At 40.5% G+C, this 72,089-nt stretch overlaps 2 protein-coding genes across 2 annotated transcripts; one reads left to right on the top strand and one right to left on the bottom strand.

Annotated features, from left to right (window-relative positions):
- The first annotated feature begins 14,730 nt into the window (after positions 1 to 14,730).
- On the top strand, positions 14,731 to 28,519 carry LOC108700826 (meiosis-specific coiled-coil domain-containing protein MEIOC). Its single transcript, XM_018234804.2, has 8 exons — positions 14,731 to 14,881; positions 20,574 to 20,702; positions 21,582 to 21,742; positions 21,895 to 21,999; positions 22,787 to 24,467; positions 26,024 to 26,158; positions 26,946 to 27,126; positions 27,568 to 28,519. The coding sequence occupies exons 1-8, from the start codon at positions 14,876 to 14,878 to the stop codon at positions 27,726 to 27,728; spliced, it is 2,559 nt and encodes an 852-aa protein (XP_018090293.1). The 5' UTR covers positions 14,731 to 14,875; the 3' UTR covers positions 27,729 to 28,519.
- A 2,794-nt stretch (positions 28,520 to 31,313) lies between these two features.
- itga3.L (integrin subunit alpha 3 L homeolog) lies at positions 31,314 to 62,621 on the bottom strand. The gene is made up of 26 exons (XM_018234803.2): positions 62,217 to 62,621; positions 45,931 to 46,058; positions 45,652 to 45,731; positions 45,250 to 45,499; positions 44,409 to 44,495; positions 44,049 to 44,253; positions 43,675 to 43,868; positions 42,951 to 43,039; positions 42,718 to 42,848; positions 42,556 to 42,639; positions 42,292 to 42,359; positions 40,846 to 40,982; positions 39,590 to 39,736; positions 39,288 to 39,382; positions 38,804 to 38,969; positions 38,571 to 38,639; positions 38,170 to 38,249; positions 37,675 to 37,752; positions 37,458 to 37,560; positions 37,204 to 37,380; positions 36,723 to 36,824; positions 35,934 to 36,047; positions 35,532 to 35,630; positions 34,984 to 35,109; positions 33,651 to 33,794; positions 31,314 to 33,009 (listed from the first exon to the last, which is right to left on the bottom strand). Exons 1-25 carry the CDS (start codon positions 62,378 to 62,380, stop codon positions 33,684 to 33,686), a joined length of 3,084 nt encoding a protein of 1,027 aa, XP_018090292.1. The 5' UTR covers positions 62,381 to 62,621; the 3' UTR covers positions 31,314 to 33,009; positions 33,651 to 33,683.
- Positions 62,622 to 72,089: the final 9,468 nt, after the last annotated feature.

Raw genomic sequence — 72,089 nt, 5'->3', positions numbered from 1 at the left:
CCAGAAATTCTACCCACAACCCACAGGGTACCGCAGGTTTTTGCGGGTAACCAATGGGTACCCAACCTGCTGCAGGACTCTATCCTATTTGGAGTCAATTGGTGGACTTTGAAAAATCAAAGGTTTTTTTTGAAAGTATGAATTAAATTCGGTTGAATACGATCTTACTTCGATTCGAACGATTCGAATACAGCCTATTCACCCGCAGAAAAAAAACTTTAATTTTTTAAATAAATTTCCCTTGATAAATCTGCCCCTTAATCTGGAATGTAATTGTTACTACAGGTATAGGATACGTTATCCAGAAACCCGTTATCCAGAAAGCTCTGAAATATGGAAAGGACATTGATTTGATTATAATGAAATAATTCACATTTTTAAAAATTATTTCCTTTTTCTTTGTGATAATAAAACAGTCGCTTGTACTTGATCCCAACTAAGATATAATTAATCCTTATTGGAGGCAAAACAATCCTACTGGGTTTAATGTTTATATAATTTTCTAGTAGACTTAAAATATGGAGATCCAAATTATGGAAAGGTCCCTTATCTATAAAACCCCAGGTCCCAAGGATTCTGTATAACAGGTCCCATACCTGTACAAGATATAGGATCCGTTATCCAGAAAGCTCTGAATTATGGAAAGACTGTCTCCCATAGTCTCTATTACAATCAGTGTCGGACTGGCCCACAGGGCTACCAGGAAAAGTCCCGGTGGGCCAAGGTGTCAGTGGGCCCTCATGCTGCTAGACATTTGGCCTATTTCATGGCCATTCCCTATTTTTATGAGAACAAAGTGGCTAAATAGATGGAATAATAGATTATAGTATGTAAAGAAAAGGAGAATAGATGAGTAAGGAAAGGAAAAATAATAGTACTAAAAGTGTGCCCCTTGTCTAAGATTAATTGGTGGGCCCCTAGTCAAAGGTTTTTGGGTGGGCCCCTGGTGTCCCAGTCCAACACTGATTACAATCGAATAATTCAAGTTTTCAAAACGGATTTTATTTTTTCCTTGTAGTAATGAAACAGTAGAATAAATCCTTATTGGATGTCAAACAATCTTATTGGGTTTAAATAATGTTTAAATTAGTTTTTAGGAGACTTAAAGGGGTCTTTATATTATTTGCCTTCTTCTTCTGACTCTTTGCAGCTTTCAAATGAGGGTCATTGACCCCATCTAAAAACAAATGCTCTGTAAGGCTACACATTTATTCTTTTTGCTACTTTTTATTACTCATCTTTCCATTTAGTCCGTCTCCTATCTATATTCTAGTCTTTATTCAACTATTGCATGGTTGCTAGGGAAATTTGGACCCCGACAACCAGATGGCTGAAATTGCAAACTGTAGAGTTGCTGAATAAGAAGCTAAATAACTACAAAACCACAAATAATAAAAAATTTAAATCAATTGCATTTTGAAATCATATTTATAGTTCATTTAAAGGTAAACAACCCCTTTAAGGTATTAAGATCCAAATTACGGAAAGATCTCTTATTCCAGGTGTGTGTGTGTGTGTGTGTGTGTATATATATATATATATATATATATATATATATATATATATATATATATTTATTTATACATACAGGAGTCTGTACAAGTAAAGGATTTGATATACGGCATTATAAGTCCATCTAACAGACTCCATTTTAATCAAATAAATCGAATTTTTAAAAACGATTCCCTTTTTCTTTGCAATAACAAAACAGTACCTTTACTTGATCTAGACTAAGAAAAAATGGATCATTATTTGAGGCAAAATAATCCTATTGGGTTTATTTACTGTTTAAGAGATCCTAAGTAGATTTAGCAATTCGAGTTTTTGGGTTGTTTTCCCAGATTTTCTAATTTTTTTTAAATTAGAAACCATTCAAGTTGTGAGTTTATTTAAGATATATGGAACTCTAAAATTCGACGTTTGACAAATAACCCCCTTAAGGTATAGTAATCAAAATTACAGAAAGACTCCTTATCCAGAAAGCCCCAGGCCTGGATCATTCTGGATAATAGGTCCAATACCTGTATTTAGTTTTTGATGTTATCAGTGCAAGAAAAAAGTTTACGAAGTGCAAAGCAAGGTACAAAGGGCAAAAAACCCTAAGCACAGACATTTGTGCTGAAATTGCACTTCTCCCCTTGATACAGTATTTGGCAGCACTGTATTCAAGTTAGTGCTAAGGGGGGTACTGAATGAGCTATACCCCTGCTGATTTTGTGCCTCTTTTATTCTTACTTTTGCCAAATGAAAGAAAATTCTAAGCAACTTTCCAACATACATTCATTTTGTAATGTTAATTGTCAACTGCAAGTCTGACTCATGCAGCAATGCAGCTGAAGTCATTTTTCCTTGAGGTTTAGGATGAAGGTTTCTGGGAAAGTTGCTTAAAATGACGTTTTCTCCATTGTGAATATGAAAGGTACGGCTCTCTGCTTCCCTGCTGTGGGCTTCATGGTGGTGATTCACCGAAAGACATTACTGGGTAGGGGGCTAGTGTTATGCTTTAGCCTGGAGAGGAGCAGAATCACAAACATTCTGTACATTCTTAGTCCAACCACAACCAAGAATGCCCCTTCCTTTGCTTTTAAACAGGTGGTTCACCTTTAAGTTAACTTTCAGTAGGTTACAGAATGGTCAGTTGTAAGCAACGTTTCAATTGGTCTTCATTATATATTCTTTAGTCTTTGAATCATTTGCCTACTTCTTCTGACTCTTTCCAGCTTTCAAATGGGGGTCACTGACCCAGGCCCGGATTTGTGGAGAGGCCACCAAGGCCTGGGCCTAGGGCGGCAGGATTTTAGGGGGGCGGCATGTTGTCCAACCACACCCACATTGGTTCAGAAATGGTTCAGAAATACTGGGGATGCGCAGGAGATACGATCGTTTTTTTAAAATTTCCCGTGCACCAATCTCCATTGCTCCGGTCCTGATGATGAAAATTTAAGCGAATAAAAGGGAGGGGATAAGGCGATGAATGAGAACGGGCCTAGGGGCGCCCGCTATGTAAATAGGGCCCTGCATTAACCCCATCTAAAAAAACAAATGCTCTGTAAATAGGGTTGCCAAAAAAATACTGGCCTTCCTATATATTTATCTTTATTCCCTATTAATAACATTGGGATCACTGACCTTCCTATATATTTATCTTTATTCCCTATTAATAACATTGGGATCACTGACCTTCCTATATATTTATCTTTATTCCATATTAATAACATTGGGATCACTGACCTTCCTATATATTTATCTTTATTCCCTATTAATAACATTGGGATCACTGACCATCCTATATATTTATCTTTATTCCCTATTAATAACATTGGGATCACTGACCTTCCTATATATTTATCTTTATTACCTATTAATAACATTGGGATCACTGACCTATATATTTATCTTTATTCCCTATTAATAACATTGGGATCACTGGCCTTCCTATATATTTATCTTTATTCCCTATTAATAACATTGGGATGATATCACTGACCTTCCTATATATTTATCTTTATTCCCTATTAATAACATTGGGATCACTGACCTTCCTATATATTTATCTTTATTCCCTATTAAATAACATTGGGATCACTGGCCTTCCTATATATTTATCTTTATTCCCTATTAATAACATTGGGATCACTGACCTTCCTATATATTTATCTTTATTCCCTATTAATAACATTGGGATCACTGACCTTCCTATATATTTATCTTTATTCCCTATTAATAACATTGGGATCACTGACCTTCCTATATATTTATCTTTATTCCCTATTAATAACATTGGGATCACTGACCTTCCTATATATTTATCTTTATTCCCTATTAATAACATTGGGATCACTGACCTTCCTATATATTTATCTTTATTCCCTATTAATAACATTGGGATCACTGGCCTTCCTATATATTTATCTTTATTCCCTATTAATAACATTGGGATCACTGACCTTCCTATATATTTATCTTTATTCCCTATTAATAACATTGGGATCACTGACCTTCCTATATATTTATCTTTATTCCCTATTAATAACATTGGGATCACTGACCTTCCTATATATTTATCTTTATTCCCTATTAATAACATTGGGATCACTGACCTTCCTATATATTTATCTTTATTACCTATTAATAACATTGGGATCACTGACCTATATATTTATCTTTTTTCCTTATAAATAACATTGGGGTCAGCCATCATTTTCTGTTCAGGCCTCTCCTATTCATATCCCAGTCTCTTATTCAAATCAATGCCTGGTTGCTATGGTAATTTGGACCCTAGCAACCAGATGGCTGAAATTACAAACTGGAGAGCTGCTGAATAAAAAGCTAAATGACTAAAAAACCACAAATAATAAAAGATGAAAACCAATTGCACGTCTTGGGTCAGTGTAATATTCCTAGCTGTTATGCAGAAGATAAGAACCCACCTTGACTACAGTTGGATATGTGGGTGCTGTCTGACTCTGAACCCTCACAGCATCTCTGCCCTTTGAACAGGGGCACCCCAGTCCCTCTCCAAAGCTCAATGGGTGATCTCTGATGCATTTCTGTCACATAGTCCAAGATAAACACTCAGACTAATGCCCAATCGCTTCTCAATTACCATCCGGCTGTGCTCCCAAAATAACCTGCCATGCTGCTTGCTCACTGTCACAGGCTTGTGGTCAGACACGAGGGGTGACCCTGCAGACCAACTTAAGCCCTTGATGTATTGGCCAGTTGCAAAATGAACTTGGCATGTGACCTGGACACAGATGCAGACTGGGGTTGCCCATTTGGTGCCAAAACATGCTTGTGTGCCCACGGCACTGTGCATTGAATCTTTCCAGTTGGGTAAACCCCGCAAAAACCTTGGTTTGAGGTGTGAGCCTTGTGGTCTATATAAACCTTTTAATGACTACAGCTGATCAAGGGTTCTTCTTTTTATAGCACCTTTATGTTAATATACACTAGAGTCCTGAATGGGTCCAATCAGAAGGACCCCTAACTAGTGATGAGCAACTATGTTCCGTTTCGTAAAAAAATTTGCAAACGCCGAAATTTCACGAAGCGCATTGAAGTTTTACGAGCGTGACAATTTTTCTAGCTCTAAATGCATTAAAGTCAATGGGTGTTTTTTCCTTACGGCGACTTTTTTGTCCTAATGCATTAAAGTCAGTGGACGTTTTTTTTATGGGCGTTCTTTGGCAGCAAATTTTTTCTCAGCGATATTTCGCCGGAGAAAATTCGCACATGCTGAAATTTGGTATTTCCCCACAAATCCATGGCTGGCGAATAAATCTGCTCATCGCTACTCCTAACCCAACTCACATCCGCCACCCCCCTAACCCAACCCGCATCTGCCACCACCCAACACATCCCAATATCCAGAGCCGCTACCTGACCTAGACCCTATTATATAGTTAAACTAAACTAATCGTCCGACCCAGGACAGAAAAAATGGAAGTAATGTCATTCCAGCGCTGATTCAGCAGAAAAGGGACACAAAAATTGCCTCAAAACACTATGGAGGGTGGGAGAGGCAAGTCCCAAACCTTAGCCAAGTACATAGGTGGGTTACCCACAGTCTGCCCGCATGGTCAGGGGATCAGGGAATACCTCTTTGTGGGTATTCCGTGGGTACCCGAGCCAGTGCAGGACTCGGATATACACTGCCCCCCTAGCATTGTGCTAATGATGAGAGTATGGAACTAGAGAAAATGCCAGCAGCACACTGAATAAGGTTGCAATAGTGTTCAAAAAAGAAAATTTATCAAGCCGATATGCAAAAAGGCTACCGGGCCCTTTACCTCTTCTTAGCTGGCGGGAAGGTAGGGGAAGGCAGTTCGGGGAGATTGTCCACCTGAAAAAGAGTAGATTTGTCGCCGGGGCAACTAATCTCCCGAATCTGCCGGTGTGCCCTTACCCTTACATCACAATAATCTAAAGGTGAACGACCCCTTTAATTTTAGAGTAGCTTTTTCTCTTTATATTTCAGCAGTTAGGATAAAATATATTCTGCCTTCCTCCCTTGGTTAGTGTGGAATAGCAAAGACAGCTACAGTTCCCTCAGCGCTGTTTGTTAGGTTGATATTTATTTGCTTTTTAGAGTGGTAAACATATCTGGAAACCCAGATGCAAGTGGTTGAATAAAAACGGCTTATTCACTTTCGGAGCAGCATGTTGTAAAAGCCACTGCCCGTAAAACTGTTTGTTCTGACAGTGAAGAGAAAAGAAATAAAAGCCTGAATAAACACCTTTGGTGCTCAGCAGAGCAAACAGCATGCACAATTTAATTTGTGAATATTTAAACACATTTTTTTGACAAAACCGATTCTATGAATACTCTTTTTTTTGCACGAAAGGACATTGAAGTGTGATATTTTTGCTGAATTTTGCTTAAAGACAATATTGCAACTGCATAAAGGTCAATAAAGTGCTATGTAATAAAGTACACACAGTAGGGCTCATTTCCGAACATAGGTGTTACACAGCACAAATGCAATTGACCGTAGCAACCAATCAGCAATTTAGTTTCACCAGTCTACTATTAATTTGAAAATGAAGGCAATGATCTGATTGGTTGCTATAAACAACTGCACAGGTGCAATAGAAACCTATTGTAATAAATCAGCACCAGTGATTATAAACAATAACCTTAACAAGTGACATAACTAGTCTCTACCGAACACCCCCTCCCTGCAAAAAATAATCTTCGGATTTCTTCTATAGAGGAAACAGACCCTACAATCAGCACCCTCCTGCCGCCCAAAAGGTGGGGTAATTCCTTTATAGCTATGCCCCCCAGCAATGTGATTTCTGATGCATAAACAGTCAGAATGGGATTGACTTGACAGGTACAATGTATAACTAGTAGTAGACACCTGTCTGTCCAATTTCGTATTCCTAAACCAAGGGTATTACTATGAAGTTGATTCTCCCTTTTTTGCAATAACAGCCTCTACTCTTGTGCGAAGGTTCCCATTAAATGTTAGAACTTTATTTGTTAGATTTGTTTCCATTCAGCCTAAGTGAAATTGGAAGTGGGCATCAGACCTGTGAGGGATCCTGCATAGAAGGAGACCCTCTCTGTACAAGGAGACCCTAGAAGGAGACCCTCTCTGTAGATGGAGACCCTAGAAGAAGACCCTCTCTGTACAAGGAGAACCTAGAAGGAGAACCTAGAAGGAGACCCTCTCTGTAGATGGAGACCCTAGAAGGAGACCATTTCTGTACAAGGAGACCCTAGAAGGAGACCATCTCTGTAGATGGAGACCCTAGGAGACCCTCTCTGTACAAGGAGACCCTAGAAGGAGACCCTCTCTGTAGATGGAGACCCTAGAAGGAGACCATTTCTGTACAAGGAGACCCTCTCTGTACAAGGAGACCCTAGAAGGAGACCCTCTCTGTAGATGGAGACCCTAGAAGGAGACCCTCTCGGTACAAAGAGAACCTAGAAGGAGACCATTTCTGTACAAGGAGACCCTAGAAGGAGACCCTCTCTGTAGATGGAGACCCTAGAAGGAGACCCTCTCTGTAGAAGGAGACCCACTGTGTAGAAGGAGACCAACAAGTGCATCACACATCACAGGTTCTACCAGAAGATGTAACAGGGGGCTTGTGAAGTGGGGTGAAGCAATTAGACTAGGCCAAAAGTGAGATGTCCTAGGAGGATGCAGGAATCAGTGTCGAACGGGTCTGTGTCAAACGCAAGCATAAAATTTTCAATTATCGATCTTCTGGTCGAGGTCATGGTAGGTGTAGATAAAGGTCAAAAGGCAGGATCAAAACAGAGTCATAATTGGAAAGGGTCTAGGTTTTAGTGATGAGCGGGCTGACCCAAAACCTATGGGACCACTGGGCAGGTTCAAGGCAAGAAGGTGAGCCCCAGGAGCAGGTTCTGGTGGTTCAAGCAGGAGCCCTCCCAATTGATAATGTAATAGTGCTATCCCATTCCCTATTGTGGCTGATCCTACCCATGTACGAGTCAGCTGAGGGGAGTCCGGTCAGGAACTTTGGACTGGGTTGAGGGCAGGTTGGGAAGTAGAAGATTAGGTTTGAGTTCAGGTTGAAAATATCCTAACATGACCATCACTACCAGGTTTCTAGGATACACAGAGATAACCATTTGTGAGGCTGAATTTGTACGTTGTTTTTAAATATCTACAATCGTCATTGTAGCCTTAAAGTTTGCTTTTACTGGAACCAAATCATAGAAGAAGCCCCAGACCATTATTCCTTCTCTACCAAACTTTATTGATGGCATTAGGCATTCAGTCAGGCAATGTTCTCTTGGCATCTGCCAACCCAGACTTCAGGCTATCAGATGATGAAATGCCATTTATTACTCGAAATTATGCCTTTCCATTGTGTACACCACTTCAGCCAACGCTTGGCATTGCACATGGTAATATTAGGCTTGTTGGCCTCTGATCCTGGGTTCTGTCACTGAAGATTGTGGGTCAAAATCTGTATTATAAGTGAGTTTTCAAGATTATAAATAAATAAAGTTCACTTACGTTACTCTTGGCTCATTCATACATGGGTTGGTTTTAACATCTGTGGGTCAGAAAATCAAAGTTATTGACACTGTATGTAAGATGATCAACAGTTTTACATATTTGGTGTTACTGCAGCTTTAAGAGTGCCTTGTTGCTCAGCTTGCTGCTAGTAATAAGATGCTATCTGCTTTCCCTTGCTTCCTGCTTTGGCTCAGCCCGGCCTGGTCAGACTTGCCAAGATATTCCTCTGATTTCAGTCCAAGCTGAGAGGAGTAACCAGAGCTGAGCTGGCAGAGGGAGCGAGGGGAAGAGGGAAGGCTAAGGGGGGGTGGGTTAAGGTAATAGTCAGAGGGGGTGGGGAGGCCAATGGAGAAAGAAATGGGAGAGCGAAACAGAGCGAATTAACATTTCCAACTGTTCAATGGGTAATGAACTCTGCCAGCAGATATTAAACATTATACCTTGTATATTCCTACGCCCCGACCTCACAATATGTAACGTCTTACAAGGTATCGTTATTAATAAGTATTTACAAGTGTGTACACTTCAAATATACATTTACATACAAATATTGCCCGAAACAGATCAAGAGCCGACCCTGAAACTACTTAAAGGAGAACTAAAGCCTAAAAATGAATATGGTTAAAAATGGCATATTTTATATAGTGAACTTATTGCACGAGGCTAAAGTTTGAGCTTGTCAATAGCAGCAATGATCCAGGACTTCAAACTTGTCACAGGGGGTCACCATCTTGGAAAGTGTCTGTGACACTCACATGCTCAGTGGGCTCTGATTGGCTGTTGAGAAGCTAAGCTTAGGGCTCGTCACTAATTATCCAGCAGAAAATGAGCTTCCCTGGCTGTAATATAAGCTGATGCTACAGGTTTGCTGATTATTAAATTCTGATGCTAATTGCAATGGTTTCTGTGCTGCCATGTAGTAATTATGTGTATTCATTACTAATCAGCCTTATATTGTGACATTTCTATTCTATGTGTACTGTATATTGTGAGTGGCTCCCTAAGCTCAGTAAGTGACAGCAGCACAGAGCATGTGCAGTGAATCAGCAGAAAAGAAGATGGGGAGCTACTGGGGCATCTTTGGAGACACAGATCTTTACTGCTAAAGGGCTGTGGTTGCCTTGGGCTGGTACAGAAGCACAAAACATCATGTACAACATTTCTACCTACCTCTTTAGTTTAACTTTCCTTGTCCTTTAAGGGGTGGTATAGGGGACTGAGAAGCAGTTTCAATATATATGAGTAACAAAAATGTCTTATTCCCAAAGTTTAGGGAACCTAATAGTGCCGGCCAAGCTGACCACCTTGCCCACTCCCCCAGAAGGTAAATGATATGCGGGGGGGACAAGGGCCCAGACTAGGGCTTGCATTTGCCTCTCCTGCCTACCCATGGTTCCGGACCAGGGGCCTAAAATGATTTTGCTGTTTGGAAAACATCTAGTTCTACACTGCTGGATACAGGAGGTAAAAAGGAGCCCTGTTCATAGGAGCTTACAATCTAATCCCCATATGTACTATAAGGCACAAGGTTTGCCCAGGTACAGTGGGCAATGTGTCAAGAGTGCAGGGTTTGTAGTGAAAATAAAAAGAAAGAAGAGAACAGGGAGAATGGAGATAGAAATTGAAAGCAGATTTTTTTTTTTGAAGGTTTGGGGGGTGGGCAATACAGGAAAAAAAACAGACTAAATCTCAATGAGATTATCCAGAATTCTTGTCTGGTGCTGCACAAGGGGGAGGTCTTAAACACTATCAAGCATGGTGGGGGTTGGGGAAGGTGAAGGGTTAATGAAAGACATGTGGAGAACAACACTATCCAAAATACAAGATCCTAAAGCCACTACCCATATACCGACCCTACCCCTAAATTTAATTTAACAAATCTGGAAACAGAATGCATCACTGATATTTAAAACCACGTTTACTGCATTTTCTTTGTTGTCCAGTATAGCTACTATTTACTTACATTCAGCATGAACGGGGTGGTTCCCCTTTAAGTTAACTTTTAGTATGTTATAGAGTGTCCTGTTTCTAGCTGCTTTGCCATTGGTCATCGTGATTTGGTTTTTAATTATTTGTCTTCCTCTTCTAAGTCTTTCCAGCTTTCAAATGGGGGTCACTGACCCAAGACAATTGTTTTATTGTTACTTTTCATTCCTTATCTGTCACTTCAGTCCCTATACTATTCATGTTCCAGTCTCTCGTTCAAACCACTGCCTGGTTGCTAAGGTAAACCCTAGCAACCAGATAAAAAAGGAGATGGGGAAGCTCTTCTAAAACTCCTAATCTCTTTTCTGATCAGAGCGACATCAGAACTCGTCTCCGTTTTCCTTCTGAACGTATTTCTCACTGACTGTACAGTTACAGGGACTGGCCAGAAGGTGGTGGTGTTGTTATAAAATTCATTATATTAGCAGTTAATATTTAATAGAATGTTTTTGGATATAAATCAACATTTAGAAAGAAACGTTTAAGGGTATAACACAACATACCCACCCAGCTTTCCATGTTTCAGATCACAGATATCAAGGGGAACAAGAACATTATCTTCTCCTCCAATCAATGGCTATGCAAGATCAGGGGGAGTGCCCGGCCAGAAAACATGCCACTGCTATTAGGACACACATTTCTTTCTTAGGATTCTCCATAAAGGGATTCTGTCATGATTTTTATGGTGTAGTTTTTATTTCTAAATTACACTCAATGTAACTGAATGCGTCTCAGTGGGACCTGGATTTTACTATTGAGTGTTGTTCTTAGATCTACCAGGCAGCTGTTATCTTGTGTTAGGGAGCTGCTTTCTGGTTACCTTCCCATTGTTCTGTTGTTAGGCTGCTGGGGGGGGGGGAGGGAGGGGGTGATATCACTCCAACTTGCAGTACAGCAGTAAAGAGTGATTGAAGTTTATCAGAGCACAAGTCACATGACGTGGGGCAGCTGGAAAACTGACAATATGTCTAGCCCCATGTCAGATTTCAAAATTAAATATAAAAAAATCTGTTTGCTCTTTTGAAAAATGGATTTCAGTGCAGAATTCTACTGGAGCAGCACCATCAACTGACGCCTTTTGAAAAAAACATTTTTTTTCCCATGACAGTATCCCTTCAAGAGACTAAGATTTAGGATTACACTTGTCTGAGCATGTTATTCAATAATGGCTCAGTTAGTGGATTCGTTATTTAATGAACTCTCATGGGGTGAGGCAAGGGCACCGTTACACCATGCTAAGGGATACAAAAGGAAGATTTGAGCAATATTGATTTAAACAAGCCGTCATGTCATGTGAAAGGATAATCATATGGGCTCATTATCAAAATTACTTAGTGGCCCAACATCCCCGGGGGGCCAACCGTGCACTTTGGACACCTACGGTGTTAGGGCACAAAGGCTTTTAAGGTTTAATCTGAATTCAATTGTATTTAGCCTTGACATGTTTTACATGGTATTTATACTCTATATTGTGAGTGGGGCCCTAATCTCTGGTAAGTACACTGGGAATCAGCAGAAAAAAAGATGGGGAGCTACTGAGGGCATCTTTGGAGGTGCAGATCTTTCCTGCTCACAAGGGCTGCGGCTCACTTGGTCTGGTAGAGAAGAATAAAATACAAGTTAAATAATTTCTAACTGGGGTGCTGCCAGCCCTCTAGTAAGAAGACTTTCGCTGATCTCTTGTTTTAACCCAGGAACAGAGAAGAAAGTATAGTGAGAATATATTGCAAATTGAATTATTTTGATCCTTTATATCCCTCCTCGACCTTAATGGTGCTTCAGTTTTGTCACTCATTAAAGGATAAGTAAATCTTCAAAATAAGTGAATGTAAAGTTGATGAGAGTGCTATTCTAAGCATCTAAGCAGTTTTTGTTGGTGAGCGAGAGCCATACGGTGGTGTGCCGGCTCCCTCCACAGGAGATTGGCAAGCATCACAGTTATTGAACAAAATGAAAATGCCCGGTTTAATTGAGCATATACTTTACAGGCCAGGATCTTTGTCTGTTTTGGCCACCCACATGCACGGCCAACGTGGCCTGATCTTTTCAGTAAACATTGTAGGATGGTAGTCTGGGTCTGTGGTCCCTCATAATGTAAGTGCATGTGAGAGAAGCAAAGTGCAGGACGTCATATTACGTTTGGACAAAATGTATTTACAAAAGTTATTTGTTTATTTACGGAAGTTAGTAAAGGGTGCAAAGTGAGAAGACAAGTGTAATGCTTCTGTGCTTTGCACCCTGACATGATTGTCTGTCATTTGTTTAGAGTGCTGTATTCATGAGGGCTTCGTAGAGGCACAGATGGGAGGACATGATTGTCTGTCATTTGTTTAGAGTGCTGTATTCATGAGGGCTTGGTAGAGGCACAAATGGGAGCCCCTAAACCAGCACGCAAGTCAGGGAATATTGGGGGGTACACCCTAATCTGCCCCATTGTATCATCTCCCTCCCACCCCCAGTAGTGTAACTAGATGTTACTGGGCCTCACAGCAAATTAAATTTAGACCCCCAAAACGGAGCTTCTGCTGCATCCCTGAATTATCCCCTCCCTTACCTTAAGTATTTTCTTGCCCAAATGTGCCAAGCCGGGCATCTCCCAATACATGTTGTGTAATGTCGTTTTTTAACAATTTTCCGAATGCCAAGTTTATTGTAAGACTACAATACCCAGCGTGCAATGGGACTGACTTGTGTAGATTTGAGCAGATTTTGGGCTCTGTATTCCAGTCTCCCATTCCTTTGAAGCACTCTCGTCTGTAGTTACACCCCTGGTGACGGGCGAATCTGTCTTATTTTGCTTCATGGAAAAATGTATGAAACTGTGACTTTTTTTCACTGCACATATTGTGCTATTTTTGGGCTACTTTTGAAGTGCCTCTTGGCTAGTTTTGGGCTGTTATGTAGCTGACTTTGGCTGCTTTTACAAATTAGACCTGGTTGCCACCATCAGGGGGGCATAATTGTCCCGGACCTGATGGCTTCTATATGTTAAGGGGGGTCTGGCTGTGCTGTGTTTCCTGGATTAGCCGGACTCCCCTTAAACTGCTGGAGTAGGAGCCAAGTTGTGGCGAAAGTAGGAGCAGAGCCATGCCGAACATTTATTTTTCTTTTAAAAAAAGCTTTGGGCACTGGTGATGTGCGGGTCGAGAAATTCTCGACCCGCACCCGACCCTAACCCGCCCGCTCCCTACCCGCATCCGACCCGGCCCGCTGCTCCCCTTTATTTATAGACCCGCAGTGACGTCACAAAAGGGGCGGGCGGACGTCTATAAATTCTGGTGCCGGAAGCTGTAGTACTAGGTCGCAGGCGGGGAAAGCAGGAGAAGAGCTCGACCTGCACCCGCCCGCGCATTTTGTCCAGGGGTCGGCCCGAACCCGCCCGGGTAAACCCGTGGGCCTTGGGTCGGCCCGCACATCACTATTGGGCACTCATTTTTTTTTAACTTGGGGGGGGCAATGGCTGCTGTTTTTTTTTAACTTGTAAAAAAAAAAAAAAAACGTCGGTGGCCAATGTTTTCCTTTTACTTGTAGGGTTGCCACCTTTTCACCCGGTGCAATCTGGGCACAGGGCGGGGCCATGACAGGGGCGGGAAATGACATCAGGGGTGGGGCTATGATGCAGTGATCGCTCAGTTGCCGCGTCAATCTTAGGAAATCCTGCCCGGTTTTCTTAATTTGGAAAACCAGGCAGGCAGTTTTGACCCTTCAAAAAACAGGGCCGTCCGGGTAAAAACCAGGCAGGTGGCAACAGTATTGTAAGGTGCCCGGAAAATGTTGTTGTAAAGGGCCCTGCAAATTCCGATAGAGGTTGCCATACAAATATATATGTTTGGCTACAGCAAACAGGTCTTTATTTCCCACACAGGCCTCACCTGCTGCTTTATTAATCCCAGAAGCCCAAATACTCCACATTTCACCACAGGAGACACCATGACAGCTCTGAACTCTATAACTAACTCATTGTTTACCTCAACTTTATCATCAACTCTTTCATATTTACCTCAGCGGTGCAGATAACACCCCCTACCAGAATTCCAAACGTAACCTGACATATTAAGTAGCAACTCTCGACTGCTTCGCTACTTTCATCTTAGACCTTTCTTTTTTTTTTTGGGCGGGAAAAGTATTGCCTAACAGACTCGCAGCCAATGAAAAACCCGGAAGAAGGTGATTGTCCGAGCGCCGCTTAGCGACAACAAACGCCAGCCAATCAGCGCACGCCCTGGGGGTAGAAAGGGCGTCGGCAGGCGACTATCATTCAAATTAACGGGCAGTGAGGAGGCGGGACCGATGTTGGTCCCGCCCCCGCTTGCTCTGAGGCACTTCAAGGCTGCGCGCTTCTGTCAGTTTCAGAGGCTGAGAGAACTTGCTGAGGCGCTGTCACTATGGAGGTGAGGAAACACAGAGATACTGAGCGATACCTGGCGCCCTAAAGGCTTTTATATTAATGATATTTATCTGTGTAACTGTATGAGGACAGAACCCTTCCCCCATGTCATATCAGTTGTAGTTCAGCACCTCTGAGGTGTCACTAAATAATCTCTCAACCATTAACTGTAATATTTAAGCTTATTAGTAGCCCCTTGTGTGGAATAAAGGGGGTTCCTCGCTGCCAATGACAAAATAATAATGAAAACAGTGAATTATTGTAAAATATCAGGAGGTTATAAGTCACCCGAGGCGTTTTATACAGGTTTCAGCGAGTCATGTGACAGAAATGACATCACTTGGCACCGATACTAACGGATGACATCACGAGCACCGATTATAACAGATGACATCACTGAACACCGATTATAACGGATGACATCATTGAGCACCATTTAGAGGGATATCATTTACAGACTGTATTCCTGGTAGTAGTGATGTGTGGGCCGCAGGCCCGGACTGGTAATCTGTGGGTTCTGGCAAATGCCCGAGGAGCTGCTGTAAATTGCCATAGACAGTCACTATTTATTGGGCTGGTGGAGGGCTGCTTGGGCCTCTGTGTACTTGGAATGCCGGGGCCTATTGTGAATCCCAGTCCGGACCTGGTGGGCCGGCCTGAAACCCGCGGTTCGCGCCGACTCCTGCACAAAATCTTTGGGCCTAGCACTTCTGTTGGTAAAATTTATAGACCAGCGCCACTCCCGCCCCTTTTGAAACATCACTTTGGGGTGGGTCTATAAATAGAGGGGCGGGTTAGGGTCGAGAAATCCACGACCCGCATATTACTAATTCTTGGCTTTATTATAAGAATAGTAATGTACGTTTGTAAAGAGTCGCTGTATTTGTGGGTGCGTCTGTGTAGAATACACGATTGCCGTTGGCTTCCTATCTGGAAGATGTCGCCTCTCACTTGACAGAAAAAATAATCTTATAGGGGGGTTTCACCTTTAAAGGAATTGTTCAGTGTAAAAATAAAAACTGTGTAAATAGACAGGCTGTGCAAAATAAAAAATGTATCTAATATAGTTAGTTAGCCAAAAATGTAATGAATAAAGGCTGGAGTGATTTGATGTATAACATGTCAGTCTGAACACTACTTCCTGCTTTTCAGCTCTCTTGCTTTCCACTGATTGGTTATTAGGCAGTAACCAATCAGGGACTTGAGGTGGGGTCACATGGGTCATATCTGCTGCTTTTGAATCTGAGCTGAATGCTGAGGATCAATTACAAACTCACTGAACAGTTATGTCCCATGTGGCCCCCCTTATAGTCACTGACTAACTCAGAGTTATAGAGCTGAAAAGTAGGAAGTTGGATTCTGGCTGTTTTATTAGACATCTATTCACTCCAGCCTTTATACATTACATTTTTGGCTAACTAACTATATTATAAACATTTTTTATTTTGCACAGCCTATCTATTTACCCAGTTTTTATTTTCACACTGAACTATTCCTTTAAGTAGGGATGCACCGAATCCACTATTTTGGATTCGGCCAAACCCCCGAATCCTTCACGGAAGATTCGGCAGAATCCTGAACCGAATACTAATTGCATATGCATATGCAAATTTAGGGGTGGGAAGGGGAAAACATTTTTTACTTCCTTGTTTTGTGACAAAAAAATTTCCCTCCCTGCCCCTAATTTGCATATGCAATTTAGGATTCAGATTATGTTCGGCCCCTGCTGAAAAAGGCCAAATCCCGAACCAAATCCTGGATTCAGTGCATCCCTACCTTTAAGTTAACTTTTAGTATGTCAAGGAATGGAGGGGGGGGGGCAGGAGGTATAGGGGAGGTATAAGCTGAAATTGCAAACTGGAGAGCTGCTGAATAAAAAGCTAAATAACTCAAAAAACACAATTAATAATAAATGAAAATCAATTTCAAATTGACTCAAAATACCACTCTCCACATTATACTAATTTAAACAAACCCAAAAGGAACAGTAACACCAAAAAAATTAATGTGTTTTAAAGGAATGATAATATAATGTACTGTTGCCCTGCTCTTGTATGTATGCTTTACAAGCACAACTATAGTTTATATAAACAAGCTGCTGTGTAGCCATGGGGACTGCCCCCATGGCTACACAGCAGCTTGTTTATATAAACTATAGTAGTACTTATCTGTTATCTACTGTGTATCTTGTGCTTCAATGGCTGCCCCCATGGCTACACAGCAGCTTGTTTATATAAACTATAGTAGTACTTATCTGTTATCTACTGTGTATCCTGTGCTTGAATGGCTGCCCCCATGGCTACACAACAGCTTGTTTATATAAACTATAGTAGTACTTATCTGTTATCTACTGTGTATCCTGTGCTTGAATGTCTGCCCCCATGGCTACACAGCAGCTTGTTTATATAAACTATAGTAGTACTTATCTGTTATCTACTGTGTACCCTGTGCTTGAATGGCTGCCCCCATGGCTACACAACAGCTTGTTTATATAAACTATAGTAGTACTTATCTGTTATCTACTGTGTATCCTGTGCTTGAATGTCTGCCCCCATGGCTACACAGCAGCTTGTTTATATAAACTATATTAGTACTTATCTGTTATCTACTGTGTATCCTGTGCTTGAATGGCTGCCCCCATGGCTACACAACAGCTTGTTTATATAAACTATAGTAGTACTTAGGATCTTCATACCTTAAGTCTACTAGAAAATCATATAAACATTAAATAAACCCAATATGCTGGTTTTGCTTCCAATAAGGATTAATTATATCTTAGTTGGGATCAAGTACAAGCGACTGTTTTATTATTACACAGAAAAAGGAAATAACTTTTATAAAATTTAGTCTATGGGAGACAGCCTGTCTGTAATTCTGAGCTTTCTGTATAACGGGTGTCCGGATAACGGACATACCTGTATATTGTGCATTGTGTGGGGTAACGTGCAAGTAATGTCAGGCATATGCTCTCCATTTTGGACTGAAGAGACCTGTGACAGCCAGGGAGGCACAGTGCTCTAATTAAAAACTCCTTATTTCCATATTTTTTCCAAAAAGGAGTGCCAAACTTGGGAAATAAAACAATTCACTTGAACCACTGAAGGATGTCTAACATATTAGCATCCCTAAATCTTCCCCTGAATCGTTCTTTGTCCGTGAGACACATTGCAAAAGAATTAGGGGAGCATTCTGAATGTTTAAGCTTTTAGTGCGATAGCTGTATAAAAATAGATGTATTATTGCATAATGGGTAGGTCATTGCAAGTACTGAATTCTGCACTATGTTTATTTGGAAAGACTTAATAGACATTGTATCAACTTTTACTCTAATCATGCAATGATGTGAAATGGTTTCTATTTGTGCCTACATTTTCTGTGCAAAACACAATTAAACAGGTGGTTAAAAAATACTTTTCATATTCAATGGCTAATTCTAAGCAACTTTTTAATTGGTCATTATTTTTTTTTATAGTTTTTGAATTATTTGCTTTCTTCTGACTTTTCCTGCTTTCAAATGGGGTTCACTGACCCCGTCTTAAAAAACAAATGCTCTGACAAAGCCACTTTCGTGGCGAAACAGCTGTCGAGTAGTTCGGCGCTGCTGGGCTCAAGGCGGTGTTATTCCCCTGTGGATTGGATGCATTTTTTATCCCGGGGATGATCTGACGGATATTTGTGAGCGTTCCACTCCACGGACGATATCAAACACAAGGGCAAGTATAGGAAACCTTTTGCTGGCATACTGAACTGGGGTTCTGCATATATAGCCCTTAGGCTACTACATTGGATCCAGCGTTTGCTACAGCTAACTCCTTACTTACCCTGCATTTAACCTCGGCTCAAGGGGCTTCCGCTGAGGGACTTGCAAGGGGAGCCAGCCCCTACCCTGTTTGGGATATACTTCTTATACAGAAAAGAAGGGACATTTTGGCACGTATGCCCTTAATGTGGTCTGAAACTAACTCACACTAATGCAGAAAAGTAATGCTTTATCTTTGCCGGGAGTTTACATCTAATACGTTATACTAAACCATCTATACTGCTCCAATCACATTTTTTTACCTACGCAAGGTTTTTCAACCAGCATGGAAAATAGTGATCACTAACCAACATCAGGGCATTCCCCGATTTTTGTTTCCAGCAGCGCTGTTGGTTTTTAAATATGTTTTAATTTGTTTCACTAGCATGGTTATTAATAAATATTGCTTTTTACTGTAATATATTGTGTCTAATTCTCTACAGTGCAACTGGATAGGGGGATAAGTCCTCTTTTGTATATAGGATAATTACATTTTCTGTGCAAAACACAATTAAACAGGTGGTTAAAAAATACTTTTCATATTCAATGGCTAATTCTAAGCAACTTTTTAATTGGTCATTATTTTTTTTTATAGTTTTTGAATTATTTGCTTTCTTCTGACTTTTCCTGCTTTCAAATGGGGTTCACTGACCCCGTCTTAAAAAACAAATGCTCTGTAAGGTTACAAACATTGTTATTGCCTCTGGCCTCTCCTATTCATATTCCAGTCTCTTATTCAAATTAGTGCATGGTTGCTAGGGTCATTTGGCTTTAGCTATCCATGTATTAAATAATAATACACATCCTGCACAATTACTAAAAAAGTACAAGTCAGTTGGGTTTGCACTTCAATTTGCACCCAGTAGATGGCACTAAAACCTTGATCATCCTTTCCTGGATTATAAATTTAGTATTTTTCCATGCCTTCCGACTTGTAAGCAAAAACTGCCACTTCATTCATGTCTATGGAAGTTTTTTTTAAAAAAAGCAATGTGCAACCTAAAATTTAAAACTACGCATGATAGCTTGTTGATAGCTTGTTTAAAATTTGGTTGGCTTTTACTTTAATTGAATGTGAGTTCTTAATGTGAAATCCAACATGTCCAGGCAGGTCACAGTAACAGAATTGGACCATACATGTATATACCATCGACCTGACACCAGTCAATTCAGTGGATGTAAGTGCCATTGCTATTCCTCGTCTTACAACTGTCAGCAGGGCAAAGAATCATAGGCCTTAGCATTATAGCTACAGGTGTTTGTATGCAAAACATTTCAAGCAGTAAAGTCACTGTTGTGTTTTTCAGCTGGTAAAATTCCTTAAAGGATAAGTAAACCTTAAAAATAAGCTAATATGAAATTAACGAGGGGGCTATTCTAAGCACTTTTGCAATGCACATTCATCATTTATTTTTTATAGATTCCAAGATATTAAGGGATACATGTACTGTTAATATAAATTAATTATGTTACACCAACACCTGCTGGTCATTTTCCCACCAGTCTGACCATCAAGTAGTCCTGCCCTCTTTTTATAGACCCGCGCCCGCCCCGCAGTGACGTCACAAAAGGGGTGGAGGCAGGCGGAAGTCTATAAATTCCAGCGCCGGAAGCCGACAGTACTAGGCTGTGCAGGAGTCGTCCCAAACCCGCCTGACCCGCAGCTAAACCCACAGGTTTTGGGTCGGCCCGCACATCATTACAGTACATGTATCCCTTAATATCTTGGAATCTAAAAAAAAGTGTACATTGTATAAGTGCTGAGAATAGCACCCTCGTTAATTTTATATTAGCTTATTTTTAAGGTTTACTTATCCTTTAAGGATTAATGGCTTTTACCAATCGCTGATGACCATCCACTTGCTAATCACACTTCTCTTTCTTGTTTCTTATTAAGCATAAAGACATCTTCAGGGGAAGTAGCCAGTGCTTGAGTTATTCAGGCGGAAACCAGAAACTGATGGAAGGATTTAACAGTAGCATAGTGGCAAAATCACCTGCATTATTCAATTCTTACAAATGGCAGGTAATGTATTAGCCATGTCTTGAGTAAGCCTTTGCAAGACAAACCATTTACACTTGCCCATCTCAATTTAGCAGGGCATCGCAACTTTTTCGCTTAGGTTCTGCTATTATTACAGTTCACCCTCTGGTTTGTATGGGGCAGTGTGCTAACTCACAAAACAAGGACAGGCATATATGCTAGCAGCTGATGTAGGGCTGTGAGAACACTATGGAAGAACCAAATGATAATATGTATAGTAAAGCAAAATGGTGTCATGGATGGAGTTATAACTGTGGCATAATGTGCAGAGTTAAGAGAAGACGGTATGGCAGAATGGGTGCTGTAACTGTGATGTAGTGTTTTTAGTAAGACAAATGATGTCTGGATGTCTGGAGATGGGGCTGTAACTGATAATGGGCATAGAAAGGCACTACGGTGTGTGGCAAGGTAAGGAACTGTAAGGGGGTTGTTTATTAAACTCTGAATTTATCTAATTTTATTTTAAAAAACCACGACAAACTCCCATGCCAGATATTTAGGGTTAGGGTAAAAACCTGCTAAAATCAAGCAAAAACTCGAATTGTCTGGGTTTTTTTTCTAACTTTTTTCCTGATTCGCTGGGATTTTTCTGGCTTAAATTTTCAGGCACAAACCATGATCACTTCAAATAGAGAATTGTGCCTCTCCCATTGACTTATACAGGACCTCGAAGGGTCTGAGATGGCGCATTTTCATATTCAGGCTTTTTGCAGCATCGGGGTATAATCATTTTTAAAAAATATTGAGTTTTTGCCTCAAAAAACCAGACCAGATAAATTTGAAGTTTAGTATATAACCTCCATACTGTGGAAAAGTGTTTTCCTTTCTAAACACCTTTATTTATTTAATGTTTATTTGCAGAACAACAAAGTTATAGACGTAAGTCAAAATTATGACCCTTCAGGCCTCACCGGCCCCTTGGAAAATTCCACAAACGTAGTTGATTCTTTTCTGCCTTACACACCATGGTCTACCAATGGAGAAGAAATACAAGCATCAGGCAACCCTCAGGTTATGTCTAAGTAAGTCCTTGTTTACTCTTTCATTCAGTCATCATTTTGATTTTGAATCGTTACAAAATATCATAGGAAAGTGTTTTAAGAGAGAAAAAAAACAATTGATGCATATATTTTTATTATAAGTACTTTAGATCTTTTTAAATCATTTTCTTTAGGATTCAAGCTGAAAGGCATGAGTATGGAAGCGAGTCAGATCTCTATGGATTAGTGTCTAACATTCTGGAAGAACCAGACAAATCACAGCCATATTTTGCGGAAGGGTTTGTATTTAAGAGTCTTTGATTATAAAACTATAATTTTAACATTTAGAGCAAGACAAAGGCAATATGGTTGTTGGGGTTAAGGGTAAGAAACTACAGTTCTGGTCAAGCTGTTATGCTGATTAATGGGTAGTTCGGCTTTTCATTAAATGTTGGTCTTCATTTTCTATGTTTTGAGGTTTTTTGAATTATTTAGCTTTTTTGTTCTGTAGCCCTACAGTTTGTGGTTTCTATGTTTATATTATACCATGGTATACTGGTTAAAAGATAATTAGGAGAGAAATAAAAAGTAACAATAACTATGACATTGTAGCCTTGCTGGGTTTTTTGCATTTTTTGGTGAGTGACCCCTTAACAACCAGATAGTATATTACATTGCTTGCTGAAAAGATGAAGGCAATTGAAAAGTTGCTGAGAAAAGGACACTCTAAAGCCCAGTAAGGGGCATATTTATGAAAGCTTGAGCATCAGTTTCAGCAAAACATTTGCAAGTGAATTTCTGAACTCACACAGGGTTTCTGCAAACAATTGGTTTGACTTTCTTTCCAAAAGTCGGGCTTTTTAACCATAGGATGTCCATCCTTGATTTACAGTGAACATGATTGTATTTTTAGGTCTTGTATGCTGGATTTGACTATGTGCTATAAACTAAAAGTTCATCTTAAAGAAAGGTTGACCCATAGTTTTTATTAAAAAAATTCATGAAATCAAGTTTTACACCTTGCATGGATCAGAAAGAAATAAGCTGGTATGTCCATGTCTGATATATTCTGCACATTTTTCACAGGGCATGCTCTTCCATTTTGAAATCACTATGGGCAGTAAACAGACTTCCATATCAGCAAGAGCTACTTCCAGAAACAAAAAGACAAACAGAGCCATCCTTCATATATCCAAATAGGTACACAACAGATTCCATTCCTAGTCATGGAATGCAAAAACTGGAGGATACATATCATGGTTTGCCCGGTGTGGGCCCAAATCAACATATGCTTTTTTCAAGCAGGACAGATAATGCAGCCTATAACAATGACAACTCTAATGTGGCTTTCCAGTCATACTGTCTTGAAAAAAATTGTTTCACACCATCCTATGGATCAACTGAATCTCTAAAAGACTTTCAACCGAAGAGAACAGATTTATATAATTCCCATTATAACAGACATTACGATGGTGACTTTGGTCAGTACAACATGATAAATGCTGTAGCATCCAAACAAACTGACACCTCAAGGTCTGGCATTCAAGATGGCAAAAAATCACTTAATGGATCAGAAAGTGTTTCTGTGGATAATGATATTTACTCTAGAATATTCCAAGCAAAGCAAGGCTACCAAATGAATACAGAAGATTTCTCAATTAGTCAACAGAATTATAAATGCCCAAAAGTTCCCCAAGTACACCCAGATAACCTTATTGCAAAAGATATATTTTCACCAGATTGCAGACTAGAACCAGATTATACACTTGCTCTAGAAGGAGGCAGCGATTTTGGAAATAACGTAGAGAATATGCACCCTAAGCACAATGCACATAATTTTACAAGCCTGTTATCTGCTTCCCCGGTGGATGCTAAATCAGTCAGGTCTCCATGGATGAAGCGGAACAGTGAAAGTAATAAAATGCATTGCAATCAAGGCACCATGCTGAGAATTAGCAGTCATTCAGCTGGCGTTCAGAAAAACTCTACTCAAAACACAGACTATACTGCTGTATGTTCACCCTCTTTCACTCCAAATGTCACTTCAGTGTTCCAGAAATCCTCCCAAGAGAACATGCCGACCTTTGATTACAATTGTTGTACTCCAGACAGAAACCAGGAGGACTTTGGCCAGACAGAAGAAGAAGAAGAAAGCCTGTATGGACTTGCACAAGACAATGAGCTTAAGCCTCTCAATGGATTTCATGAGAACTTCCCATACCCCTATGGTGTTTTTGACATTGGAAAGCAGGGCTTTCAAATGAAACCTCACAGTGCACAGCGTAATGAATTGGAAAAGAATTTAGAGAACATACCGCAAAACCTTCAGGATTTGCTTGATCGTTTAGGGAAGTGTAAAAGCCAAACGAAAGCAAGTGGTAATAATAAGACTGTTACCAACATCAATAAATGTAACCCTCTTCAAGCCAAATGGTTTTCTGGCCCCATTATGATGGGTGGTGACGCACAAACTAGTATCCTTCATCCAATGCCTTTCACCAATCTAAGGTCTCATTTTCCACATCCATTGAGCCATTCTGTCCTCCCCTTCCTTGATTCCTGCAAATCACATCCTTTTGAAGATATAAAGCGACTGAACCCTCACTTTAACGACTTGATATATGGGGAATCCAGTTATTCCACCTTGACACCAATGTTTGGCATCCATGGATCTCTAAGGCCCCGGAATGTGTCTGCCAACGAATTACATATTTGCCTGGATGAGTGTTATGAGCAATGGCGAGCAATGGAAAAAGAGAGGAAAAAGGTAAGTTAAGGAAAATAAAATGTAAAAGAGACATTTTATGTTCAAAACGAGAAGGTACCAGTGCGTTATAGAAGATATAGACTTATATATAGAAGAATTGTGCTTAAAAAAGTAGTGTTTCAGGCTGATTTATTGAATATTTCTGCAAAAACTCTAATAATCCCTCCCTTCTCTTCCACTTCATGCTCCATGAATTCGTAGGCTATGCAGGGTAGCCGGCGGCACTCACTGCACTGTAGGACAGGAACCAATCAGCAGCTAGCAGGACCTGATAGGGAACTGAAGCCTGTCTGTGCTTGTGTGACTGCAGGGCTGTGATTGGCTGTCCTCCTCCTACTGTGCTTCTGGCAGGAACCATTAGGACACGCCCACCCCTCATTTGAAACGGGGGCCAGTGAACATCTACAGGGAGCTCTAATAAAGGGGCTATTTTGAAAGATAATATAAAATTTTAGCACCATGTAAAAGCAACACCATATATTACTCATAATTGCATACAAAATTATGGGTTATTTTCATGTATCCTATATGTGTCTTTAGATTTTATTGACACTTTTTGTGTGCATGATAAGTTGTGAGTAGGAGAAAAAAAAGAACAATATTTTCCAAACGTATTGGGCCGCTGAATGCAACCATTTTATAGAAATTTTTGTGTGAATGTTTGCCATACAGATAGGGGACCCATTATCCAGAAACCTGTTATCCAGAATGCTCATAATTACAGGAAAGCCATCTCTCATAGACTCCATTTCAATCAAATAATTCCAATTTTTAAAAATGATGTCCTTTTCTCTGTAATAATACAACAATACCTTGTACTTGATCCAAACAAAGATATCATTAAAGAAATTGTTCAGTATAAAAATAAAAACTGGGTAAGTAGACTGTGCAAAATAAAGAAATGTATCTGATATAGTTAGTTAGCCAAATATGTAATGTATAAAGGCTGGAGTGACTGGATGTGTAACATAATAGCCAGACCACTACTTCCTGCTTTCCAACTCTCTTGGTTTCCACTGACTGGTTACTCTGGTTACCAGGATGGAACTGCTTTCAGACAGCTTTTCTTTCTCCCCTTCACATTGTATTATATCACTGCCATAGGTAGTGTTTGCATTACTCAAAGTGAGGTTTTCCTGCTTTTGTGCTATTCTCATGTCTTCCACTAGGTGGGGCTTTTAGCAATGCAAACAAATTCTTCAGCAGAGGTGTCAGGTAGCAGCTATCTGGATAGCTACCTATTGTTCTGTTGATAGGCTACTGATGGGCTGCTGTGAAGGGAGGGAAGGCTGCTGTGGAGGGGGGTGATCTCAATCCAACTTGCAGTACAGCAGTAAAGAGTGACTGAAGTTTATCAGAGCACATTTCACATGACATGAGGGTACCTGGGAAACTGACAATATGTCTAGCCCCATGCCAAATTTCAAAATTAAATATGAAAAAAATCTGTTTGCTATTTTAAAAAACATATTTCAGTGCAGAATTCTGCTGGAGCAGCACTATTAACTGATGCATTTTGATTGACTTTGTCCAAATCTGTATTGTAATTTTTTTAGGCAGAATCAATTCTTGCAAGAAAGTATCCAGGCAAAAAAGTCTCAAGCTCTAACAATACCACAATCCCAAGGCTCTGTGCCAATCCTTCTAGAGTTGATAGACTGATTGTGGACCAGCTACGTGAACATGCCAGGGTAGGAAAGATACATTTTTCTTTTTAATATGGAAAAACTTCTGTTGCCATATCAAATATGTGGGTATCACTTTGTATGTTTATTTTTATTTTAACACCTCCAATTTGGCAACTAAAGTCAATATCAGAGAGATATTGGCAGAAACAGTTACTGGCACAGAAGGGAACTCTTTTCAGAGCAGAAAAAATAAAAATGTTTTATCAAAGCTACAGACTGACGTTTCGGCCTACTCCTAGGCCTTTATTTCTTAAAAAAACCTAAGAGTGCGGATCATATTGGAATTGAAAAAAAAAAAAAAATATATATATATATATATATATATATATACACGTAGAGATAATCGTCACTCACCATTCACTTAGCCAGTTGCTGGGTGCTAACCAATCAATACTTATTATTCACAGTCCATGAAAGCACTCACAGCGAACGCCATCCAGCGTGTATCAAAACATTATTTATTGGTGCATGGTGTATCGATATACCATGCACCAATAAATAATGTTTTGATACACGCTGGATGGCGTTCGCTGTGAGTGCTTTCATGGACTGTGAATAATATATATAAATATATATATATATATATATATATATATATATATATATATAAATATATATATATATATATATATATATATACTCTTTCATTCAAAAACACTTACTATTTTACTGCTATCTTTTTTTGTTTGCACTTAAGATAGACTGTCAGTCTGTCAGCACTTAATATTTTGTAAAGAGTTGGTAAATGTGCTTTATATTGCATGTACTGGCAAATCCAAAATTGTTACAGGTTGTAACTCTGCTGGGGAAAATGGAGCGCCTACGTAGTTCCCCCCTACATGCTAACATCTCTACAGCCCTCGACCGGCAGTTGGAGGCAATTCACATTGCACAGGTGCGCCGCAAGGATGAAATTATCAATGCATCAAATCGCCAGAGGCAAGGAGGGGCTCGCTGCCAGGAAGAGAGAGGTAATAAAGCTAGATTGGTTTAAATAAGGACTTGAGGTGGAGATTTATATTTGATTGTGTTTGATTTATGTCACTTTGCCATATTGTTTTCTGTAAACAATATGTCAGACTGACCCAAGAAGAAGCCAGGGTATTCAGCAGTGCCTGCTAATCCAAATACACTTTTCCAGTGACAGCTACATTATTGCTAATTACTGACGAATGAAAACCAGTCCCTTAACTTAAATTTAGAGTGCTGCATGTTTGAAGATAAACTGTAGTCTGTATCAATAACTAAAGTTGATCGGTGCATTGGAATGTAATATATTACAGTGCCACCATTGCTGGTTCTTTTCCTTGAATTCTAGTAATTTATAAAACTAAAAATAATCCTAATCATGTTTACATTTTACATCTCATGAAGAAAACATACCGTTCTTTACTTTTTTATTTTTTCTATAGATGTCATTGCCCTTGCTTCCTCTCTCAAAAATGTTTCAGCAGCCACCCGCAAATCTCGGACTGCATTATGGTGCGCTCTGCAGATGACTCTGCCTAAAATACTGTGCACTACCAACGAGGATCTGGAAAAGGCTTTGGCAAATCCACAGGAAGAGATGTAACCACCATGTTCAGTTCATTATGTTGTTCCCCATCTAAATATTATAAAGATGGACTGCAACGGTTCTACTTTTTTTTTTAAGTACCAGTGTAGGTACTTGAAATTTGTTCTCTTTTCAATGAAGTGTTTTGGTTCCTTGATGAAGTAGAAGTTTCTGAAATAGATCCATGAAGAAACTTTATCATAAAAAAATGCGTAATTATAATAAGCATTGCCAGAGCAGAAAGATTAGTTAAAAGGTTTCTTGTTTACCCATTATTGATCAATAATAATGAATTTTTTTCTCACCAAGGAAATATCATTCAGGTGAATGCTGGAGGGCATCTGTTGGATTTGTGGATTGTGTTTGTGCTTTAGTTATGTTATTTTGCCCAAGACACCTCATCTTGTCCTAAATGGACATTCCTGTATTTCTTTTTTAGAATGGGAAGGTAAATTTGGTTAAATGCAGTTGTTCTAAAGCTGCATCCCCACAGAAAAAAAATTGGAGCCGTGGCTCCTTAAACTATCTATTTATTACATTTTAAATATATTAGTAGTGCAGTGCTGGTGCTTTACAGGCTGAATACCTTCACAAGAAGCAAAGTAGTAGTGCATGCTGCATCTTTCTTATTGGCATGCATCTCATTTGTTCCACACCAACATGGCATTACTAATATGTTCCTTAATCGCTCACAGATAGAGAACACCAATAGTAACGCAGAGACCGTTGTAACCATGGGGTAGATTTATCAAAGAGTGAAGTTAGAGATCTCCACAGTCTGCAGAGTGAAATACCAACTCTTCCATTAATTTCTATGGGATTTTTAAAGGCATATTTATCAAATGGTGAACTTTCACTATCACCCTTTGGTAAATACACCTTTAAAAATCCCATAGAAATGAATGGAGAGAGGAAGTATTTCACTCTATAGACTGTGGAGATCTCTTACTTCACTCTTTGATAATCTACCCCCAAATGTCATAGAAATTAAATCCTAGATGAAAAGTATTCCCAATAATTTCCCATATGATATAAGCACTTTCTTAGGTTGAGATTGCCAACCTTAAATTGAGAAAAGGCTGCCCATTTAATGCAGGGAACAAGTTTTTGATTGTGGTCTAACAGAAATGAAGACCATCGGTGAGTGCGGAATGAAGTTTGCTGAACAAGAACCCACCACAATCTTTGATTTGTGTATAGTACAAATTAATTTAAATATTTATTCTTCAAAAATCCTTAGGGTAATTTGGAATTAGGCTTCTTGTTTCAAATAAGTGAATTAAAACGGTAGCACTTTTTAATTAGATTTAGCAAACCATGCTTATTTAACAGTCATAAAGCATTCTTACGTTTAAAAAAAAAAACATACTACAATATCGCAGTTTAAACATTTTTAAGATACAATCAAACCTAACGATACTCTTCATATAAATTTTAAGGTCTATGGCTCACAAGATATTTTCTCAGGATGGCGTGGGCAAGAAAACATCCGTTAATTGAGGCAACTTCAGGCTAGTACTGGAAGCATATGTGATACATATATTTTTCGCTTACATTAATGCAGCAATGAACTTCGGAGGTTTTGTTTCCCATACTGGAGTAGATTAAGTACAAGAGATTCAAGTGACAAACATCCCATGTGCCAGTGCCCTAAAAAAGAGGCAATAGCCAGCAGATCTAGTTTGCATTAAATAATTTGTCATATAAATTCCGCTAAGGTTTTATTTTTAGGTTATGTATTGGAAAATACGTTTATTGCTTGCTTTTAAGTCACATATTATTAAAATGACATTGATGAATAATTTATTGCATTGTGTGACTTGCTATTATGGAGCTCTGCAAATCTTAGCGAGTAGAACACAGAGTTCAGTGACTTTATTTGGGCGAAATCCCCCGAATGGTGTTAATGTGACCAAAAAAATAAAAATCTGGTATAGAAAATTTTAGGAAATGTTTTTGGGATTTATAAAAGGAAGTATTTATGTGTATTTGATGAACCTTAAGCAATTCGATCACCGATTCACACTTACTCTGCTTTGATGAACTCATTCGACTGGGCAGAGAAGTTTTACTGTGATGTTTGATTGGTCACCACACAGAGGAAGAGGTTAGGTTCATAAAAAGATAAAGGTTTTAGATGTTTAAAACATGCATATGAATTGTAACTGAATGTAAGTTACTTTCTGCCAAATATTAATAAATATGTTCAACTGCAAAATATGTGGTGTATTTTTTTAAATCGGACAGGACAGTCGTGTTTTGTGGAAAAGAACCGTGGAATTACCGCCGGGTGCAGGCTGATCATATTCCCATGTGTCAATGCAAGCCAATGCAGAATTCAGCAAATTGCAAAGGAGCATGAACAGATGCAAGTACCTGATTTCATATTCAATACTGCATCCATTTTAGTACTTTAGTTTGGAAATGAGCATTTCTCTATACTTGCCTCAATACCTTGGGGCAGATTTACTAAAGGGCGCAGTGAGTAACACTGGCGATGATTCGCCAGTGTTACCGCTTTCAGGCACTTTACCGATTTACTAATGGGCGCAGGCATAACTTCGCTAGCGAAAGAGACGGACGCTATCGGTCATTCGCACTCTTATCTCCAGGTGAATTTTCACTCTGGCAAATGAAAGTTACTCTGCAAATTCACTAAGAATTCACATGGATTGCATGCAAATTTTTGCAGCTTACACTTTATAAATCATTTTGTATTCTCCACTTTCATAGACAGGCCCAATACTATGATTAGAGTCTCCTGATGAAAGACAATATCCTATTCCTAAAATGATTCATTTCTGCCCCTTCATCCAGGTCCCTGTATAGTAGCAGCACACAAATGGTTAAAAAAAGAGTGTGAGTTTTAAACCACCAGAGCAGTCCGATTAATCCTCCCAAGGGAAACTGCATGCAAGGGAGGCTGCTAATTTTTGGTTGTGCAGCATAAATGCCTACTTACAGACCCCTAGCAACAGAAAAGCATATCAGGTCGACCCCGACCAGCAGGTGCCAAAAAAAAAAAAATCTTCTATAAAAACAATTAAACAGCAAGGGCAGCACACTTAGAGGCCGATTCTCTAAGGGTCGAATATCGAGGGTTAATTAACCCTCGATATTCGACTAGGAATTAAAATCCTTCGAAGTCGAAGGCTTTAGCGCAGATAGTTCGATCGAACGATTCGAAGGATTTTAATCCAACGATCGAAGGTATATCCTTCGATCAAAAAAAGTTAGCCAAGCCTATGGGGACCTTCCCCATAGGCTAACATTGACTTCGGTAGCTTTTAGATGGCGAACTAGGGGGTAAGTGAATGGGCCCCTTAGTGTCTTGAGTGCATTAAAAGGTGCACTCAAGATGGAGTTGCCGGGATCCCTTCTCACATCTATCCACCTTATGCTCCGGCTGCTCTGCACAGTTGACTGTTTGTGTGCTGGAACACTTTGTATTATACATTAGTTGTTTGTTACATTTCTAAAATAAAAACCCTTGTTCTTGCAGATCATCATAAAAGATTATTTTACGTTCTTTTTTAAACACTAACACACACAAGCACGTGCACTCTACTTAGCCTCCTGCATAAATTCACAGGCAGACTGGTATTTCAGCAAAAGGTTTTATTCCATAGTTGTATTTTATTTACAACAGCTCTGGTGCAAAAAGTAAAAAGGCCCGAATGACAGTACCAAATATATTGTCGTATAGGGATTATTTTCTGCATGGAGCCAGCCGCAGTATGCAGAGAAACAAAGGATCTCGGAGCCAGTGCCACTCAACATGATGATTTCTAAGCACAGCTTGTACCTATTTCTAAAGCCCTTGGAAGCAGGAAAGTATATGATTTTGATATGGAGCACATGCTATCTGCCAATGCAGAGCAGCATTAGGCTACACAAATATGTAGAGAGCACTTATCTACAAAGGTGACTCTCAGTCATTACCAGAGCTGCTAGAAAATAAATAGTCCTTTGTCAGACCTGCTATATAGACTGCACCAAATGCTGTCTGTCCAGTGTATCAGGAAAATACTTGACTTGATAATGGGTTCATGCTAACCCGAAATATGTTATGGGGAAAAAAAGCTCTGACTCAGTTGGCTCCAGCTTCGTTTCCAGTGGTAAGCGTCAGAACAGGACGCAGTCAAGAAGAATCTGGACAGCCTGGTTGTTTTGTAGTGAAACCCATAGTGACAGTTGATAAGTATCAGGTAAATACATTCTTGTATTTATTTGTATCATTTATGTTCTTCCAGTGTCTGTAAATAGAGACCTGAGACTCAGTGTCTTTGTGGTCCAACATTTCTTCTGGAAATCCCTGACTCTGGGTCTAAGTAAACCTCAAGTCAACTTGTTACTGCTCCCAAAACGCCAAAAAAAAGAGGTTTTCCAACAAATCTCACCCCAACTGGGCTGAGCCGGTAATAGCCAGGGCAGCCAATTAGCATACGACCCAACGCTTACCCTAATCAACTTGTTACGAGTTGAGAAATGTCTGAGCAATATCTGAGAAATGTGCGACCCCAGCCACAAGCTCTCTTACCTGTAGCAGTCATGATATTTAGCACCTTCTTTCATAATGACAAGATTATTGGAGAGTGCATTTTATTGTCTCTAAGGACTATCTGAACCTCCATTCCAGAATCAGGAGGATCTGAAAACCCACGGCAGTGCCACATGATCGTCACAACTCCAACCATTCCTGTTCAAAACGGTCATATTCACCCCCATGCCCCTTTTCCAGTGTCAAATGAGAATCTTCTATATCATAATATTCTCCAGTGTCGTCGCTTATTCTGTACCATCAGTTTCCAGTCTTTGCTTCCAGTTCCAGTGTCAAAGGAAAATATGTACCCTTGAAAGAGAATCTGCTTTTTTCAACTTCAATAGTATAATCGGTACCAGTGTAAATATCCATCATAATGTTGTGTCCCTGTTTAACCATTTCCTTGCGTTAGAGTGTCCCAGGATAATCTTAGCTAATCATGTTCCATTAGTAAGGGGGACAAAAATCTGCCCCTTTTTGATTGCAACAGTATAAAAAAATATGTCCCATTCATTTTACCCTAGCCCCACTGTCCTACAATTGACCTATCCTCCAGTGTCACAGTGAGGTGGCATTGCACAGTTTTGGGATTTTGGCCCCTCAGTAGTATCTAGCTGTCTCTTTCCAGCTGGTGACCCAATTCTTCTGATTGTGTGGAATCCCAGAGCAGAGTCCCTGCCTCTCTTCTAATGGGACACATACAGCGTAGTGAGTCTTGACTAAATTATAATATCCAACGCGATGGAAAAATCCAACCTGGAGAAAGAAAACGGATTATGGACTATTTTTGAAACCAAGAAGAACACAGACAGAAGAGGAGAGTGAGATAACATGCTAAATAGATACTGTAGGCGATAGTAAATAAAAGGGGGTTGCACTGGAAAACCGGAGCAATTGAACACAAACAGTACATGTGTTAAAAAACTGTAGAAATAACAGACACCATATATCAGATTAAGCACATCCAGTGAAGAAACAAAATAGGCTGTACAACGTATAAATACAGAAAAACTCTAAAATAGTGTTTTTTCAAGGTTAAGGTGGCTGCACACATGGAAAGCCAACAAAGCAGCTAGACTGGTGAAATATGGTCTGGTTCAAACACAAATGGATGGACAAACTGCACCAATCTGATCTACTGGCCTGAAAGCCAATGGGTCAGCTCGCTGTGCAGAAGTGCGGGATGCAGGTTGGATGATACTTCTGTATACACAGTGCTGGAAATTATTTGTTTATTTTCAATTTTAGTGCCACACTTCCATTCGCTGAATGTTGTTTTATGCTGAATGAGTTGGCTTGCCTGTGAACAGCCTTAGTGAAAAAGGCTACATAGAAAACAAGAAGTGGCTCAGTAAGTGTCCTGGAAAGTTCTGAGCGGACACTCATAGCCTGGTTACCCGAAGGGGAGGGTCAGGGGTCAGAGGTTGAACTCAGTAGTCCTGGGTTAAGCGTTCTGTCTCCGATGGCTGCACCTTCATCTCAGCTTTCTGACCTCTGACCTCATACATGGCGCGGGTGTTTGCCCTCCGGAAGAATCCACACTAAAAAGCACAATATTGGTCAGGGGCCCACAAGAGGCCAAAGAAGGTGTATTAAGAGTTCAGAAAAATTGGACTAGAGGCTAGTTATATTAAGGAGTGTGAAAAAGATTTTGAGCTGCTGAAGTTGAGAGAGGTGATCCAAAAGCAGGAGAGACTAAACCAAAGATCTTTTGATTAGAAGAGGTAAAGGCTTCAGTTTTCAGAGGAAATATTGTTAGATTAAGGAAGAGAAAACAAATTCAATCATAATCATGAGCAACAAAACAGGAGAAATAAGATAGGCCTGACTATGGTCATTTTTGGCTATTGTATTAGACCGGGCTGTCGCTGCAAGAAAGATGAACACAAAAAAGAAGGTAAAAAAGAAGGTAAAGCAACTGTATAACTGCGTGATCATAGGTGGAATGAAAGCTGCAATATATCTCTGTCATCAAAGCTTACTTTTTAAAATGCAGGACATATCTGCTTGACACCAGAACAGCAGAAGTAAAAATGGCGGTGAGACGTTAAAGGGATACTGTCATGGGAAAAAAAAATTTTTCAAATTGAATCAGTTAATAGTGCTGCTCCAGCAGAATTCTGCACTGAAATCCATTTGTCAAAAGAGCAAACAGATTTTTTTATATTCAATTTTGAAATCTGACATGGGGTTAGACATATTGTCAATTTCCCAGCTGCCCCAAGTCATGTGACTTGTGCTCTGATAAACTTCAGTCACTCTTTACTGCTGTACTGTAAGTTGAAGTGATTTCACCCCCTCCCTTCCTCCCCCCCAGCAGCTTCTTAACAAGAGAACAATGGAAAGGTAACCTGATAGCAGCTCCCTAACACAAGATAACAGCTGCCTGGTAGATCTAAGAACAACACCCAATAGTAAAAATCCATGTCCCACTGAGACACATTCAGTTACATTGAGAAGGAAAAACAGCAGCCTGCCAGAAAGCATTTCTCTCCTAAAGTGCAGGCACAAGTCACATGATCAGGGGCAGCTGGGAAATTGACAATATGTCTAGCCCCATGTCAGATTTCAAAATTGAAAATAAAAAGGTCTGTTTGCTCTTTTGAGAAATGGATTTCAGTGCAGAAGTCTGCTGGAGTAGCACTATTAACTGATGCGTTTTGAAAAAAACATGTTTTCCGATGACTGGATCCCTTTAAGGATAGATGGATACTTTGCTTGGGAACTTACCTTCCATAGAAGCAAGATAATGATACCAAGGAGCAAAATTCCGGAAACTACGGATACAATGATCAACCAGAGAGGGAGCTCAGCTGGTGGGGGTTCAACCAGTTCTGAATCTATAGCAACAGAAAACTGGAAAACAAGAAAGAAAAGTGAAACGTGGGGATGGGAGAGGTAGATAATTTAGTGGACAAGAAAACAATTAATAAATGGCAAAAAATAAAGATGCAGAGATAAATTTAGGGAGGGTTTGGGAACCCAAACATCTCTTCTAAAAGTTGGAGGTGGCCTGTGTTCAAGAGTCTGTGTTCTACAGCAAGACTTGGAACCATTTCAGAAGGACATGTCCTACAAATAAGATAAAGCCATCCCACTGACTGGCAAAATGGATTTACATACAAACAACTGCTGAGTGTAATTAACCCAGTAATAATTATAGGCCATGATACACCCCATTTCCCTTGTTCTGTCCTACAGTGCTGTCACTGAAGATATCTTTTTATAGCACACAGAAATGAACAGGCTGTCATTTTGGATAAATTGCCTGCACATACCGTCACAAACTGGCTCTTCATGTTAATGGAGGGAACATCAGTTTTTAGGTACAGTTCAGCTCCTCCTATCACCCACACTCGATCTACATTTCTGTAATCCTAAATAAACGCAAAGGTGAGTTATAGAGTGGCATATCATCTCTACACCAACAGCCAAAATCCCTGGTAAAAAGGTCTAATTCATTTGATGGCTCAAGATTCATTTTGTTTCTTGAGTACTGGATTATGCAGAAGAAAAGAAACAAACCAGTGTGCACAGAACTAAAAGTAAAGATGCACATGAAGACACTTTTGAACAATAAGGTCAGTGCTGCCTGTGCTCTCAAGCATTAAAAACAAGAAATATTCAGACACCAGTAGTTCATGCAGATTGAAATCAATTGGACTGAGAATCTTACTCACCTCAAGAAAGGTGCTGTTCCAAACTCTTCCCCTTATTGTGATTTCTGCTACATCCTTCATGTCATTCAGAGGACAGGAAAAATGCACACACGTTGCTCCTCCTCCGGAACATTTCTGGAAAGGCAAAGAGTCAACGTGATGTATACGACATTGAATCTAAGGGTAATTTCAATCCAGCAGTCAGTTTGCGATTCGGCCAAATCATTTTTGCAGACTGAATTGTCAAGAGTTTAGTAACGGTTTTGCAGATCATTAAATGCACCCATGCATGGGCCAATCTGGTATGCTCTCTGACCAGCCTTTGAGCCGAAAGGACGGAGAGTGCATGAATTGTCACACACTTTTTGTTGTCGTGATCATCGGAACAATCGGAAGAGCGGGAAGTAAAGAGCCAAGCCTCCTCTACACTTCCTCACTTGCCAGATGAAAATTTCCAACTTGACTAATTCCGGAATCGACCCATGTCTTGTAGTACTTGGACGTCAGTCAGGCAACCGTGCACCACCTTATACGGCATATTCATTCGAATGTGCTTAGAAATTTCCATATTTATATTCAAATGGGTAAATCTTGTTTTGCATTAAGAGTAGGCCATTTAGGGTTAGTTTCGGTTTATTATTCAGACTTTTTTTTTATTATTCTGCTCAATTCAGAAACCATGGATTTGGTGCCTCCTACATTGATCGCCATAAAATATTGTTAGACAATAAAAACCAAAAACTGGCACTTTGAGCCGTGTTTGCTCACTTAGACATGGAGCAAGCTTTGCATTGCCAGGAGGTTTCTTACCAGTACAACTTCAGAACTTTCTCTTTTGGTAGCTGCCAAAGTCCGGACATCTGGTATGTCAACAACTTCTCTTCGCCTTCTTTTAACTGAAGTATCTGAAACCTGAAAACACAGTATTACGTCCCAGGACATATTAATGAGCTGCTATACCTTCTTATTTATTCCTCCGTTATATATTTAAAAGTAAATGTAACATTTTCGGTAGCTTTGTCTTCTACGGGATCTAAGAAGGCTCAGAGTGAAGTCTGAGCCTTAAATAAGATGCGACTCTTCTTGGACTGACTGACCATAACCTTCCTGTACTCCTCCTCTGACAGTCCTCCTGCAATATTTGAATCTCCTTTCAATGAGCCAGAACGCTACCTAGCCTTGTGACTCCTAGGTCATGGTCTGTTAAAGTTGGAGGTGGGAAAACTCCTAGCAAATCATGAGGAGCAATCTCATAAGTACAGTGTATGAAGACAGAATATAATACACTTACAGTTAGGTTTAAAGGGTTAATAACATTTCCAGAAGGATGGCATTCCTTTACTGTCCCTGTATTAACCAGGACCTCAGTAGGGTATAACAACCACTTCCCATTGACTACTTCATGGGGCCAATCAACAGCAATGAAAAGTGTTGCCAAGGATGTCAGCGGTTCCCCATCATTGATAACCTAAAAGACAGAGGGTGAGGGTTATTATTATTACCTGATCTTTAACTGCTTGCGTTATATGTCCTCCAAACACTTACTGTAAAACTGTACTCCACAGGGCTTCCAACGTCCTGGGCTGTCTTCATGGCGGACTCCCCCATCACATTGCCACTAAAATAGGTCTGAATGCGGCTTGGCTGGCTGGAAATAATTCAAGTATCATCATGTTAATGATCAGGCTATCATATAGAACACAGAAATCAGAATATATAGGTGATGGATCTAGATGAAGGAAGGAGAATTCTGGGTACTTACACAGAAAATGACATCTTTATGGTATAATCCACTAAGAATTTAGCATACTCTTCATGTAGGTCATCTTGTCTGCTCAACCTAAGTGAAAGCATCAAAGAGTAGGTTAAAGTAAGGACACAGGAGGAAAGAGGCAAAAGAAGGTGATGAAACATTTTTTTTTAAAATCTAAAGGGCAATATTTAGCCTTGTTTAAGACTCCATCGTTCATATCTGTCTGGCCACATGCTTCCAGTAGCCCTCTTGGACTGTTGGAATCTCCTTCCCAAAACACAGGAAGAGGGTGTTGTTTGGAAGCCATAAGAGCGAGACCTACTTACACTAGGGACTTGGTCAAATTAAGGCATTACTGTAAAAATCCAGCTTTAATAATAAGGAACAAAAACCTTCAAGAAAAATCACTCACTACCTCTAAAAGCTCCTTGTATCTTTAAACTAAAATAGTTGCCCTCACAAATGATGAAGACTACATCTCCATTCCCCACGCCCCAATCTCACGTGGATAGCTGCAGTCCGGCCACCACTTCTCGAGTTTTCAGTGAGATTCCAACAGCTTCGAAAACAATGGTGATTTCAGCCTAAGAATGAGGAAGATGGGTAAATTATATATATATTTATATATATATATATATATATATATATATATATATATATATATATATATAACGTGTGTGAGAACCTCACTCACACGTTATAGATAACACACGCATGGGCATAGTCCAGAAACCAATGCATCAGATATTAATTTGGCAACAGACCGATCCAGCAACTGATGTAATAAATTTTAGTTTATGCTGTTCCAGATTATTGCATAAAGAATACATATATAAAGAAAGTTATTGGATTAAACTTCAGTCTCATAGCAGAACTGAGTGACCACATGATGGAGATGGTCTCACCTTCTGATTCCTTTTGAATGGGAACCCAAGCTCACAGATGATGGTGTCCTTTAAGGTGCAGGCCAGAGGCTGTCAAGAGAAAGATACAACCTGTTAGGATGCAGCTCTTTGTGGACTGACAAGAGGAAGGTTCTACAGAGGAGAGATGAAAGAAAATAACAGATCTTGGAATTACCAAGATGTGGCCTTGGAAAGGTTAAGGGCCAAGGCCTTGCAGGGCAGGTTGCACTTACTGGTCGAACAGAGGAAAAGACAAGCTCAGGAGGAACGGTTATGTTGAGAACTGCCTCGTGGGCATCATCCGCCGGTGATGTGACGCTGGGGAAGTTTGTAACAATCACATTCAGATTCACCTTCTTCACACTTGGGTCGTAATGCAGAACCTGGGAGCCATTGACCCTGTGGGATCAGATGGAATAAAAGAAGACACTTTGAGGATTAACAATGTGGAAATTAAAAATGTATATGTTTTGGAACAAGTACATTTAAAGATGGGTTCAGTTAGGCAACATTGCATGCATTTAAGTGCAGCCACAGCTGTGTTTGGAAATGATCATATGACAAATGGGCTGGATTGGAGGATTCTGATGAGACCTTGGGATAACTAGGGACCATATAAATCCAAGGAGGGCTAACAGAAATCACTGACAGCCTAAAAAATCAGAAAAATAATAATTTCAATGTTCTGACTCCGAGAAGAAAAAAGGGAACTCTCACTTGGACAGCGGCGTGTTTCCAACCACATACTCGTACTGTATTCCCAGATTACTCCTGCACACGTTGTCTGAGCCGCACTCCTTTTGAAAGTGGATCTGCAATACAATAATATAGAAAATATGATCACACACTGTGACTGGACCTCTAAATCCTACAGCTTCATTCGTCTCATTAATGGAAATGCTTATTTTTAACAATGATAAACCGAGCTTGTAATGGATCAACCCCATTATTTGTAAAGCCCTGCAATATGCCACGAGACAACTAGGACTTTGGAGTAAAAATGTAGCTTGTGCACTCACCTCCAACTCTTCTGACTTGCTCTGGTCTTCACTGAGCACAGGAAAGTTGTCCAGTGAGCGCACAGCCGATCGCCCTCGCGCCTCCCTCTCCAGAATTGAGTACGTCAAAGAGATGCTGATTGGGTGAAGCTTGTCCCGAATATTATCCTGTGAAAGGTTAATAGGACCATAGGCCTTTGTTAAGAAGGATCAGAACTTAAGCAACCTAAATCAAAGGTCAAATATTCCATGGGGAATTTCAGGCAAGTTCCTTGACTGGATCACAGTTGGAAACTGATGAGCAGGTGGTGCTGTTGTAACAAAATTCATATTAATACGTATTTCCCTTAATATGCTTGATTATTTAAAAAAAATAATGGATGGAAATTACCAAATTGTTTAGACTAGCACTCAATTTTCACATTCACTTCTTTTAAAGGTTTACTGGTCCTTTGATTCTTCAGAAATGGTAATCATGGGATATCTGTCTTTTCTGTATGAGATTAGATAGAATACTCGTAGATTTCATGGGTGCTGACGGAGATTCTCTTTAAGGGCTATGACATCCTTTGTGCATCAGGAATTTGCTCAAAACGTGTCTTCAAAGCTACGCAAAAGGCCGATACCATTGTGCCAATGAGAATCTTAAGTGATTTACCGTTATAGAACCAATTAGCTAAAATGGCCCATACTAGATTCCGATTGGAAGCAATGAGAGTGCAAACAATATGGCAGACTAACGCATTGGAGTACATAGACGAGTATGTGCGTGCCGAAGTATAGATAGCAGCTTTTATATATTTTTAGACATTCAAATGTCTCATGCCATAACTAAGAACTTTAATCCATATATGGCCTGAACGCCATCATGTTCTGGGAAAAGAAAGAAACTTTCACAACCTGGGTTTGTGGCCTGGAGCCACAAGTGTCTGAGGTCAGAGTACACTTCCTTTTCTGTCTGACAAGCTGCTATGGAGAGGGGCAGAGGGTTATACAGTGTTGAGTGTTACAGTTCACTTTCCTATCCATTAAGTCATAATTCCTATGACCCTTTCATGGAATGTGTCCTACTGCTTCCTGTACCCTTTCTTCTTATTTGTCCTTCTTCCCGGTGCCCCCCTTTTCCCCTTGACTTACGGGCACTTTGGCACATCCCTGCCCTAGCTGTGTCCCTCATCATCTATTGATGCCGATCAAAAGAGCTTCATTTTACAAACAAAACATTGGCACACATCACAAAACGGAGCAGTAAATGACATTGGTATTGAAAGCCTTACTAGTAGGAGCAGCTGAACATTCTGACACTTGGTATCTGGCATAGAGAAGAGTCCTTGGTACACGGCCCCAGAAGAACCCAGGAACCTCACCCGAGGTGGCCGTCTGTCATGGTCGCCCTCTAAAGTGTACTGCAAAGCTGGAAGGCACAGGAGGATTACCTATGAGTGTCTGTCTCAGGCATAATGGTAGAAGCATCTACTACCTTCTTCTGCGTGCAGTGCTAGACAAGCCTAGTAATACTGCCTAAATATCAGAGCTAGAAATACCTACTACTGCCTCAAACTGAATGCTACTAGCACATGTTATTGACCAGTCATATTATTATCACATATTATTGACGGACAAAGAATTGGCACTCACTCACTTATTCAAAGTCACTTACAGAATCTCAAATAGGACGATAACAATAAATCTTTACTAAAAGGAGAACTAAACCCCCCCACCAAAAGAGAAAGTCCCAATCCACTAGCCCCCATTCGACCACTGCCTGATAACTCCCCTCATAGCCCACTATTTTAAAAAGTGTCGCTGAATGTCGCACAGACCACTTCATGCAGAGTAATGCAGCGGAGCTCATGGGCACCATCTTCAGATCCTCTTCTTCCCTTCGGCTATTTACAGAGCCTTCCAGCGCATGTGCAGTAGGCACCAATACTAAATTGCACATGCACAAATAAGCTTAGTGTCTGCGGACCTTCAGCGAACGCATCCAAAGATGTCGCCCGTGAGCTCTGCTGTGATACTCTGCATGGAGAGGTCTGTGCAACATTCAGAGACACTTTTTTAAATAGTGGACTATGCGTGGAGGAAGCATGGAGGGGGCGACTAGGGGCTAGTGGATGAGGACTGATGGGGACTTTCTCTTTAAGGGGTTTAGTTCTCCTTTAAGCACCAATAGGATACACAATAGCCTAACAAACCATTTAATCATAGGCTCTATGCCTTTGTTGGGATTCTGTGAGTGTCTGCCAGAATTCTTTGATGGTGTTGGTATCTCTCCTAAAGCTACAGGTAGACCCGACATTAAAGGCAAGGGCACACGGTTTCTCAGATTTATTGCGTGCAACAAATCTAACCATGTGCTATTGCCCTAAGATTGGTGAGCTTTTTCATGAGTACACACTATAAAACTCATGTTACCTTCATAAACACTAATTATTTCCTTACTAACAGCCATAGAAAAACCTACTTCTTGAACACAGCAATTAAAAGACCTGCTACTACCTTACACAAAGCGCTAGATGCCTTGTACTTCTTCACATACACCTACCACTGTCTTACATAAATTGCTAGAGGGGCCTACTATAGCCTCAAACAAAACACTGGCCAGAGCTTCAAACGCAGTTCTACAAACACCTACTGCTACCTAGAATAACCTACTACTGCCTAAAGTTGTAGTGTAGTTACACTGCAACCCAGACTTATTTCCTACCTCACATACTTACTGATATTCTTTCGGTAGCCGGCGTTTCCGGTACTCAGTGTATAGGAGAAGCAGACACGGACATCAATGCTAGAGAGAAAAAGGGCATGAGGTTGAGATACTTGGGTACATTTAGCAATCCTTGGGAAATAGCAGCAACTAGACATTGGCTTTCAATATTCTACTTGCAGGAGAGAAGAGAACAGGGTTTTATTGAACAGCAGTAATGGGAGAAAAAAAGTCAAAAGACAATTGCGGAGCAATATAAGAGGAAGGGTCGGCTTACCAAGAAGTATCAGAACATTTGCTTGGATCCACCAATGTAGGAGTCACCTTAAAATCCTTTGAAATATTAATCACTGGGCGAGACCTATAAAAGAAATATAGCAATGAAAGCTTCATACCTCAAACAACTGAACCTGCCTAAAGAAAAAGAGAACGACTTTACCTCAGAAGGGCGATACGGTCAGTCAAACTTCCCACGAGTAAGTCTGGGTAGGCGTTTTCATCCACATCAAGCCCTCCACTAAGTGAGTATCCAAAAGTGGAGATGTTTGCTACCTGAGAGCCATCAATCACCTTCGGGAAAGATCCGCGTGACAGGGACCAAAGGAATAAGAGACGTTCCATCAAAAAACACAAAGACAATTTAGGACATACAGGCCTGAGAATGATAAGTACCTGGGATGGTTCTTGCTTTGGGCCGTCTGCATTGCTGTTATAGATGTACACTTTACCCAGTCCATCAAACGGGGCTCCCACTGCCAGGTCTGTCAAACAAAGGTGGTAACTGCATTTAGAAACACTATCCAGTGTCCTGGAGATTCCCAGAGGTACTGATGCTCATCTACTAATGTAAATAATTTACTAGATGCCACGAGCCAAGGGGCATCTACCAATGCATAAAAACCAAGGCAACCTTTGGGCACTGCCCCCATATTCACTGTTTTTCTGCACTTGATATGCCTGGTGGGATTTCCATCATGTATTCTCTTGAGCCTGACTATGTTTATAGCACATAAGGAATGAGGTGCAACCAACTGCTTTGAGCCTTTTTCCCTTCAGTGCTGACAGCTCAGGGTTCTTCTCTCTTGCCCAATCTTATCAGCAGTCACGTGCACTTTTATTCACCTGTTTGGTAATGGGAACCAATTCTAGTAACAATTTAATATTCCAACAGCAAGCCATGTTTCTTGTAGAAGCTCCTCTCTCCACCAACAGTTGTGGTTCATACAAGGGATGTCTATGGGGATGTAACTATATTGCATCTCTCTGTATTCTGTATCATTTTAGTTAAGGCTCTGGTTAACTGGCATTGCCCAAGCGACAAACCAAATCTCTCCATGGGGAGACAAAAGTCATAGGCCATATTGAAGGAAAACAATATGGCAGCTGGAGAACTTACCGGTGAATCCATCCTGATTAATGTCTCCAATGTTTGCCAGGGCAAAGCCAAACCCAGAAAAGCTGGTCCCATGCAGCACCATTGCTGCTTTATCAATGAAAAAACCCGCCACGTTGTTATACACATACACGGCGCCCCCAATCTCCTCTTTCCGATCAAAATAATAGGGTGCTCCAACAACTATGTCCTGCCACCTGTAGATAAGAGCATGGGGAGAATACATTAGACTATTAGAACATAAAAAAGAACAAAAGTGCAAATTGCTGCTTAAAACCCCCATCTACTGCCCAATAAGCCACACTGGTACTACTACTTAGCACCATGTAGGATTAAATACCTACAATTATATGGTTGATGGGGTTGACCACACTTACCCATCATTATTAAGATCTGCCAATGCAATGGCACTGCCGAAGTAGGAGCCCACCTGCTGACCATTCAGCACATGCTTTACGACCATAATGTTATTTTGCACATCCAGCAGAAACACGGCTCCTTTGCTTTCCCATCTCGGAGCGCTAGACACGACCGTCACTTGGTCCTTATGAAGAATTCCAGAGTTAACCTGGATGGTGTACCCTGCATGAGAGGAAGAATTTAATCACCCACGGCGCAGTCACGTATAAGTATCTAGATGCTAGCTGTCTAGGAATATGAAACCAGAACGGAGACTAAAAATAAAAAGAACAAACCCGGAGAGAACTAACGTTGGGAGCGTATAAGGAGGAAATTACCCATATAAATGTTGAATGTTTTATTGGTAGGATAGTAGATTTCCTTCAGGTCCCAAATTGTCTCTCTCTGTATGATGTAGCTTGAACCTGAAATACAAAATCACAATTGCACTTCTTCAATCTTGGTACAGTCCATGGGAAATGAATGAGAGGATGGACAGCTCCATCTTGCTCTCCTGCAGGGTGCATCATATCATTTGCAGTTTTCCTGATCCTAAATTCTATGAACTACCCATACCGGTGTCTATGTTAGTTCCTAGTGAGAGCATCTGCCAGAGCTGCATACAGGAGCGGGACAAACTGAGGTGTTCCCAGGTTGCACCTCATTTAGGTGTGACAGAGGTCCTAAAGCGCCTCTGAAGCCCTGCGCTCTACTTTGGACAGATATTAACTAGTGGACTCCCTTACACACATGCTGTGTAGGAGTATCAAGCACTAGGAGTAAGTGCAAGTTACACGACTTATGGGTATGGGCGCAAGTCATTAGTTCATGATCACTTGTGCCAGTACCCACAGTAAATAAGACACAAGTGCTTATTGATGAAGAGGCTGGCCACAAAACTATGTCCACTTTAACTAGTGCAAGATACACCAATACACGTGCAACTTTGCACCCTCTGTTCGTAAATCAAGTTGTGGTGCACAGTTCCTGAATTAGGGTGGTATCAATCCCAGGTTCTTACTAACAACATTATTGTCCAATTCACTTGGGCAGAATTTAGCCAGAAATCACACAATTGAGAATTTTTTTTCAGAAAGATTCAGTTCAGGCCTTATGAATATACACAAAATACAACCGAAGGACAAGCATATGATATGCATCCGAATCAAAGCTTCTCACCCTGCCATGTAAATGCCCCAGGAGCTCCGAAATAGACCATATTACTGGTAAATCCCCCACTGATGCCCATCTGGCACATGCCCGTGGCATCGAAGTCAGAGTTAGGGTCGCACAGCTCGTTGTGGTAAGTCTGCCAATCGTCATCTAAATTTAGCTCCAAATTGTTTCCTATAATGTAGCATTTTCCTATCATCCGCCGCTGATCCTCCTCTCCTGACCAACGCACAGATGTGTACCTGTGGCCACAAACCTGGAATGGGCGATAACAGAAATGACTAAACACAAACAGATAGTAGATAGATAGATAGATAGATAGATAGATAACCCTAGTTGACCACCAGTAGATTCCTCATATCCCAGTTGGCAACACATGCCCTAAGTATTCCAGCTTGTGCTACTTACCAGCACTCTTCCATTAGGCCCTTGTGATGCTACGGTTACCCCCAGCCACATATTCTCGATGATGTTGTTCTGAGGGTCACCTATCCGAGAAACAAAAATGAGACAAGATGAGTGACAATCTAATGAAGCCTTGCATCTTCCTCAGGACAATAGCTCCATGCGGTATCCACAATTTGACTTGTGGGTGCAGTGACGGGTGCATTACCGTCCTATCACAGAGTGGAAGGGGGCCGAAATTGAAGCAATCATATAATATGCCCTGTGGATCTCTACACTTACTTTCCGGATCAATTGGTACCCTAAAACAGTCATTGGTCAAGCTGCTAATGGGACAGGCGTAGAGTGCCCCGGTCCTGTTGGCTTTTACGTTGGGCGCCGCTGCATCCTGTGGAGCTCCGGAGAGAAGCCTGTAAACGATTGGAAAGGGGATTTTTAAAGGGGTGGTTCATTTTTAAAAGAGGAAAGATGTTTTTACTTGGGGGTGCAAAAGTTAGGCACCCACAAGTGATTACATGTACTTACCTGAAATCCTGGGTCGGTGCACCTATTAGGAAAAAACGGCACCGGCACAGGATTCTTCCAACGAGCACCACAAAGTGATCGTCTTCTTTCTTAAAATTTCCGGGGGCAGACGCATGCCGGACTTTAACGAAAAAGCCTCTATTTCGTTCTACTGCGCATGTGTCTGCCCTGGGAAATTTGAAGATAAAAGAAGCCGGAAGATGATAGCTCCGTGGTCCCAGGCCGGTGCAGTTTTCTCCTAATAGGTGCACCGGCCCGGGGTTTCATGCAATTGCTTCGGGGAACCTAACTTTTGGCACCCCCAAGTAAAAAGACCTTTATTTCTCCTTTAAGTTAAATTTTAGTGAGTTTTTTTTTATAGTTTTTCAATTGTTCACCTTTAAGTCAGCTTTTACTATTACATAGATTGGCTGATTCTATGCAACTTTTTAATTGGTTTATATAATTTCTACTTTTTGAACTCTTTGCCTTCTTCTTCTGACTCTTTCCAGCTTTCAAATGGGAGGTCACTGACCCCATCTAAAAAACAAATGGCTACAAATGTATTGTTATGTCTGAGAAGCCAAGATACCAGAGCCGTTTGCCAGGGAACCCACACGCCTCTGAATGGAAAGCAGAATCAAAGAAAACCTCGGAATGAGTCAGGGAGGGAAAGCACATGTTTTAATAATGCGCTGGAACAGGGACAAACAGGAAGGAAGTGATATTTTTCTTTATTTTTTTTAGCTCACAATGTGTAGCCGCCGCTCGTCAATTCCCGTCCCGCAAGGCACTGCCATGGGAAAAATCGGAACATCCTCCCGGCAATGCACACCCATTGGCTTCCTGATAAAACGGGCAAGGGGATTTCTCATGCTTGCCAAAATCTCTCTCATTTTTACATACAACTGAGCCTTGTTCATTTTTTATTATCTATGGTTTTTGAGTTATTTCGATTTTTATTCAGCAGCTCTCCAGTTTGCAATTTCAGCTGTCTGGTTGCTAGGGACCAAATTCCCCTAGCAACCATGCACTGATTTGAATAAGAGACTGGAACACGAATAGGAGAGGCCTGAATAAAAAGCACTTAGAGCATTAAGTATGTCGCCTTACTGAGCATTTGTTTTTAGATGGGGTCAGTGACCCCCGTGTGAAAGTTGGAAACAGGCAGAAGAAAAAGGCAAATAATTCAAAAACAATATAAAAAAGATAATAATGAAGGCCGATTGCAAAGTTGCTTAGAATTAGCCATTCTATATCATACTAAAAGTTAATTTAAAGGTGAAAAAACCGCTTTTAAACAGAAATTAAATTTTTTCAAGAACTTTAAACATAATGAAACTGTTTCACGTCTATTAGAATGTTATATAATATACTCTTGAGGGGTTATTTACTAAAATCTGAATCAACTTCGTATTTAGCACAACCAAACTCCCATACCTGATATTAGTTTATCTATCATTAAAGAAAAACTTGATTTCATTGGAATCGAGCGAAAACCTGAATGGCTCGAATTTTCCAAGCTTTTTCCCGAATTGCTTGAATTTTTTGAGTTTTTGCCTGACAACTCGGAAAAAGCGCAGACCATGAAGGGTCACGGCTAGGGATGCACCGAATCCACTATTTGGGATTCGGCCGAATCCTTGGCGAAAGATTTGGCCGAATACCGAACCGAATTCGAATCCTAATTTGCATATGCAAATTAGGGGCAGGAAAGGAAAAAGTGGAAAAAAATCTTCTTTTATGATGAAAAGTCACGTGATTTCCCTACCCGCCCCTAATTTACATATGCAAATTAGGATTCGGTTCGGCCAGAATCCTGCTGAAAAAGGCAGAATCCTGGCTGAATCCCGAACTGAATCCCGGATTCGGTGCATCCGTAGTCACGGCACATGCTCAGATTCGGGGAGATTAGTCGCCCAGCAACAAATCTCCTCTTCTTTGGGCGACTAATCTCCTCTTTTTCAGGGCGACTGATCTCTTCTTCGGGGTGATTCTGGGCGTGTGCAGTTACCCAAAAACTTCAAATGAAGATGGTGCCTCTCCTATTGACTAATACACGATCTCAACCGGTCTGCGATGGAGGATTTTCGGATTTGGGCTTTTTTCAGCATCAGGGTGTAAATATATTGGAAAATTCGAGAATTTGGGCAAGAGATCCCCTGTAACAGCTGCAGATGTACAACACCTTTATATAAAGTAGATATATTTCCCCCCAGTTTATCTGTCCTTTAACCCGTGTTAGAGAGGTAAGTTCCCCAGAATTGAGGAATGTGAGTTATTATGAGACATTAGCCTATAGCTGTGTGTGCGTGCCAGGACATGCCCCACCTCTCACTCCTTTATCACTTCTTCTCTCTTTGCTTTATGAGATGGTTACAGTTCAACATTGATGTTCCCTATAAACACACCCTGCTCTGATCTCTCTGTATCTCAGCAATATCTCCTCTCAAGGCCTGGCCTGGGTTTAACATATTATGGCAATTATGTATTAATTAACCCTTAGTACATTACAGAATGGCTCATTCTATGAAACTTTTCAATTGGTCTTTATTTTTTTTAGCGTTTTTTGAATTATTTGCCTTCTTCTTCTGACTCTTTCCAGAATTCCATCGACCCCCATCTCAAAAACAAACACTCTGTAAGGCTACACATGTAGGGGCAGATTTATCAAGGGTGTCGAATTTAGAATAAAAAAAACTTAGAAATTCGAATAAAAAAAAGACCAACCTAAATTTATTTAAAAAAAAAAAATCAACTTTTTTTTCCCCGGGTGTATAGGGCGTTTTCATTCGAATTCGTATTGTATGAATTGAAGTAACATCGTATGCAATTGAATTAGATCTGACTTTTTTTTTAAAAAAAGTCCACCAATTGACTCCAACTTCTAGGAGGTCCCCCATAGGCTGAAACAGCAATTTGGCAGGTTTTAGATAGTGAATGGTCGAAGTCGAAGACAGTACATGATAAGTTTAAATTTTTTTTCAAATTCTAATCAAATTTTGACTATTCCCTAGTCGAAGCACACAAAAATAGCTTCAAATTTTTTTAAATTCAAATTTTCACTTCGACCCTTGATAAATCTGCTCCGTAGTGTTATTGCTACTTTTTATTCCTCATCTTTCTATTCAGGCCTCTCCTATTCATATTCCAGTCTCTTATTCCAATCAGTGCATGGTTGCTAGGGGAATTTGGACCCTAGCAACCTGATTGCTGAAGTTGTAAACTGGAGAGCTGCTGAATAAAAAGCTAAATAACTCAAAAACCACAAATACGGTAATAAAAAAATGAAAACTAATTGCAGATAGGGTTACCACCTGAGACGGATATGGCGAATATAAGGTAAGTAATAGAAATATCGCACCTTGTCGATAGGTGCATCCAACATGACTCCCATACCTAATTTTACCTTATTTATTATTAAAAAAAAAAAAAGCTTGATTTAATCAATTCGGGACAAAACAGATCGAAAACCCGAATCGTACAATTTTTCATATTCGAAATGGTTGGATTTTCGCGCTAATTCCGGTGCCATTGACTTATACACAACCTCGGCAGGTCTGAGATGGAGGATTTTTGGATTCGGGCTTTTTGCAGCATCGGCCTTTAATAAATGTCGGGGGGGAAAAAACCCTAAAAAATTTGAGTTTTGCCCCAAAATGCCTGAGTTTAGTAAATAACCCCCTAAAAGTTAATTTAAAGGTCAACACCCCGTTTAATATACTAAAAGCTTTATGGAATGTCAGTACATAATGTATCATATTCCTAGCCCCACCTAAAATTCATTATATATATATAATATCTATATAGAAAAGAAGCAGACAGTCACATTGTGTAATTCACATAGCAGTCTGTCTCTTCTCCTCTACCTCTTACTCCCTCTCATAACTTCATTCCTTCTCTCCCTCCCCCTCGTTCCTTCCCGGGACCCCACACTGTCTATCTTGAGGCTCCTGGTTATACTCTGAGATGGGGCCCAACAGGAGTACAGATATGGGATCTCTTATCCAGAAACTCAACATGGCTGGAAGGATATATCATTCACCTTTAAATGAACTCTTAGCGTGATGTAGAGAGAGATATTCTGAGCACACAATAGGCAGCCGATCACTGTCCTCATTAAATGGGTTGTTCCCCTTTAAATTAACTGTTAGTTTGACGTCGTAGAGAATGTTAGTCTGAGACAATTTGCAATTGGTTTTCATTTTTTATTATTTGTGGTTTTTGACTTATTTGGCTTTTTATTCAGCAGCTCTCCAGTTTGTAATTTCAGCAATATGGTTTCTACGGCCCAAATTCTCCTAGCAACCATGCATTGATTTCAATAAAAGACTGGAATATGAATAGGAGAAGCCTGAATAGAAAGATGAGGAATAAAAAGTAGCAATAACAATACATTTGTAGCCTTACAGAGCTTTTGTTTTTTTAGATGGGGTCGCTGACCCCCATTTGAAAGCTGGAAAGAGTCAGAAGAAGGCAAATGATTCAAAAACTATAAATTATGAAGACCAATTGAAAAGTTGCTTAGAATCAGCCATTCTATCTAATAGTAAAAGCTGACTTAAAGGTGAATCTTTAAGCAAATAATTAAATTTTTTAAGAATGATTTCTTTTTTCTGTGTAATAATAAAACAGTCGCTTGTACTTGATCCCAACTAAGATATTATTAATCCTTATTGGAAGCAAAACCAGCCTATTGGGTTTATTTCATGTTTATATGATTTTCTAGTAGACAATGAAGATTCAAATTATGTATCTGTTATCTGGAAAGCTGTAGTTCCCGAGAATTCTGGATGACAGGTCCCGTACCCCTTATGTGGAAGATCTGAGGTTGCCAGGAATCCAGCAGATAAAATCTATACCTGTATCCGCACAAACCTGCCCGATGAACCTTTGCTGCACGTTACAAGAAGTCGGAGTTGCCATCACATGATTATAGTGCGGCTCTCGCTTGTAGCAAAGATCTACAGTTGCACATGGGGTCCTGGTGCAGGGCTCTGGCAATGCACAGAAGGAGTTAATAATGAGGAACTGAGAGGGGAAGTAATGGTGCAAGGCCGGGGGTGTATAGTGTGTGACTAACAGGACTGTGTTACCTGCATGTCTGGAATGTTTGTGGGGGGGGCTGATTGAGAGGAAACAGGAGAGAATATTCATCTCACCGTGCCCTTCCCTGACCCAGACACTCACTTCTGCAGAGTCAGGCCGTGTCAACCTTCTACTCACCCGACCCCACTGTAGTGAGACCTCCTATATACTACTCACTCACTGCAGTGAGACCTCCTATATACTACTCACCCACTGTAGTGACACTTCCTATATACTACTCACTCACTGCAGTGAGACCTCCTATATACTACTCACCCACTGCAGTGAGACCTCCTATATACTACTCACCCACTGTAGTGACACTTCCTATATACTACTCACTCACTGCAGTGAGACCTCCTATATACTACTCACTCACTGCAGTGAGACCTCCTATATACTACTCACTCACTGCAGTGAGACCTCCTATATACTACTCACCCACTGCAGTGAGACCTCCTATATACTACTCACCCACTGTAGTGACACTTCCTATATACTACTCACTCACTGCAGTGAGACCTCCTATATACTACTCACCCACTGTAGTGACACTTCCTATATACTACTCACTCACTGCAGTGAGACCTCCTATATACTACTCACCCACTGTAGTGACACTTCCTATATACTACTCACTCACTGCAGTGAGACCTCCTATATACTACTCACCCACTGCAGTGAGACCTCCTATATACTACTCACCCACTGTAGTGACACTTCCTATATACTACTCACTCACTGCAGTGAGACCTCCTATATACTACTCACTCACTGCAGTGAGACCTCCTATATACTACTCACTCACTGCAGTGAGACCTCCTATATACTACTCACCCACTGCAGTGAGACCTCCTATATACTACTCACCCACTGTAGTGACACTTCCTATATACTACTCACTCACTGCAGTGAGACCTCCTATATACTACTCACTCACTGCAGTGAGACCTCCTATATACTACTCACCCACTGCAGTGAGACCTCCTATATACTACTCACTCACTGCAGTGAGACCTCCTATATACTACTCACTCACTGCAGTGAGACCTCCTATATACTACTCACTCACTGCAGTGAGACCTCCTATATACTACTCACTCACTGCAGTGAGACCTCCTATATACTACTCACCCACTGCAGTGAGACCTCCTATATACTACTCACCCACTGTAGTGACACTTCCTATATACTACTCACTCACTGCAGTGAGACCTCCTATATACTACTCACTCACTTCAGTGAGACCTCCTATATACTACTCACCCACTGCAGTGAGACCTCCTATATACTACTCACTCACTGCAGTGAGACCTCCTATATACTACTCACTCACTGCAGTGACACTTCCTATATACTACTCACTCACTGCAGTGAGACCTCCTATATACTACTCACTCACTGCAGTGAGACCTCCTATATACTACACACCCACTGCAGTGACACTTCCTATATACTACTCACTCACTGCAGTGAGACCTCCTATATACTACTCACTCACCCAGTCTATTCACTCCCAGCTCATACCTGTACCCCAGTCTATTCACTCCCAACTCATACCTGTACCCCAGTCTATTCACTCCCAGCTAATACCTGTACCCCAGTCTATTCACTCCCAACTCATACCTGTACCCCAGTCTATTCACTCCCAACTCATACCTGTACCCCAGTCTATTCACTCCCAGCTCATACCTGTACCCCAGTCTATTCACTCCCAGCTCATACCTGCACCCCAGTCTATTCACTCCCAACTCATACCTGTACCCCAGTCTATTCACTCCCAACTCATACCTGTACCCCAGTCTATTCACTCCCAACTCATACCTGTACCCCAGTCTATTCACTCCCAGCTCATACCTGTACCCCAGTCTATTCACTCCCAACTCATACCTGTACCCCAGTCTATTCACTCCCAGCTCATACCTGTACCCCAGTCTATTCACTCCCAACTCATACCTGTACCCCAGTCTATTCACTCCCAGCTCATACCTGTACCCCAGTCTATTCACTCCCAGCTCATACCTGTACCCCAGTCTATTCACTCCCAGCTCATACCTGTACCCCAGTCTATTCACTCCCAGCTCATACCTGTACCCCAGTCTATTCACTCCCAGCTCATACCTGTACCCCAGTCTATTCACTCCCAACTCATACCTGTACCCCAGTCTATTCACTCCCAGCTCATACCTGCACCCCCGTCTATTCACTCCCAGCTCATACCTGTACCCCAGTCTATTCACTCCCAGCTCATACCTGTACCCCAGTCTATTCACTCCCAGCTCATACCTGCACCCCCGTCTATTCACTCCCAACTCATACCTGTACCCCAGTCTATTCGCTCCCAGCCTCCCCCACCCTGCAAGTCCAAGCATGAGCCAAATGCAGCCAGGCATCCTGGGCTCTACAAACACCCCCGGGAGGGGGCAGGAGGCCCTTGTAAGCACACAATAGGCATCTGATCACTATCCTTCATTAAATGGGTGGTTCCCCTTTAAATGAACTTTTAGTATGATGTAGAGAGATATATTCTGAGATAATTTGCAATTAGTTTTCATTTATTATTTGTGGTTTTTGAGTTATTTAGCTTTTTATTCAGCAGCTCTCCAGTTTGTAATTTCAGCCATCTTGTTGCTAGGGTTCAAATTCCCCTAGCAACCATGCAGTGATTTGAATAAGAGACTGGAATATGAATAGGAGAGGCCTGAATAGAAAGATGAGGAAGAAAAAGGAGCAATAACAATACATGTGTAGCCTTACAGAGCATCTGTGTTTAGATGGGGTCAGTGACCCCCTTTCTAAAACTATAAAGAGCCAGAAGAAGAAGAAGGCAAATAATTCAAAAACTACAAACAAATGAAGCCCTATGGAGAAGTTGCTTAGTTGTGTCTATTCTACAACATACTATTTGATATACACGTATGGGACCTGTTATCCAGAATCTTCGGGACCTGAGGTTTTCGACAACTTTCCAGTATTTGGATCCTCATACCTTAAGGCTACTAGAAAATCACGTAAACATTAAATAAACCCAATAGTCTGGTTTTGCCTCCAATAAGGATTAATTATATCTTAGTTGGGATCAAGTACAAGCGACTGTTTTATTATTACACAGAAAAAGGAAATCAGTTTTTTAGAATTTGAATTATTTCCTGTAATTCAGATCCTTCTGGATAACAGGTTTCCGGATAACGGATCCAATACCAGTACAGGCAACATTCATACAGAACATGAGCCGGGACCCCCAACAAGGCCCTTTCCCCTACCCCTATCGTTACCCCAATTACAGCCTCTCCCTTGACCAGCGTGGCTAGTGCTGAGATTTAAAGGCTCATTTAATGGCTCGTTGCTCTTTACAATTACGAGACTTGTCAGGAACAAGTAAAAAGACTGTGACAATATCGATTTGTTTCAAGTGAACAAGCAGTAAAACCTACAGTGTCCTCGCCCGGCCTTGTCAGTCAATAAAGACTCTGTGCGAAGTCAACAATCGCTGCTCCTGGAGTCCCAATGATTGGCTGCAGTGGGGATATGGGGCAGCTAAAAGGGGTGGTTTGCCTTTAAATCATCTTTTACTACACTATTCAGCTGCAAATTCTAAGCAACTTTTCAATTGGTCTTCATTATTTATTTTGTATAGTTTTTTTTAATTATTTTCTTTCTTCCTCTGTTTCTAGCTTTCAAATGGGGGTCACTGACCCCATATAAAAAACAAATGCTACAAATGTATTGTTATTGCTACTTTTTATTACTCATCTTTCTATTCAGGCCTCTCCTATTCATATCCCAGTCTCTTATTCAAATCAATGCATGGTTGCTAGGGGAATTTGGGCCCTAGCAACTTGCAAACTGGAGAGCTGCTGAATAAAAAGCTAAATAACTTAAAGGGGTGGTTCCCCTTTAAAGTAACTTTTATTATGTTATAGAACAGCCAATTCTAAGCAACTTTTCAATGGTTTTCATTATTTGTTTTTTTATAGTTTTAGAATTATTTGCCTTTTTCTTCTGACTCTTTCCAGCTTTCAAATGGGGGTCACTGACCCCATCTAAAAAAAACAAATGCGCTGTAAGGCTGCATATTTATTGTTATTGCTACTTTTTATTCCTCCTCTTTCTATTCAGGCCTCTCCTATTCATATTCCAGTCTCTTATTTATATCAGTGCATGGTTGCTAGGGGAATTTGGACCCTAGCAACCAGATTTCTGAAATTACAAACTGGAGAGCTGCTGAATAATAAACTAAATAACTCAAAAACCACAAATAATAAAAAATGAAAACCAATTGCAAATTGTCTCTACATCATACTTAGGGGCAGATTTACATAGGGTCGAATATCGAGGGTTAATTAACACTCGATATTCGACTGCCGAATGTAAATCCTTCGACTTCGAATATCGAAGTCGAAGGATTTACTGCAAATAGTTTGATCGAACGTTTTTTTCTTCGACCAAAAAATTGCCAGGAAGCCTATGGGGACCATCCCCATAGGCTAACATCGCACCTCGGTAGGTTTTAGGTGGCGAAGTAGGGGGTCGAAGTTTTTCTTAAAGAGACAGTACTTCGACTAGCGAATGGTCGAATATTCAAACGATTTTTAGTTAGAATCGTTCGTTTCGAAGTCGTAGTCGAAGGTCGAAGTAGCCAATTCGAAGGTCGAAGTAGCCAAAAAAAAACTTTCGAAATTCAACGTTTTTTTTATTCTATTCCTTCACTCGAACTAAGTAAATGGGCCCCTAAGAGTTATCTCAAATGTGAACGACCCCTTTATAGAGGGTAGTTCCCCTTTAGATGACATTTTATCATGATCTTTTGAGACAATTTGCAATTGGTCTTCCTTTTTATGGTTTTCCCGTTTGGTATTTCAGCAGCTCTCTGGTTGCTAGGGTTTATTTTTTCCCTAGCAAACAAGCAGTGGTTCTCTTGAGAGACTGGAATAAGTATAGGGGTGTGGGGGGCTGAATAGTAAGAGAAGTAATAATAAAAACTATTAAAGTATAGATTTAAAATGCAATGTTTTTTTGGCTGCTGGGGTCAGTGACCCCCGTAGAAGAGGAAAGGGAATAACAAAAAACTATAAAGAACAAATAAAGACCAACTGCAATGTTGTAGGACATTTTACTACATACTAAAGCTGCAATGGAAATGTCCCATTAAAGTCTATGGGGCTGTTCACACTGGTGACTCAATGAAGTTCTCATGATGCAGACTGGATGCATCCCAGCCAATCAGGACTCCTGCTGCATATTTTAAATTCCTCAAGGAAACTGTCAGGGCACGTGATTTAGACTTTACCACGGCAGCAGCTTTATTGTCCTTGGTTTTTTTTTTTCTTGAACTGAACCAGACCCTGTTTTTTTTTTTTTTGCAGAAAATCCCTCGTTTTTGTAGCAATAATTTGTATAGTGACCTCCCTAGAGACCTGCACAACGTCAGCTCCCCTGCGGCGGCACATTCGATCATTTGTGGGGCTTTTAATAAAACAGACTGGATTGATTTTGATCCCATTCAAGAACATTAAAGGGGAAATCCAACCAAAAAAAAAAATCGTTTTTTTTATGCAGAGAGAAGAGAAACAGATCCGATCCGAAAAAGGACAGACAAATATCGCTTTCAACAGTAATTACATTATGAATAATAATTAGGGATGCACCGAATCCAGGATTCGGCCTTTTTCAGCAGGATTCGGATTCGGCCGAAACCTTCTGCCTGGTGAACATTCTAATTTGCATATGCAAATTATGGGCGGGGAGGGAAATCGCGTTACTTTTTGTAACAAAACAAGGAAGTAAAAAATGTTTTCCCCTTCCAACCCCTAATTTGCATATGCAAATTAGGATTCAGTATTCGGCCGAATCTTTAGCGAAGGATTCGAGGTTTCGGTCGTATCCAAAATTGTGGATTCGGTGCATCCCTAATAATAATAATAATAATAAATGAAAGGCCCAGAACAGGATTGATTTTCATCCCATTCTGTCGTTTTATTTAAAAATTAAAGGGGAACTACACCCAAATAATGGTCTTTTATGCCGAGTGAAAGAAAACAAGAATTCTAAACAACGTTTCAATGATTTCAAAAGCTATTTCTCAATGAAATCGCAATTTTAATGAATGGCCGTTTGTTTATGTTCTCTGCTCTGTTGGTTCCGACTCCAGAAACAAAATAGCAGAAGGAGGGAGATAACTGACATCTGATATAAGGATTCAAGAGTCAGAACCAGACTAATATTGTTTTCACCAGCAATTACATTTACGAATAATGATAATAATAATAACGATAATAATAATAATAAATAAAAGGCCCAGAACAGGATTGATTTTCATCCCATTCTGTCGTTTAATTTAAAACATTAAAGGGGAACTACACCCAAATAAAAGTTTTTATGCCGAGCGAAAGAACTGTGTGTTTATTTTCTTTGTTCTGCTGGTTCTGACTCCAGAAACAAAATAGCAGAAAGAGGGAGAGAACAGACATCTGAATTGAGGATTCAAGAGTCAGGAGCAGAGATTCAAAAGGGCTGGACAGCAATTACATTTACAAATAATAATAATAAAAATAATAATGAAAGTCCCGGGATAAGATTGATTTTCATCCCATTCTGTGGCTTTATTTAAAACATTAAAGGGGAACTTACACCTGAATAAGGGTCTTTATGGCGAGTGAAAGAAAACAGAATTCTAACGTTTCAATGATTATAAAAGTTATTTCTCAATGAAATTGCCAAGTAGGCGTTTGTTTGTGTTCTCTGCTCTGTCGGTTCTGACTGCGGAAACAATGTAGCAGAAGGCGATTATATTTACAAATAACTTCAACATGCAATGAAGGTACAAGGGAAAGTTTGTAAATATCATCCCTGTGTCTGTGACTCCTGGGGCAGAAAATGAAGAGAATGGAGCCCCCCCCCTCCCCCAGGAGACAAAGTTCTGGTTTGGGCGGGAGGAGGAGGAGGAGGAGGAATTTGGTCCCCCCGGGGTGCGACTGCTGAGAGGTGAAGTGCATTGAGCAGGGAGGGACCGGTGTGAGTAAATCTTAAGAATCACTGGAATGTTTGCCAGGAAGCTGGAGACAAGCGCAGGCACCTCTGCACCCGACTCCCCAGCAATATTAGCACCTGCACACAAACCCAATGTAACACACTACCCACGTGTCTATACACAAACATTTAACACACACAACTAAGCCCAGAATCCACAGCTGTACAAATACACATGTTTAGTTCCCCTTTAAAAAGGATTAAAGGGGAAATAAACCCTACCTGCCACTTTAATGTTTAATTAAAGGGAACATTCATTTGACAATTAACTTGTGTCTAGCAGACATACTGATACGTTTTATCATTTCAGCCTCACGCTAAAACGAAAAAATCTGGTTGCTAAGGCACGGGATCCCCAGCAACAAGTACAGCAAATTTCTTCTGAGACTGGACGGTTATGGTTATCATCTTTCTATTAGGGCCCTGCTCATCTTTTAATATTTGTTATTTAATCCGCTGCCTGATTGCCGTAGTCATTGGTTCCCTAGCAACCAGATGGCAATTTGCATTACACGCTGCAGAACTGACGGTTGCGATGCAACAAAGACCAACTGTAAATGACCTTTGTATCCGAGTCATACTAAACGTTAATTAACCCCTTAACGATATCTCTGGGGGTAAGTCAATGCACATTTATGTATTGTATTAATAGGAGCAGGAGCTGCCTTGTTGCTTGCCTGTAGGTCTTAAAGGGGTGATTTACCTTTCATTTAACTTTTTTTATTTTTTATAGTGTTTGAATTATTTGCCTCCTTCTTCTGACTCTTTCCAGCTTTGAAATGGGGGTCGCTGACCCCATTTAAAAAGCAAATGCTCTGTACAGCAACTTATTCACTGTCATTACTACGTCTTTCTACTCAGGGCCCTCCTATTCATACTTCAAATGAATGCATGGTTGCTACTTAATTTGGACCCTAGCAACCAGATGGCTGACACTGCAAACTGGAGAGCTGCAGAATAAAAAGCTGAATAAGTCAAAAACCACAAATAATAAAAAATGAAAACCAATTGCAAATTGTCTCGGAATATCCCTCTCTACGTCATACTAACAGTTCATTTAAAGGTGAACAACCCCTGTAATATGTGCAGGAGCTGCCTTGCTGCTTGCCTATAGATCTCTGCTGGCATATTCATGTGCCCCAGGGTAACAAATGGCACTGGCTTTGCCTTCCTAAATCTTCCCTCCTGCCTCTCTAAGAGAATCCCCAGAGAATCCCCCGTCTCTGCCGAGGCTCTGACTATAAACAGCAATACGGCGACTGCAGCTTTAATGCTGGGCAGTGGGCAGGGGACTTACATTATATGATCTAATTACAGAACATAATTCTATTACTACAGACAGAAACATAATTTGGCTTTGCCTTTAATCTGCAGTCCCCCGCCCCTTGCAGCACTTACTGGGATTACACAACTCCCAGCAGCCCCCAGGAAGCAGCACCCAGGAAGCAGTATGTTCATGCGGGTGCTTGTGGGCACAGCTGCAGGATCCACAGGCCACTTCCTGGGTGCCAAGTGGGAGGCAAATGTGGTGCAGGGAGATTAGAGAGCACATGGCACCAGTGTTCTTTTGGGTGCAGGCTGGCACTGAGCGCTGGGCATGCTGGGAAAAGCCTGATGGCTGACAATCAATTTACATGATCCTATTGAGCTTAATGCAGAAATCTCATGACTCTGCAGGGCTGCACTAGGCACTGCACTACTCACTGTGAGTTATAGTTCATCACTTCATCCCATATGTACCACTAACATGGCAGGGGCCCCTACATACTGGGCAGATTTCTCAAAGCATGTGCTCCCTCCTCTACTGTACACCCAGGATACTCAGTGTGTGTGTGTGTGTTAGTGTGTGTGTTACGGTGTCAGTGTGTGTGTGTGTGTTAGAGTCTCAGTGCCTTAGTGTGTGTGTTAGAGTGTCAGCGTGTTAGTGTGTGTGTATAACAGTGTCAGTGTGTTAGTGTGTGTGTTAATGTTTGTGTGTGTTAGTGTGTGTGTTAGAGTGTCAGCGTGTGTGTGTGTGTGTGTTATTGTGTGTGTTACTGTGTCAGTGTGTTAGTGTGTGTGTTAGTGTGTGTTAGTGTGTGTTAGAGTGTCAGTGTGTGTGTTAGTGTGTGTTAGTGTGTGTTAGAGTGTCAGTGTGTTAGTGTGTGTTAGTTTGTTGGTGTGTATGTTTGTAAGGGTAAGTTCACACGAGGGGATTTAGGGAGATTTTGTCGCCTGGCGACTAATCGCCTCGTCTTCTGAGCGACAATCTCGCCTGCACTAAAGCACACACGGTAATGCGTTTTCCATAGTCGCTTCAAGTTGCCTCTGTGTGTTAGTGTGTGTGTGTGTGTTAGTGTAGTCACAATGTGCAGCAATGTTTGCACACCCCGCCCCCAAGTAACACAAAACTTTCTCATGTGCAGGTGTGATGAACACAAGGGAGGCGGGTGCTGAGCTGTTAACCCCTTGTCTGTCTCTCACCCTCATTATTAACCCCTCCCCTGCCAGAAACCTGCCCAATATCCCCCCAAACTTTCCCTTTCATTCATCATTTCCCGCACATTATTGGGTGTAAAACGGAATAACGACATGTTAGTGGTTCCCTTTGCTATTCGCAGCTTCCTGAACTCGTCCCATGACTTGTCCTTGAATTTTGGACTCGTGAGAAATCTCAGTTGTTTTGTTGTGAGTGATAAGAATGAGATTTACGCTGGACAAACAGATAAATATTTGCTTGTTTAGTCAATCTGTGCCCCCCCCATATGCTTAGTCATTGGGCTGATTCATGTGACCCACTGAGCTAACAGTCTGATTATAATGCCAGAGCTCTGTGCCCAACTGGATGGTCTATATGGATGAAACAACTGTCAATGGGTGTGGAGGGGCCAAACTGTCGAGTGTCTGAATATAAATGTGACTATTGTGCTGTACCAGGAATGATACAATTGTCATACACACAAATCATTTCTTTTATATCTCATTTAACTCTACACAAACGACAGACTTATCATCATCTCCTATTAGACATCCCCAGAGACATCCCCAGAGACAGCAGAGACAGCAGAGACAGCAGAGACAGCAGAGACATCAGAGACAAGACTCCTTCCTCCCCCCCCACTTATTAACCCATTGTTCTCAGGCAGCTGTACCCCCAATACCTCTGCAGTCCTTTCCTTTAACCCCTCCCTGCTCGCGCCATTAACCCTCCCAAGCCTGGAAGCCTTTGTGCTTAGTGCAGAGAAGTGAGTGTGTCCAGTCTGGGCCATTTATTCTGCACATACAGGTCTGGTCATTCATAACCTTCCATTAAACCCAATCTCAGTGATGTCAGAACTGTCAGTCTATTGGGTTCAGTATCAGTAATAACTGGTCAATACAATGAACCTTTAGACTTTATTAACCCCTGCACTGCCAGAAACAAACCTACAGTATTGACTTGTGCCCCCAACCTGTTGTACTACTGGATACACAGCAAAGCCCCTGACATTTATATAGAGATATACAGACACTATGTATTATATAGAGATATAAAGATATAGATATATATATAGAGAGAGAGAGAGAGACACACACAGTAGTACTTACAGTTTATAGAGATATAGAGAGATATAAAGAGACATATAGAGAGAGAGAGAGAGAGAGAGAGATATAAAGGCTATACACACACATACATATATATATATATAGAGAGAGAGACACAGTAGTACTTACATTATATAGAGATAGTTATAGAGATATACAGTCAGAAAGTAGTAGTACTTACAGTATATAGAGATAGAGAGATATACACAGAGTATATTATAGAGTTATATAAAGAGATATATACATATATATATATATATAGAGACTCAGTAGTAGTACTTACAGTATATAGAGAGATATAGAGGGTCAGACAGTAGTAGTACTTACAGTAGATATATAGATATATATAGAGAGATATACAGTCAGACAGTAGTAGTACTTACAGGTATCGCTGTTGCTCCAGACTCTGCCGATGAAGCGACACAGAGAAACCAAATAATCCCCCGGGGACTCCGGCCTCTTTCAGGACAGGGAAGCGAGTGTCCAGGTTAAAGGCGGAGCCGGAGCGGCAGAGGCCGAGGAGAGACACGAGCAACACCGGGATCATCGTCTCCTCTTCTCTCTCTTCTTCTCTCTCCTCTCTCTCTCCTCCGGCTCTGATACAACTTTGTCTGATGTCTCTGAGCTCCTTCTCCTGCTCCTGTTTCCTTGGTGCTGATTTTGCTCCTGTCCCTGGTGCTGATCCGGTGTCTGTATAAAGTGTCAGTATAAAGTGTCAGTTTAATGTGAAGGAGTCGGAATGAGAAGGAGCCGGTGCCTGTGGGAGTCTCCCCTGTATCAGACTCAGTCCCACCCACCAGTGTCACCTGCTCCCCCCCCCTCCCTTCCCTAATGGAACCTTCCCTCTCCCATTTCTTCCGGTCACTTCTCCATTTAGACCCGGTACGAATCCCCGACAGTTGCTTCTTAAAGGGACCGCGCCGCCCTCCACCTGCTGCAGAGAGAACTGCTCTACTGCGTCCCTTCCCGGCCCACAAACTTCCCCGACCCCTGCACACAAACATCCCCGACCCACAAACATCCCCGACCCACAAACATCCCCGACCCCCTGCACACAAACATCCCCCTAGTGTTGCCACCTTTTCTGGAAAAAAATACCGGCCTTCCTATATGTTTATATTTTTTCCCTATTAATAACATTGGGATCAGCCATCATTTTAACTGGCCAGGCCAATAAAATACTGGCCAGGTGGCAACCCTATCCCCGACCCACAAACATCCCCGACCCACAAACATCCCCGACCCCCTGCACACAAACATCCCGACCCACAAACATCCCCGACCCACAAACATCCCTACCCTCTGCACACAAACATCCCCGACCCACAAACATCCCCGACCCACAAATATCCCCGACCCCCTGCACACAAACATCCAGGCCCGGACTGACAATCTGTGGGTTATGGCAAATGCCAGAGGGGCTGCTATAAGGTCCCATAGAAAGTCACTATTTAGTGGGCTGGTGGGGGCTGTTTGGGCCTATTTTAATTTTCAGTCCGGACCTGCAAATATACCCGACCCCCTGCCCACTGTCTGCCATGGAATGAGCTCAGAAGACTGGAGGGCAAAATGGTCCAGTAGGAAGGAAGGAGTATCAGGGGCCCAGTGGCACAGAGGGACCCCACAAAGTTTATTGGCATTTGATTGGGTCTGGGTGAGTCATGGGTGGGGTTTGACATAATGGGGTGGGACTAGATTGGATCAGGTTGGGACCATATGTGGGGGGCTTTTTTGGGGGCCCCATTTTAGTTTTTAGCAAGGTCCAACACTGAAGTGAGGCTGAAGATCTGGGGGCTAATGGTTGGGGCCTCATGGGGGGCAACTGCCCTGCTAATTTATTTCCATGGGGTCTAACAGGCCCGACTGCACCACTTTACTATTGAACCTTTACCCTAGCAACCACTTGTCTCGCTGAGAGACTGGAGGAGGCCTGAATAAAAACGTAAGTAATAAATAAGGACAGGGAAACCTCACAGGTAAATAGGGATTTTTTTTTGATAATGGGGTCCGTGACGCCATTTTGAAAGCTTGAATAAGGCAGGAAAGGGAGGCAAATAATCCAAAAAGCAAAAGTTGGCGGTCGTAGTTGGCCTCACATGAGATGATTCTGGGACAAATGAGGTTGATCCAATCACTGGCCCAGGGGACGAGGAGACCTGTTGGGTGGGGACCCCTCTAATGCCCAATGGCTTTTTCAAACCTGCCTGATATTTACCTGAATTCCAACCTAATTACAGCCGGGCAGCTATCCCCCGGGCCCCACACAGGGGCCAATAACCTGCCAACTTGGAATCAAGGGGCAGAATCAGCAGCTTTTACACCTGTCTATGGCCTAAGCCTTAAATCTTATTGGTTCTTTTATGGGGTGTAAATGGGCCCCGGCACTGATATGTAATTGTATGTCGATTTCTTCCCCTGTGTACTGCTTGGTCCTATACACAAGAGCCTGTAAATGATATTCATATAAACGGTGCTTAGTGATGTCATCAGTTATAATCAATGCTTAATGATGTCATCAGTGATAATTAGTGATGTCATCAGTTATAATCGGTGCTTAGTGATGTCATTAGTTATAATCAATGCTTAATGATATCATCAGTTATAATCATAGCTTAGTGATGTCATCAGTTATAATCGGTGCTTAGTGATGTCATCAGTTATAATCGGTGCTTAGTGATGTCATCAGTTATAATCAGTGCTTAGTGATGTCATCAGTTATAATCGGTGCTTAGTGATGTCATCAGTTATAATCGGTGCTTAGTGATGTCATCAGTTATAATCAGTGCTTAGTGATGTCATCAGTTATAATCGGTGCTTAGTGATGTCATCAGTTATAATCAGTGCTTAGTGATGTCATCAGTTATAATCGGTGCTTAGTGATGTCATTAGTTATAATCGGTGCTTAGTGATGTCATTAGTTATAATCGGTGCTTAGTGATGTCATCAGTTATAATCAGTGCTTAGTGATGTCATTAGTTATAATCGGTGCTTAGTGATGTCATCAGTTATAATCAGTGCTTAGTGATGTCATCAGTTATAATCGGTGCTTAGTGATGTCAGTCATGGGACTCGTGTAAAATATAAGGATATTAGAAGTCACCTTGGACCTGTATAAAAGAAGTCAGCTTTGTGCTTGTATATGGTCATGGAACTCCCCTGTTATTTCCAATATCCTTATATTTTACAATAGGGGGTAATTTATTTAAAGGCAGGCCTCAAAAACATTAACCCAAAATGAATCGAAAACCCCAGTCATGTGTCTGGAATTTTTCCATAAACAAACGAGACAATTTTGAGCAAACCTGAATGAGTAATCTGCACATGTGCACGAGGGCCTGGCACTATAGGAAATAGAACTTCCTGATCTTTATACATTGATCAAATGATCTGTACCTCCCCCTCATAACCCCCAACTTGCACCTGCCACTTCTACTTCTATCTACTGTCTGTGCCCCACACCCCCAGCACAAAAACTTAATTCAGACTTCCTCAACCTGTATGAGTCTTTATATGGTCACAGACCCCCTCAATGACTTCTAATATCCTTATCATTTACAGTAGGGGGTACATTATCCCTTATAATACATGAGTGATACTCAGAGTTCCCTGTATAACTCAGCCTGCAACCTTGTGTCTTTATATGGTCACAGAACAACCCCTCAGTGACTTCTAATATCCTTATCATTTACAGTAGGGGGTACATTATCCCTTATAATACATGAGTGATACTCAGAGTTCCCTGTATAACTCAGCCTGCAGCCTTGTGTCTTTATATGGTCACAGAACAACCCCTCAGTGACTTCTAATATCCTTATCATTTACAGTAGGGGGTACATTATCCCTTATAATACATGAGTGATACTCAGAGTTCCCTGTATAACTCAGCCTGCAGCCTTGTGCCTTTATATGGTCACAGAACCCCTCAGTGACTTCTAATATCCTTATCATTTACAGTAGGGGGTACATTATCCCTTATAATACATGAGTGATACTCAGAGTTCCCTATATAACTCAGCCTGCAGCCTTGTGCCTTTATATGGTCACAGAACAACCCCTCAGTGACTTCTAATATCCTTATGTTTGTATTTAATAAAGAAGAATAAAGTACAAAAGGGAAATGAAATTCCATTTGTTATTAGAAAGTTCCAGACACAGGGGACAGAGTAGGAGGAGAGATGAAGGGAAAGTAAAGAGTTAATAAAGGAACATATAGAAACAATAACATACAGGGGGATCAGGGAAGGAATTTGTTATACAGAATGATCAGAATGTTTAACTGAAATACTTAGTTCAGATCTATGATGGATCGTTCTATTGTAAGAATAGAGGGGGGATTGTGTGAGTTATAGTTGTTCTCCCATACGGCAGAGGGTAAAGCTTTTCACGTAAACCAAATTCTTGGCTCATTTCTTTTTTTCCTGTGTTGATTGATCAAACGTTTTCTGATTTTCTTTCCAGAATTTATCGATGAACTGGATCTGCTGCATTTTATCTGTGTTGTTTTCCACGGCACAAAACATAATTCATTCCAGCACAGACCTGTTATCCAGAATGCTCAAGCCTGGCGTTTTCTGGATAACGGATCTTTCCATAATTTGGATCTTCATACCTTTAGTCTACTAGAAAATCACATAAACACAAAATAAACCCAATAGGCTGGTTTTGCTTCCAATAAGGATTAATTATATCTTAGTTGGGATCAAGTACAAGTGACTGTTTTATTATTACACAGAAAAAGGGAAATCATTTTTAAAAATCTGGATTATTTGGATAAAACTAAGTCTATGGGAGACGGCCTTTCCGTAATTTGGAGCTTTCTGGATAGCAGGTTTTTGGATAACGAATCCCATACCCGTATCTTTTACATCCAATTAAATGCTATAGAGATATGGGACCTGTTATCCAGAATGCTCAGGACCTGGGGTTTTTCCGGATAACAGATCTTTCCGTAGTTTGGATCTTCGTACCTTATAAATCATATAAACATGAAATAAACCCAATAGGCTGGTGTTGCCTCCAATAAGGATTAATTATATCTTAGTTGGGATCAAGTACAAGCGACTGTTTTATTATTACACAGAAAAAGGAAAATCAGTTTTAAAAAATATGGATTATTTGTATAAAATTGGGAGACGGTCTTTCCATAATTTGGAGCTTTATTACAGGTTTCCGGATAACGGATCCCATACCTGAATGACAATTTTAATATTGAAACCCCGAAACCTACGGGACCCTCGGCCGACTCCTGCACAAAATCTTCGGGTCACGGACAGGTCCAGGTCAAGCTCTTCTCCTGTTCTCCCAGCCCGCGACGGCGCTGTAATTTATAGATTTCCACCAGCCCCGCCCCTTTTGTGACATCACTGCGGGGGCGGGTCTATAAATAGAGGGGCAGTAGTGGGCCGGGCCAGGCAGATTTAGGCTGTTCAGATGAGTTGGATGATGCTGGGGAACCGTAAAAGTCATACAGAGCCATAAATAAACATGGAGTAAGATACAAGCACTTACCAGACTGATTTCTGGGTAAAATACACATAGTCCAGAATGTTTAGCTAAATCTGGCCTCTAGAGGGCGCTGTTTAATGAGTATATGTGGATGAGAGGCGGGGCTAGTTTGAGGGTGGGGCAGAGAGGGCGTTTGTCATTGGTCACCTTGGTAGGAAGATATATAAGAAGTACAATCAGTGTCGAACTGGCCCACCGGAATACCAGAAAAACTCCCGGTGGGCCCAGGTGCTAGTGGTCCCTCCTGCTTCTAAACATTTGGCTTATTTCATGGCCATTCCCTATTTGTATGAGAATAAAGAGGCTAAATAAATGGAATAATAGATTGAAGTATGTAAAGTGAATAGGAGAATAGAGGTTGCAAGAAAAATAGTATTTATAGTGGCCCCTCAAATGGTGGTGATATTGTCATACAGCGACCCAATGTAACCCCCCGAAAATGCAGCAAATCAATTATTGGGAACACTGGTCTCTGATCGGCTCTTATTCATATGTAACCCCAATAAACCAGTGCACAGCTCCCTCTGCTGGTCATACAAGAGTAAAACATTGTGTGTGTGTGTGTGTGATAACTAGGCAACATATTAAGTGGAAAATGCTTTTCGCAGAACAAAAATGGGAAGACTTTAAAGGATAAGTACACCTTTAAAATAAGTGAATGTAAAATTGATGAGAATTCTATTCTAAGCACTTTTGTAATTTACATTCATTATTTATTTTCTTTTTATTCCAAGATATTAAGGGATACATGTACTGTTACTATGAATGAATTTTGTTACAACAGCGAAACCTGCTGGTCAGTTTCCCACCAGTCTGACCAGCAAGTAGTCAAGGAAGTTGTCAGGAGAAAGAAAGAGGCTGATTAGGAATAAAATCAGAAACCTTTCTCACATCTTTCCTAAGCAGAAGAACATCAGCCTCTTTCTTTCTCCTGACAACTTCCTTGACTACTTGCTGGTCAGACTGGTGGGAAAAATGACCAGCAGGTGGCGCTGTTGTAACAAAATTCATTCATATTAACAGTACATGTATCCCTTAATATCTTGGAATAAAAAGAAAATAAATAATGAATGTACATTGCAAAACTTCTTAGAATTGCACCCTCATCAATTTTACATTGACTTATTTTAAAGGTTTACTTATCCTTTAAAATGCTGATTAATAAATCTACATGTCAGTATATTCCCCTTGTAAGCAAGGAACGTTTTTGGTTCAATAGAAGCGTTGGTGTTGAGGTGGGTAATAAAAGACCTGCTTTTAAGGCTTTCAAGTTATCTGGGACAGCCAAAACATTTATAAGGTAAAAGGAGGCCAAAAAATCATGCAAAGAAGCTATACGGCAAGCTAGAATTGGAAAAGGATATTGCAGCAAGCAGTAAAAAGAATCCAAAATTATTTTTTATATATGTTAATAGTAAAAACAAAATGAAGCAGGGAGGGGTGGGACCTAAACTATCCGAGGGGGGTCAGCTGGTTGATGAAAACAAAATAAAAGCTCAGATTCTAAACTCATATTTTTCGTCTATCTACACAAATGAGAAACCAGTTATTGAAGGTTTCCTTCTTAATAGTCCCAATTCTAGTAATACAACTAATGATGCATGGTTCACACATGAGGAAATTCAAAAGAGACTAGAACATGTTAAGATTAACAAAGGTCCGGGGCCAGATGGTATTCATCCCAGGGTACTTAGTGATCTTAGCTCTTTGATTGCCAAACCTCTTTACGTAATTTTTCAGGATTCATTGAGGTCTGGCATAGTGCAGAGAGACCAGCGAATTGCTAATGTGGTGCCACTAGTGTTGCCACCTGGCCGGTATTTTACCGGCCTAGCCAGTAAAATACCAGTTAATGACTATAAGAGGGACTTGGATGATTTCTTGGACAGACATAATACAAAGGCTATTGTGATACTAAACTCTATAGTTAGTATAGATATGGGTATATATCATTTATGTGACAGTAGGGAGGGGTGTGTGTGTATGGGGCTGGGTTTTCATTTGGAGGGGTTGGACTTGATGGACTTTGTCTTTTTTCAACCAGTTTTAACTATGTAACTATTTAACCAGATTTAACTATGTAACTATGGTCTATACTCCTAGTCTATACTCCTGTCTATACTCCTGTCTATATGTCTATTTTTCAACCAGATTTAACTATGTAACTATGGTCTATACTCCTGGTCTATACTCCTGTCTATACTCCTGTCTATACTCCTGTCTATACTCCTGGACTATACTCCTAGTCTATACTCCTGTCTATGCTCCTGGTTTATACTCCTGTCTATACTCCTGTCTATACTGCTGGTCTATACTCCTGTCTATACTCCTGTCTATACTCCTGTCTATACTCCGGTCTATACTCCTGTCTATACTCCTGTCTATACTCCTGGACTGTACTTCTGTCTATACTCCTGTCTATACTCCTGTCTATACTCCTGTCGATACTCCTGGACTATACTTCTGTCTATACTCCTGTCTATACTCCTGTCGATACTCCTGGACTATACTTCTGTCTATACTCCTGTCTATACTCCTGTCTATACTCCTGTCTATACTCCTGTCTATACTCCTGGTTTATACTCCTGTCTATACTCCTGTCTATACTCCTGGTTTATACTCCTGTCTATACTCCTGTCTATACTCCTGGTTTATACTCCTGTCTATACTAATACAATTCCTTGGGCCCAAACCCAAAGAATGAAAGTACAAACTTGGTATTAAGATCTAAAAAAAACCAACCAGGAGGGGGCAGTAGAGCCATGAAAGTAATTCCCCAACTGGATGTACTGGGGATCCTTTATTTTAATCTCAGGTCTTTGGATCCAAAAGATTCGCCAAATCCATAATTCTCAAGAGTTTTAGCATTTTGAGGAAATCCTGAATTAGATCTGAATCCTAATTTGCTTACTCCGATTTAAAGGGGTGCTTCACCTTTAAGTTAACTTTTAGCATGTGATAGAATGGGCCAATTCTAAGCTACTTTTCATTATGTATTTGTATTTGCCTTCTTCTTCTTGTATCTGGGGAATCCGCTGGTATAGACAGAGTTAAAGGCAGATAATGGGACTGATTTGCCAAAATTAAAACCTGAGCTGAATGTTGTCATTATCAGATACAGATCTTGTATAAACAAGATACAATGGTGTTTGTGCCCCTGTCATGATATTTTTGGCCACAGGAGGGCGCTCTTTTATTATATATCCGAGTCAGTACAGACACCGCTTCTGTTATTCCTTGGGAACTGTGGGTTTTCCATAATGTGGAGCTACTCAAAATACTAAAAAATAAAAAACAAACCAATAGTATTATTATTATTATTATATTGTATTATTGCAGACATATAGGACATTAGTCAGAACTTAAGACTTGTTTGTTACAATAGGGATCATAACTGTATCTGGGCTCTCTGGTCAATGGAAACTGAATTCATTTGTACCATATTTATATATATCATATTTATATACACCATATTTATATATAACATATTTATATACTGTATATATCATATTTACATATACCATATTTATATATACTATTTTTATATATACCATATTTATATATATCATATTTATATATACTTTATTTATATATACTATATTTATATATACCATATTTATATATACTATATTTATATATACCATATTTATATATATCATATTTATATATACCATATTTCTAATATATTTATAAGGGTCAGTAGTTAATAGGCAGATAGACTGATAATTATACAAATAAATAGAACATGATGATAGATAGAGATTAATAGATAACTAGATAGACAGACAGGTAGTAGACTGACAACAAACAGATAATTAAGAGATAAATGGACAAATAATGGGCAACTAATGAATAGAGAGATAACAGAGAACTGTGAGATGATTGACAGATACAGTACAGGGATATTGAGGAAGGAATAAACACAGGAGAGCAGCGACCATTCCTATTGGTCTGTTTGTGACATTGTTTGTCCCCTTTTAAGCGCAGTATAAATAAATATATATATACAGGTATGGGATCCTTTATCCGGAAACCCGTTATCTCAAAACTTCCGAATTACAGAAAGGCCGTCTCCCGCAGGCTCCATTTTATCCAATTAATCCAAATGTTTAAAAAATATTTCCTTTTTCTGTGTAATAATAAAACAGTCGCTTGTACTTGATCCCAACTAAGATATAATTAATCCTTATTGGAGGCAAAACCAGCCTATTGGGTTTATTCCATGTTTATATGATTTTATAGTAGACTTAAGGTATGGAGATCCAAATTATGGAAAGATCCATTATCTGGAAGACCCGAGGTCCCGAGAAATCTGGATAACAGGTCCCATACCTGTAATATAGAGAAAACTTGCCTACTCTTAAAGTATTGTGGTGTGAAATATGTGCCGAATACCAATATAGGGATAAGGATATGTCCAGAAATACTTTGCTTCCCAATACAGGTATGGGATCCGTTATCTGGAAACCCGTTATCCAGAAAGCTCTGAATTATGAAAAGTCTGTCTCCCATAGACTCCATTTTAGCCAAATAATCCAAAATTATAAAAATGATTTTCCTTTTTCTGTGTAATAATAAAACAGTAGCTTGTACTTGATCCCAACTAAGATATAATTAATCCTTATTGGAGGCAAAACCAGCCTATTGGCTTTATTTCATGTTTATATGATTTTCTAGTAGATTTAAGGTATGGAGATCCAAATTACAGAACGATCCATTATCCAGAAAACCCCAGGTCCCAAGCATTGTGG

Source organism: Xenopus laevis, chromosome 9_10L (genome assembly GCF_017654675.1).
Source record: "Xenopus laevis strain J_2021 chromosome 9_10L, Xenopus_laevis_v10.1, whole genome shotgun sequence".
NCBI classification, from domain to species: Eukaryota; Metazoa; Chordata; class Amphibia; order Anura; family Pipidae; genus Xenopus; species Xenopus laevis.
Note: the sequence above shows the minus strand (reverse complement) of the source record. Positions and strands in the feature narration are given on the sequence as shown.

Coding starts and splice junctions, on each gene's coding strand:
- LOC108700826 (XM_018234804.2), top strand. Junction 20,703..21,581: donor TCAATTCTTACAAATGGCAG/GTAATGTATTAG, acceptor GTTTATTTGCAG/AACAACAAAGTTATAGACGT. Junction 27,127..27,567: donor TCGCTGCCAGGAAGAGAGAG/GTAATAAAGCTA, acceptor TTTTTTCTATAG/ATGTCATTGCCCTTGCTTCC.
- itga3.L (XM_018234803.2), bottom strand. CDS start 62,380: ATGATCCCGGTGTTGCTCGTGTCTCTCCTCGGCCTCTGCCGCTCCGGC. Junction 45,500..45,651: donor GGCCTAATGGAAGAGTGCTG/GTAAGTAGCACA, acceptor CGCCCATTCCAG/GTTTGTGGCCACAGGTACAC. Junction 33,795..34,983: donor TTATCTTGCTTCTATGGAAG/GTAAGTTCCCAA, acceptor TGTGCTTTTTAG/TGTGGATTCTTCCGGAGGGC.